Source organism: Sylvia atricapilla, chromosome 5 (genome assembly GCF_009819655.1).
Source record: "Sylvia atricapilla isolate bSylAtr1 chromosome 5, bSylAtr1.pri, whole genome shotgun sequence".
Lineage (NCBI taxonomy): Eukaryota > Metazoa > Chordata > Aves > Passeriformes > Sylviidae > Sylvia > Sylvia atricapilla.
In genome coordinates, this window is record NC_089144.1 from 61,913,179 (window position 1) to 61,985,267 (window position 72,089).

At 39.5% G+C, this 72,089-nt stretch overlaps 1 protein-coding gene across 1 annotated transcript; it reads left to right on the forward strand.

Moving 5' to 3' along the window:
• Positions 1-20,240: 20,240 nt before the first annotated feature.
• MTPN (myotrophin) lies at positions 20,241-50,989 on the forward strand. The gene is made up of 4 exons (XM_066319724.1): positions 20,241-20,440; positions 42,133-42,246; positions 43,338-43,421; positions 47,757-50,989. The coding sequence occupies exons 1-4, from the start codon at positions 20,369-20,371 to the stop codon at positions 47,841-47,843; spliced, it is 357 nt and encodes a 118-aa protein (XP_066175821.1). The 5' UTR covers positions 20,241-20,368; the 3' UTR covers positions 47,844-50,989.
• The last annotated feature ends 21,100 nt before the right edge of the window (positions 50,990-72,089 follow it).

A 72,089-nucleotide genomic window follows, 5' to 3' on the forward strand; every position in this document is an offset into this window, starting at 1 on the left:
GCTGTTGCATTTTAGGACACAGCAAAGATTTTCCCCATGATCACAGGCTTGCTTACCTCATCCCTTTTTCCCCATAAAGCAGGGCTGACTTAGGCTAACCATTGCAAAGCCATCTGTTAGGGTTAGCATGTTACATCCAAATGTGCTCTCTTTGCATCATCTCATGTGTTTTGCTAAAATCACATGACAGCATGATGAATTTCACCCACCTGTGGAAAGAACTGGAATATTTGTACTTGATGGAAGCTAAAATGGCAGCTGGGATCCTGTTCATCTCAACACTTACAAACCTGCCCTTTGCTTGCATTAAAAATTAAAACAGTTGTAAAAGTTGAAGTTTGATACATAGTAACATTGAAGGCAAAAATTAGGCTCCAGAGAATAATAGTACTGAGAGCAAAGTCTGGAACATGACTTTTAACTCAAAGGTGCTGTGCTTACTTTTCAGGATATAATATGTTAGACGAATTAGTGTGACATTACACAGACATGATCTAATTTTCTTTGGCTCCATGGAAAGAAGTGAGGATAAGTGCAGTTGCTTTTGTGCTGAATTTTCTAGCAGCTGTGTTAAGTCAAACTGCTGAGGCCAAGTGTTTCAAGCCCTGCACAAAAGCATGGTCCTGAAAAGGTATGGCAGGGGTGGCTTCCCATCTGGTCTTGCACTTCTTCAGCAGTAGAAAAAATGCAGGCTTTGTACACAACCTGGGGACACGAGTCTTTCTGGTGGAATGCTGTCTCCTGGTTTGAGAGATTTGCAAGTGATCAAATGGTCAACAGTGCAGAACTCAAACTTCATAAATTACAGTGACAGAAAAATGTTCTGTAGGAGTACAAGTATGTTTTGCTACAAATGCAAGGCAATGAATATAAGGAAAGAATAACCTGAACCATGGTCGCAGGATACCAAAAGCCAAACTGACGCATAGTTCACCGAAAAGATCCCAGAAAGAGCTGTCAGCAAATCAATAAAAAAATAAAGTTTGGCATCATTTGGAAAAGTACTGAGAACAAGACAAAGGACATTATTTTGTTACTGTTAGAACCTTTGTTTGCCCATATCTTGAGTCCTGTGATAGGTTCTGATCCCTGCAACTCAGGAAGGATGTAGTAGAGTTAGAGAAGGTATGAAGGAGGGTAGCTAAAATGGTCATAGTGATGGAGAAGCTGCTTTATGAGAAGATGCTGAAAAGCAGAGAAGTCTTCAACAGGATGATGGAACCTGACATAAAGATTTACAAAATAATTAAAGCAGTGGATAAAATGAATGAAGTGTTATTCACTGTACCACAATACAGGAACTAGAGGCTATGCATCAAAGCTATCTAGAAATCAATTTTAAAATATCTCCAAGTTTGGTGACTCAAAACACATCCCTGCACAGCCTTTTCCAGTGCTTGATAAGCTACAGTGAAGGAACTGTAAAGGACTCCTTATATGCAGTCATAGCAGGAGGATTGCAGATTACCATGGGAATATTGTCCACATGAGCTACTGTAGACTTAGAGTGAAGTATCACCATGCCTTATAGGAACTGACTGATTAAAAACTGATTCGGGGGGTTTGGGAATATAGGCAGAAAAGCTACACAACCTATCAAAAGGAGACAGGAGACACTCACTCCACCAAGAATGTGGCAGACAAGCTGTTACTTTCAAGCATCCCAGCTCCAGCAAATAGCAATCAGCTTCCTAACTAAATCAGCAGGCTGTAGATCAAAAGAACTGTAATGTGTTTTAAAGCACTTCAGAAGAAGGAATGGAAGGTCAATTACCAGAATTGATGCCAAGCTGACAGGCAGAGTCTGTGGAGGGAGCATAAGGATAATCAGCCTTCTCGGACCCAGGAAACATTAAGACTTGGGAAAAAGGGGCACACACATTTTGGGTTTACTGATTTTGTGATATACTTTTCTTGGAAACATTTTATTCTAAGAAAATATTAGATGGCTTTTAGAAGAGAGCTTGGTCACTGTATGAGTTACTGTTATTACCTCATGTGGACAATGAGTGGCAGGATCTTTCCTTGCTGAGAAACTCTAAGGATGTCCTGGAGAGTAAAGGATAGATCAGATTTGAGGGTAGGAGATGAATCAAGTCCCATGCAGGTGATGGTGAAAAGGCAAAAGCAGTAGAATGGGGAAGGCTGCACTCTCCCTGAAATGAAGGTGGCTAAGGGTGCTTTTCAGCTGGCACAGCTGACACCTAGGCTATGAAAATAAGGTATGTTGCTAATTAATTAACTTCACCCACAACTCTGACTTAAAATGATCAGTCTATGTTAGAAATAGTTCCTAGCCATGAGGACTGCAGAGAATGCAGGTATGGCAGCTGGTAAGAAAAAGGGATAGACACTTATCTTACACACGGAGAATGCAGACATGAGACGATAAAAAGACTTGTCTGAAATAGCAAAGGTGTCTCAGACATAACTAAAGATTGATCCCTAGATTTCTGAATCCTTATCTGAACCCTCAAGCTCAGGACCTCTTTCCCACTTGTAGTAATACTGTTATATTAGGCAGGCACATACCTATCTGGAAAAGTTAATACATTGCATTAGAATGACTCCATATAATCAATCAGCTGCAAGGGAGCATCTGGCAAAATAATGGTTTCTTGCTTTCCCTTCCTTCTGCTCCTCTTCTTGTTTCTCTAGCTGACAATTCCTTCCTTTGGATGGAATATCATTTTACAGAAGATGTTTTCAATAAGCTTCAGTATCTTTCCATGCGTCACCCAGCCATGACACACATGCAGCTTTTTTATATTACCACAAGAACTAAATAAAAGAGTGGAAGAAAAAATATCTACCAATATATACATGGAGGGGAGGGGGTGTGTACAGTGTGTGTGTGTGTTTGTATGTGTGAAAAGCAGAGGGGAAAGGGTGAGACTGACACACAGAAAAGATATCTTCAAAGCAGGAAAATCAAATATAACCTACTGGGTAGATGGATAGGGTACCCTGGTGGATAGGGTACAAATAATCAATCTTCTCTCAACAATTGTGCCAGTTATCTCTCTGGTAGACTTCCCACAATTTCCCTTCAGGTTTTATCATGTTTTCTTCATATGCATACAACAGTCACATTTAACATAAAAAGGCAGGTGATGGAGGAGAAATTTTGGAGCAAAATCATAAACTTCTAGGCCCACTGAGTGTCCCCATCACATTTAGAATGAGACAACGGAGACAAAAGAGCACCTTGAAGAGTCATAAAACATAAATTGCCAACTTGAAATGACCAATTACAACACAGTCTGTATTTAATGCACTTCTGTTAATCACAAGCTTGAAAGATAAAATCTAAAAAATGCACTTATCTAAAAATTAATACCAGGAAGCTACAATTTGCTCATAGATATTTCATGATCTAAGAAAAACACTGTAGATAAATTCTCTGCTGTGAATTATTCACTTGGGTCTCAAATTGCTACGTGTTCAAGCAAATACAATGAAAATCTATGACTCCTTGTCATTGGATTTGCTCTTTGGGAGCTGCATCAAACTCACTCTTCTTAGCAAAACAGGCTTTGTGTGACAGCAACACAACAGTACCAAAAGGATTTTCCTGCCTTTTCCTCCAGAATTTAAATTAGCTTCCAACACATTCATATTATTACTCTATCTTTCACATACAGACCCTGATCCAGAAGAAGATTTCAACTTCCTTGCGTGCAGTTTAGCAAGGCTGAAGGAAGATCTTAAAAACTAGGAGAAAGAATGTATGGTGAAGGGCACGCTTCTCTTCCCTGCTGAATTGGCACATTAACATGTTTTGTACCTGATCTGAACTTTACATTCCAAAGGCAAATATTTCTGTCAGCTAACCTAAGCGCAGCTGAGGTCTGACAAAGGCCGTGTTATTGCTGCCCTTTAAGCTGCAGCAGCTTAGGAGCCCACCAGAGTGCAGTCCTTCCTCCTCACAGAATAATCACTGGCCATTGCATAAAGAAATGGTTAAGCAAGGCGCTTTCAAAAAAAAGATGTTTTGCTTGCATCCCCATAGGCAAGCAAAACAAAAGACTATAGAAAATAACCTTGCTACTGCAAAGTAATTGCAGAGGATCAGTTACCAAAAAAAAAAAAAAAAAAAAAACCCAACAAAAAAAACCACCAACAGAACAAAACAAAAGAAAACAAACAAACAAAACCAACAAAAAGAGACTACTACAATACATTCACTAAAAAAAAAAAGTCTACAATTTGAATCTTCTTTACCACTTGAGCCATACCGAAAAAAATAGCTTACTGTTTTCAGTTTAAGATACCAGCCTCCTCTCCTGCCTGTTATATATGAATACAACTACACCAACCAGTATTTTTCCCCTCCCAGCTCTCTCTATTATGATCAATAATGAACTTATATTTCATTGCCATATCCTTGCCAATCTCCTTCAGCATTTTTGAAAAGGGATTATTTCAGTTGCAGAGTGCTTAGAATAGTACTTATATTTTTGTTTTGTCCTGCTTCAGTCAGTAGTCTTGAGATGGATGACTCAAACATAAAGTAGGTACCATAAAAGTACAGCTGATGCACTATAAATCCTCACACCTAACTGTGATTAATAGAGATGGGTGCTTTAGCCAGTGATCATACGAGGGATGTTGGTGAGGAGGAAGAAAAAGAGATCCAAGAAACCATAGTTAAAAATAAATTGTCCTGACAAAAGTGGCAATATATATATATATAAATGTTAACTATCTGCATAAGATAAATGGTGGGTCAACAGCAGAGAATGTAATTTGCCATCGTGAAAAACAATCTTTTCCTACCAGGGAGGAAGACAACAGTGTCTTTGGCTGAAACAAAAGTACAGAAAGTACCTGAAAGCATTACTTTTTTGGACTGTTTCCCCAGATAAGTAGCTTATTTGCTTTTCCCAACCCTCTACCCCCTGACAGGGAGGGTGATGGAATAACAGCATTTAGTGAGTGCTCTTTTCAACTGTCAGGTGCAAGTCTCTGGATGCATCATGAAGTATGAAAGGTCATAGCCTGCATATGGAATCTACTCAGGCTCTTTCATCCCAAGATGCAGGAAAGACTCCCATTGGCACACGAGCCTTTGGGTTGGGTCAAACAGACATTTTCAGAAGCCCTGAGGTATATCATATAATAAGCAAAGCAGCAAGCATGCAAGTTTATCTTCTGTTTGAGAAATTTGGCCCAAGATAAAACTAAATGTTGTGGATCACCTCAAGTTTAAGAAAAAGGTCACTTAGGATGGTTGCTAAAGGTCTGAAGAAGAGGTTTGAATGAATGACCTCCACATGCCAAAGAAAAAATGCTGGACTGTTTAAATTATTGTCTGCACAGAGGAAAGTGAAACAGTTCCTGCCTCCCACACGTTCTCTCATGTACATCCATACAATGGAAAAGAGAAAGATGTTACTACCCCAGTGCACGCAGATATCCCTTCAGAAAGTTGTCAAATAGCACTTCAGCAAAGCATGTAATGGTAACTTAGAGAAGCTACCATGAAACTAGATAACCTTTCAAATCCGTTTATCAAAGTGGTTACATTTCTCATTTCAAGGCAAGTGACATATAATAAATATAGATCAAAGGAAGCCTGTCAGTATATAAAAAGTTATATTAAATGAAAAATTGCTTCACAAAATAGCATTATATATTCTATAGCCTCTTCAAAGCTCCTATTTAAAAACTGAGCTTTATTTTCTACATTGAACTTTAACAGCTATCATATCACATAGATATAATGTTTGGGGAAAATATCTTCACAGATTAAAGATCTGTGATGGTTGCAACCACAGTCCAGAAGCGGTATATAAGTCCCTCAGATTCCAAGGACATTTAAAATGAGATTTCAGTTGGGAAACACAAACAAATGTTTTGGTTAAGAAAATTCATGCTTGTAACCAGACTCAATAAATGCCTTCAGCCATTCTGAAGCTCAGCACACACAGACATTTTAGATTTCCTTTTTCTGAGTTGCAGGAGAGTAATGCATCTTCTCATGAGATAAGAGGCGTTCCTGGCACTTCAGATCATGCAGCTGGGAAAAGCCACAGCCCTGGGCTTTGGATGCAGATTGTGCCATTTGGCAGGACAGTGTTTCACACCAGCTCTGACAGGTAACCAGCACCTTGGCAGCAACACAGTGTCCCTGTTTCTTCTCCATTTTATGATCTCAGCCCATGGCTCCACAGGTGGTCTCCTTCATAGCTGCCCTCGGTAGGTTTATCAGGGGAAAATGCCAGAGATAAGCCCTGTCAAAGAGAGACAAAAGCCCTTGTTGTGCGGAGGAGTGAAGAAGTCACATAAACGAAGTTCTTGCTGAGTGGCCAAGACTGGACAAATGTGTTGGTGCAGTCACCACTGCTGCTCTTGGGACAAAGTAAAGGGTGGCACTGATGACCTTCCCACACAGCCTGCCTGTCAGTCCTTTGAATCTGCTGCAAGTGACAGTGACAGCACACGGCATTATTTTCACCTCCCCCAGCTGGTTCTAGCCAACCTGCCTCCCTCGTGCACTCCAGTTTTCGTTTTGAACCTGACAGCAAATATGGATTTTCTAGAGAGCTGAAGTCTAAAATTTGCCATCATTGCAGATTTTATAATGTACTTTGTCATTTGTGGCTGTTTGATTCCTTCCATTCCTATAGTAAGAATTGAAATGTTACCTTGAAACTGCAGAAGTTGAAGGAGAGATGTCACATCCCCAAATATCTTAGGGATGTTCGACTGTAAAATTTGTACACAGTTTGTTTGAAAACTATCATTATTTTAATAGAAATTTTTAAATGGCAAGTGTCACTTTTTTTAATTTTTCAGAATAATTCACTCCTTGGAACTATTACAGGGAAAATTTTAAATGTTCCATCCATTCCAAAGAATATGCCTGAAGCTTTGTTAGAGTTTGCTTGCAATGTATGGGGTGAAAACCTAGCTTCTGGAACCTAGGTCTGGAAATAACAAATATTAAAACTCAATAGAAAACTGCATGAAAATTCTATAGCTTGTGCTACCTAAAGTGATTTATAGCAAAACATCATTTCTACAGATTCTCCTTCATCTGAAAGGCTTAGTCAGGAAAATATGTTTTAGACATAGAAAATACTGATAAAGCAAAGCCAGGAAACTGGAGAAAATGTGCATGTACAGGCAACAAAAAGCACAATTTACTTCCTGTAATGCCATGAGAAAAACAGGGAAAGAAATTACATTCCTTTAGGGTTAGTTACTGAGTCCCTATGCTGGAAAAACACAACATAAAGCAATGTTAATTTGTCTGTGGTCTCTGCTGAAGTTTGCAGGTTTGAAGAGAAGCTACAGCAATGAGAGTTTAAACACATTTTTCCTCTCTTCTAATATCTAACCTATACCTGCCCTCTTTCAGTTTAAAGCCAGGACATGCCCTTGTAAAAAGGGCTTCTCCAGCTCTCTCATAGGCTCCCTTTAGGTACTGGAAGGTGCACTAAGGTCTCCCTGAAGCCTTCTCTTCTCCAGGCTGAACAATCCCAGCTCTCTCAGTCTGTCTTCCAAGCAGGGGTGCTCCAGCCCTCTGACCATCTCCATGCCCTCCTTTCGTTGGAACCTGCAGGGAGATCCCACATGGTGTCAGCCCTGGTATCACCTGTCTTCCTTGCCTTGCCTTTAAAAGTGCAGCAAGTTCTCATGAGAGCATCCTGTAAGAACAGAGGGGTTTTTTTTTCTTGTAAGGAAATTACACACTAGCTTGAATGAACAAAAGGAGAGCTTCTGTCTCTCCTGTTCTGCCCTGTGCAGTGCTGTGGGAAAATCAGTCCAGGCTCCATCAGATGCTCCACGAACGTAGAGTGACAAGAATCTGAAGGGACATAAGATTTACTGGCCATCTATACTCATATAATTATTTTTTTCTTATTAAAGCAGTTCTCTTATGAAGACATCTGTTTTTCCTGTTGAGGTTCAGATAGGATCTTGCACCATCCATCTTTTCTCTCACCTCTCCACCCCCATGTAAAACAGCTTCCAGATGAACAGAGTCGGGTATCGTCTCATTTAAAAGGGCACAAAATCACTATGCCACTCCCCAAAAATATCTCCAAGCATTTCTCACAGTGATGACTCCCCAAAATTAACACTCTAACATTGCATTAAGGATGGGAGCTTGAGCTAAATGCCACCTCCATCCATTCTGACAGGAAGGCAATACAGAATCTGTCTTCTGAAGAAGGCACAGCTTACTGTTTACTGACAGGATAACAGAACAAAGCTTCCATCTGCATCCCATTACAGGTGCCATGCTGACATCTATAAATTAACTCTTTCTGCTTCCTTCAATTGGAATTACTCTTTTAAGGACAGAAGTAAAATATATACAACTCCTAAACAAAGGATATTGTATCATTTTACATAATGAACCATGGACAGGGAATACTATGTTTTATGAGATGTTCACTAGTAAAATAAGCAATCATTTCTAAACATCAGCAGGTTAAATTCCATTCTTAGCTTTTTAGAAAGTGAACCTCAGTACCACCAAACCCAACAGTTGGGATCACTGCTAGCTAGCACAGCTATAGCTGGGTTTACCCTTTTCCTGTACACAACTTTTTTTCTTAGAGCAGCTGTAATTTTAATTGAGGCTGACTGTTCATTGTCCCAATTCTTCTTAATTTTGCTAAATTTTAGGCACTGGTTAATAATTGTAAAGAAGACAGTAAGTCTGGTACACCCTAATTTAGAAGTGCTTGACCTTGCATTTTTAATCTACTCTCATTAATAATGATCTTGAGCTGGTAAAGCCAAATTATGACGGTCAAAACTTTGCACTTCAATTATACAACTGCCTGATTCAGAAGTCTTGACAAGATATGTTTAATATAACTAGCCAAAGGCTACAAAAGTAGCTAACATAAGAATTGCCAATAGATTACAGAAGTTTCATGCCTTCAGTGACATGATCAATCCACTATTTTTTTTTATTAAATAGAGTTTTGATTCAGATTCTAATCTTGTGATGCTGAAAAAACTCCCCTAACTGTAGATAAATGGAACAGTTACCCATTGATGGCAGTGTGGAATATTACAGAGAACATTCAGCTCAGCTCCAAACCTGCAGTTTACTAAGGTAATGCTTCAAATACCGTGGCTGGTTCATCAACCATGTGAGGTTCAATAACAGAAAATTAAATTTAAAATTTAATATATTAAAGAACTAGTTAGGTAGAACAGGGAGGCTCCAGAGAAAAGGAAAAAAAATCTGTTTACTGGTACTCAGAGTACATTCCCATATTTTCTCCTATTTTCTCTCCCTGCTTGCATAGGAAACAGTATTTCCCTCTCAGATGTTCAGACTATGATGCACTGGGATTTTACACCATTACACAATCTGGTGGATCTATCAACCAGAAACCTCTTCCAAATGCAGGCAGGCTTCCCCTACCAATTTTAGTATCTGCAATACAGACAGGAAAATTTAATACCAGGCTAAAAGACATAAGTAATGTCAACATTTCCAAGAAGAACTGTTTATGTTAAAATCATTACCAAAAGAAATTGGTGTAGGCACTGACATTAACCACTCTAAAGCCACATTCATTCTTATGGGAGAAAAACACATATGTAATGATCAATTTTTTAGAAGTAGGTACATACTGAAAAGCAAAACTGATTTTTTTATTAGGATGGCAAATGTAGCCAGCAAGATTCTAGATTGAAAAATGCAGCAGCATCTGGGAATTTGAAGAGCTGAGCTGCTGAGATACGAGTGACTGGAACAGTGAATACCTCCCCATTCCTTTCTCAGGTGACTTGGTTATGAACATGTCTATTCTGGTGAATATGAATTATTTATGCTTCATCCATAGTTTGTTATAGCAATTGTTAAGTAAGCAGACAGTTATGAAAGGTTTAAATTCACAGAAAAGGAACATGACTAATCCTCATAGGAAAACCAGGTTTGAGGACGTCACACTGATTGTGCACCCACTGAAATAGGATTAATCTGCATGCAGATTCAACTGCAGAAATACGTTCTAATATGTCTCTGCATAATCTACATGTACATGCATGCAAACAGACAGGCTTACCTGCAGAGATAAGGCCTATAATTACAATGATGGCTTCATCTGATTTTACAAGCAATAGAGATAACCTTTGAGCATCCAGGCACTGGTGTGTGATAAATATGGATGTAACACACTGAGAGTACACACACCCTTACATAGCTCCAGAAGGCCATTCCTGCTTTATGACATTCTATTTGATATCCAACCTCTTTATCTCTGTTAGATCAAGTCAACCTAAACCCACGAAAAACTTATCTATAGATCTTAAAGCACTTTATAAAGATGGATAAGTCTTATTTCAGCTCAACAGATGTGTAGAAGATAGGCCTAAACCAATGCAGGGGACTTCAAGTCTTTAATCACATGCAACTAACCATGCAACCCTTCGTGCAACAACCCTGACTGAGAATGAATCATAAAATCATTTTGGTTGGGAAACACCTCTATAATCATCTAGTCCGACCATTAACTTAATACTGCAAAATCTTACTACTTAACCATGTTCTCAAGTGCCACATTTACATGTCTTTTACATACCTCCAGTGATGGTGATTCCACCACTTCCCTGGACAGCCTGTTCCAATGCTTGTCAACCCTTTCAGCAGGGAAATTTTTCCTAATATCCAACCTCAGCGCTGCTGGCATAACTTGAGCCCATTTCCTCTTCTCCTAATGCTTGTTTCCTTGAGAGAAGAGACCAACCCCCACCTGGCCACAGCCTCCTTTCAGAGAGCTGTAAAGAGCAATAAGGTCTCCCCTGAACCACCTTTTCTCTCGTCTTAACACTCCCAGCTCCCTCAGCTGCTCCTCACAGGACTGGTGCTCCAGCCCTTCACCAGCTCCACTGCCCTTCTCTGGACACACTCCAGCATCTCCATGTACTTCTTGTAGTGGAGGGCCCAAAACTGGACACAGCACTCGAGGTGTGGCCTCATCAGTGCCCAGCACAGGGGGACAATCAGTTCCCTGGTCCTGCTGCCCACATCCCGGCTGATACATGCCAGGATGACATTGACATGCTCCTGAAATCCCGTTTAGCTTCTCTTCGTGCTGCACTCTCTGCACGCAGGAGATTCACTTCGGGAAGAAACCACTAGAGGTCAGGCGGGATATAATCATGACCACAATGAGAAGGGAGATTGTTCAGTGCCATTAGCGAGAGAAATGAGGGCCAGAGTGACAGTTTAAAAAAAAAAAAAAAAAAAAAAAAAAAAAAAAGCCGACTTTTCATGTCAGGAAGCAACACTGTGCTCTTGAAAACTGACATATTCAAGACATATCTCATGCACTGGTATGAAATTATCAGAGACGAAATACTTTTATTAGATAGAAAATAGGTAAATATGGGCATTCTACATAAACTGAAGTTGTTCACAGTAAACACGGTTGCTGAAGAAACACTCAGAAAGTGCTCGAATCTACCCAAAGTTTACTTGTTTACTGTATCTTCAGCTGCAACCTGAAACAGATTTTCCACATTGATTTCATTATACAAAGGTGTTTCTGGGCAGGACAATATGTAGAAAAACAATATAACGCTCTTTTTTTTCTCCTCTGAATGAGAAATGCAGTCCCAGTCCTAGCATACATGTAGAATATCATGCTGAAATGAGCACAATTGTTCAGCAGCTGCTTTGCTGAATCTCCCACTCATTTGCCACTGTTCTGGTGACCTCCTCAGGGACATCTATTCCTTCAGTGGAGATGGACGACTCAAGCTCATGGGCTCAGGGGTGTCCACTCCCTGTCACAAAACCAGTGGCACCACTCAGTAGGAGAGCTGATCTGCAGCTGCCACAGCCCCACAGGTTTTCCTGGCCACAGGAAAAGTGCTACATCTGATGAAAATACCCCTCCCCTCTGATACAGATACTCATATTCCCCCACCCTCTATAGGGCTGGAAGCTCAAAGGCTAGGTGGCATTTTGCACTTCAGAGCATGGTTCAGAGAATTTCCTCAAAAAATTCGTGTTTCTTTTTCCCCTGTGCCACTTCACTACCTGGTGCACTCATCATCCTGCCTGATTTCCAGCTGAATGCTCTAACAGTACTTCTACATTTCCTGGAAGCTTATTTCCCAGGAAGCACTTAAAATAATTTCACCAACACTGACAATAAGGTAGGCTGAGTCATCAAAAAGAAGGCTACAATAGTTTGGTTTGTTTACTCACTTGCAAATAGCCATATTTCTTTCATCAGCTACCATACCTTCAGTGAACAGAAGAAATGATTGAAAGCTCAGTAACATTTATTAAGCTTCATATCTAACTGTATCTCCTACATTCCTAATTCAGCATAGATCTGTAAATCTATATTTAGTGATACCTGTCTCTGATAGCTCTGACAAAAACAGCACATCCAGCAGAAATATTACTTAATACAAGTCAGCCAAAATCTGTATAGGTACTTGCCATCTCCTAGTCTGTGAGGTAGTGTATAAGTCCTTAATGGTATTAGACAAAAACAGAAACACAAAAAATTTACACCTACTTGTCACAACATGATGGGAAACAAAAAAGGGGAAAACATGCAAACATATGTTACTCATTAAAAGACAATCTGCTAATCTTTTAATACTTACTGATTTCCGACAGCTCATGTCATCTTTAACAGATATTAAAAAGTAAGTCCTACATCTTCTATTTAGATTCTTCAATGTCAGAACTGACATTTACACAAAGTAGGAAGAGCTGGGAACCCTTCTGTTCTAATTTATGTCTGAATAGACACACAAAAATTAGTGTCTAATTGCTGCCTGTAACAGTGTAAACTTGTTTTTGAAACTGTGGCTGGAACGACTTGATTATTTGCCTCTTACCACTATGAACAGGGTCTACAGAGGCAAACTGAAAAGTGCTACTGAAGTCTGCTCTGGTTCCTGTGTCCCCATATATTAATGTGACAGTGCTGTTTTAATACTTCTAAACCATATGCATAGCCAAAATCCATGTATACTTCAGTTTCCTTAGATTCAAATATAAAAACACCCCTCAAAAAACCAACCAACCAAACAAAAAAAACCCCAAAAACAAACAAAAAACCAAACCAAAACAAACCAAACCAAAACAAAAAAACCAAACCAACAAACAAAAAAATCCCCAAACAAACACAACAGAAGGCCAACTGTTCATCAGTTTCCATGGAGAAGAGGAACAAGGAAATACACAGACATAGGAAAGGTCATTGCTTTTTTCTTGTTTGTATTTTCCCTCTACTGCTATGTCCTAAATTTCACACTGCATAGCAGCTGGAAATTGGAGAGTAACACCTGGTGGATGGATAAAGAAAAGAATGTCACATCCCTGTGCATAGACTTTATTATTACCATGTACATAACATAATCTGATACTGCCTTTCAAACAGGAACTGTGAGAAAACACTCTAAATACTCAATCAAGTGCCATTACTGATAAGGCAGACAAGGAAGACCATGCCAGAAAGAGGGAACAGATATGGGATGAGGCACAACATTAACAAACTGTGTATTAACAAACTGCTCATTACTCCAACCCCTCTGGCAGAGACAGAGTAGGTACCTCCACAAGAACAGAACTCCTGAGCATATTGACTGGATGGAGCAAAGCATGGATAAAAAGTGGCTCTGCCAATTCATGGGGGATGAATTAAAAGCTCAAAGCTTTAAGATTATCCACAGCTGCAGAAATATTCTGGGCATAGGACTCTCCCTCTCCTTTTCCCTGTTGAGACCTTTTAACTTCATTAATCTACTAAGGAAATAAACAGAAGTATCTATTGGCTAGGTGAAAGTACAAACAAACAGTGAGAATCAGAAGGGGCTAGCACGGGAAGTCTTTTCCATTACTGAGGGTACTGCAGGCACTTTGGAAGGCATGAGATAGCACAGTGCAGAGGCACCTGAGCTGGCCCCACTGCTCCAGGCATCTCCTAGGATGAGATAGAGCAATGCAGATGTTTTTGTGCCAAGGGCACGTGGTGAAGGAGAGCTGCAGTCTATTAACAGTGGTGATGGCTCTACCCTCTCACTGTGCCCATGGCTGCAAACATCAGCAGCTGTGCTTCTGCAGTGTGACACACACACAACAGCAGCAATCCGACAGATCACACTGAGCGCGATGTAGCTGTTCTCTTGAGATGCTCCTGCAGTATTCCCACATACAGCACTGGAATAATGAATGTTAGAGCTTTGCTGGGGCCTTCAGTAACTGCACTGTTAAGGTGAAAGACAAAATTTCAAGCCATTTCAATTTAGGATGGCATTTAGTCCTTCCACTACCTGCTAGGACCATGGAAAATGCAGCAAAAACATTCCTTGGGAGGATAGAAGGGGCAGCATTGCGACACAACATTGCTCCAGACTGTACCGTACAGGAGATGCACTGCAAAATGAGAGGAAAATGTTTCATAATCCATAGAATCAATGTAGCAGGATGAAATATACACCCACTCAAGGAAGCTATTCCCTTCTGCAAAAGAAGGCACAAACTCTTACATAAATAGATTATGTTAAGAACGTTACCACAGTTCTGCCTCTGTTAATATAAAAAGACAGCCCATGTACTAAACAGGAAATGGACAAGAGAAAGAGAAAAATATGGAAAGAGAGAAAGAGAGGAAGAGCGGAAGAAAGAAAGAGAGGAAGAGAGAGAGAAAGAGAAAAAAAGAGAGAGAGAGAGAAAGAGAGAGAGAAAGGAAGGTGGGAAGGTGAAGGAAGGAAGGAAGGAAGGAAGGAAGGAAGGAAGGAAGGAAGGAAGGAAGGAAGGAAGGAAGGAAGGAAGGAAGGAAGGAAGGAAGGAAGGAAGGAAGGAAGGAAGGAAGGAAGGAAGGAAGGAAGGAAGGAAGGAAGGAAGGAAGGAAGGAAGGAAGGAAGGAAGGAAGGAAGGAAGGAAGGAAGGAAGGAAGGAAGGAAGGAGAAATCAGGAGTGAAAAAGGCAAAAGATTAAAAAAACCCAGCAGTTGCTTCAAAGAAAGGAGAAGGTGGCTGATTTAAAATGGACACTAAATCACTATGATTACCTGAAAAACACCAGAGAGTTCTCAAGCGCAATATTTTCAGTTTATATAACCTGATTTTTACAAGAAAAAACACAACTGGAGACACGACTGAAATATAAATGACGTAAGAAAATGGGTAGTTACTGTGAAATAAGAACATTTTCAGTAATGTAGAAAAGTAAACAGTGCTGTACCACAAAATAGAATTTGTAGTGTGGCTATGGTCTTTCTTGCATCTGTTTCCAAACATAATTATTTTTTGAAACAAAGAATCTCAAAAAACAGGATATGTTCCAATTGTGAAGAAATCTATTTGTCAACAAAGTATCCTAAGTATTTTTTAATTCTTTTCCCCCTGATCTACTCCAAATACAAGTAATAACAACCGTAATTGATTCCTTACACTTGTCTATTCTGCATCTCAGCATATGATTGTCAGGAAAAACCCCATCAATCTTTGCAATATTTTTAATTGATATAACATTCTTCATCCAAGACTCCCAAGGCTCTCCACAATTGTAGAAAAGTGTTGGATTATGGATGGGAAAATGAAGGCATAGGAAATGATGGCTGGGACAATGGAGTCTCCCTGTGGCACCGTGATTGTGACTGTTATTGCTTGTTGTTTGTTAAACACCACTAGTGAATAAGGCCAAGCCCAAGAAAGTAAGGCATTTACTGTCTTTGCCCTTATAGTTAGAAGGAGATACTTGGCTTATCAAACATTTTGATATACTTAAAATATTCCTCAAAGTATTAGGCTATATAAATTAGCACAAATATGCATAACCAAATGAGGAGGATTTTTGTGTTCTGGGAGATTTTTTTAATTGGTTGGTTGGTTGCTTGCTTGGGGGCTTTTCAGATTTTGGTTTGGTTTTTTATCTTCTGATACTTACAGGACAACCAGTATAGCTGTGACCACCCTACACAAAGCCAGGACCATACTGCTCTGAAAGTGTTCATCTCTGGGTGGAACCCTGAGTGGAACCTCAATGGTCCCCATTTGATTATGATACTGTGTGGACAATGAGCAGAAATCATTCATCACTGTTTTCAAATGCTCAAATATTAAATCCCCTGTGTATAATCTGTATGATTAATTTGGACATTCTAAACTTGAAAACTGTTGGTTTGATTAAGGCAGATTTGTACCATATCTTGTAATCAAAACCTGTGTGCTTTCTGGAACAATGACAGCTTACAGTACACATGCAGACTATAAACATTGTAGAGTTTCAGCCAGTGCTTAATACACTTAAAATATGAAACTCTTTCAAAAATAACAAGATTTGGAAGACAGCAGTCAATGTCTCTCCTGCTTGCAAAGTCTTGCCACCATGAAAAAAGGGTCTCAGGAAATTTCTATTAGGGATAAAGAAACCCTAATACATGATGAAGTAGGTAGTCCATGAGTGGAAAATTGCAGATCTTGCAAGCACGAGGTCCTGAGGCAGCTTCCCTGAAACTTTTAGACATTTTCTTGTTTGTTTGTCCAACTTCTGGTATTACCCAACCTCTCCAGTCCTTCTTTCACCCAACATATAAACTAGACATATTTATGCTCACTTTCCAAATGCAACTTTCACACAAACACCTTTTCTAAATTAGGCTAAAAATACATGTATAGGTGTAGGGTTTTTTTTCTTAATGGCCATCATTTCCACAAAAGGCAGATTTTTGCTATCTAATTCTTCCATAAAGACCCGGGAATTTTCAGTTTCCTAAGTGCTTGTAAAATTCAAGAGAGTCACTTACGGTAATACTCTGGGCAATAATAATAACAATTTATTTTCATTTAGCCTAAAATATCACACTGGTATCACTTTTAGTAGCCGGTTGTTTATTAACAATAAGCACTGTGAGGGAAATGATGTTGTTACATTTCCTCTTTGTTAGTATCAGCCCCTAATGCATCCAACTCTCATTTGCTTACTTGCAGAAGATTTCACCTTTGTCAGCACTGCAAAGCCCGAGCTGTTGTGGAAAAAACCCCAAACTGCAACCTATTCAGCCTCTGGCCCCATCAGCAAAGCTTTGGGCTAAGTTCTCCTGACTGTGATGCTCAGCTGTCCTGAACAGCCCCCTGCTTTGGAACAGGGATGTGTTGACACTCACTGCCAGCATGGCACAGTTAAATACCCTGATGCTTAGCCCTCCATTGCAGAGGTTTGCTTGAAGGCAATTCCAGCCTCCAAAGGAAAATCTGGGATTGACCCTTTTTCATCATCCCTTTGTGAGGCTGCAGATGAAGTACTGCTTCCAGGTTTGCCCTTCCCAGGCTAAAAAAGACAGGGACATTTGGATTGAGTCCATTAGAAAATGACCAAGATGATAAGCTGATTTAAACAATCGACATGTGACAAAAAGCTCAAAGGAATCGACTTGTTGAGCCCTGAGATGACAAGGTTAAGGTAGGGGGATCTTACTGTTATCTTCACCTATCTCATGAGAATACAGAGAGAAGACAGAGGCAAACATTCTTGAAGAGGTAGGTAAAGGATAAGAAGCAACAAATAAAAAGTTACAGCAGTGAAATTTTGATTAGAAATTCTGTTTGTTTTCTGAAAGCAAACATCAGAATAAACTGCCAGAAGAGGCTGTGATTTCATCACACTTCGAGATATTCAGAACTTGACTGGTTGTCCTGAGCAGCCTTATCTAGATCAGATATAACCTTCATAGGTTCCTTCCAATCTAAATTATTCTCTTTCTAGAATTTTATGACTTTGATTTAAAGAAATAACAGATATTATCACAAGATAATTCCTTGAACTTCCATTTTCTATGACCTGCTCCTGAAAAGAGATAAGGTCATAGAAATAAAATGTAACCTGTCTTTTATGAAGGCACAAAGATTTTAGTTTGCTTTAGCTATGGAGAATAGAATAATGTATCAGTATCTTAGATGCATGCTCTGGTAAATAAAAGAAGGTGCAGTACTTAGATGTGAAATAAACAATGAAAACAATAATTATGAAAGAAAGAAAACCTACAGCCAAAAGCAGATTTGTAGTCCGTGTTAATAAATAAGTCCAGCCTGGTTACATATTATGGGTCAAACTTCCAAACCTTCTGATTTGGCTGAGGGTATTTGTCAACACTGAATCATCGCTTGGTTCAGTTTTCAGAGCCAGCCCCTTGTTCAGCAATTGCTAATTGTGTTTACTACACAGTGTCCAAGGAAAAGGCATTTCGACTCCGTGGGAAGATGCATTTCCACAGAATTACACCCTTCCTCACCCCCAAAGGCTGGCCCCAAGTGACTTTCTGAGGTCCAGCCTCACTGGGATTCATGGACAAGCACCAAAGAACTGGTGGTGTCTGACTTTGATTCCCCTTCTGCTCCAAGTCTAACAAGGAATGCAGTCAGTGATTGTTGGCTTTCCCTGTCTGCAAGCCTTGCTTGACCTTGGGAAAGAAATAAATAACCCTTCTTTCCTTTTCCTTTCCACTCCCACTTCCTTCAGTATAAATAAAACAAATACACAGAAAGGAAACCAATTGTCCAATTTACACCTGTAACTCCCAGATCTCTTGTGTCAGTTCCATAATTTTATCTAGGCTGCTGTCACCTTTATTATTTTCTCCTCGATAGACTGAGTTTTTTATACAATGGAATTTTATATTACTGCTTGGCTGTTGTTGCTGAACTAACAGCTGCTGTGTATGAAATGTTCAGGATTACACAAAGGGAATATACCAAGTAGGAGATCAAACTCATGTTTTTAAATAAAATGTGCAATGGGACCAATATGTATTCAAGTCTCTTTCTTGGATTTTATGTTGTGTTTGCTCTTTGGGTTTTGTTGGTTTGGTTTGAGTTTTTATTTGGATAGCTAAATTAATTAGATTATCTTTTATTCTAGCCTGTGGACTGTATTTATGATTTATACAAGTGGATACATCATAGGATACCAACAGTGTATAACTGACTGCAACAATGAATTCCAATTTATTTACTAAAACAGACTGGGACACTTTAACAGTAAGGTAGGACTTCAAAACAGAGCTTAAGCAGTAAGCAGAAAGTTGCATTTTATCGCAAAGGTAGTAACTGGGCTAGAAAAGGCACACTTCATTGATCTAGCAGTCTTCCTACCCTTTAACTCATTATCATAGAATGATAGGTTTACAGATGCATAGAACGGTTTGGGTTGGAAGGACCTTAAAGATATATCTACCTCCAAGCCCTGTGCCACAAACAGGGACAGCTTACAACAGACCACATTGCTCCAAGCCCCATCCAGTTTGCACTTGACACTTCCAGGGATGGGGCATCTCTTCACTTCCTTGGGTAACCCGTTCCAGTGCCTCACAACCTCCACAGTAAGGAAGTTCTTCCTATTCTGTGCCTTTTCATACTGTCTCCAGTCACCTGGAAAAGGTGTTCAAGGAAAGACTGGATGTGGCACTCAGTGCCACCGGCTGGCAGATACGGTGGTGCTGGGTCACAGCTCAGACTGGATGATCTCAGAGGTCTTTTCCAAACAAATTATTCTGTGATTCAGACTGGCTACAGTCACTGCAGAGCGGCCCCAGCTCCAGGGGTGTTTGGGATGCTCTTTGTCAGCAGGGGATTAGAAAGAGCGGCTGCCTCTTGGCAGACAAGACTGAGTCACACAACAGGCTGCATGTTCCATATGCAAAACATGTGGCTTAGGAAGACAGATGCAACCGCTGCGCCCCAACATATTAATTAAGCACCACATCCTTCTTTTCATGTCTCCCCGCTGCTGCTTTGGAAGCATTATGATAATTATCCGCAGCTCAGAACCTCGGGGTTTGCAGAACAGCTATTCAGACACGTGGTTCCCTCAGCGGGAACAGACTGCAGCACTGCAGGATCCCGCGTCCCGGCCCCGTCCGCCTGAGCTGGGCACGCCTCGCTCGCGGCGGGCCCGCCATAGGCCGCGTCTCCATGGCAACGGCGGGGCCCGGGCGGGGCCGCGGGGCTCAGGGCGCATGCGCAGCCCTCCCCTCTTCCCCTCTGCTTTCTCCCCGCGGTATCTGCGGGAACGCGGGCGCGCTGGCGGCGCGCGCATGCGCCCTGCGCCCCGCGTGCCGCCGTCCCGAGTGGGCGTCGCGGCGGAGCGCGGGCCGGACACGGGAACCGGAAGCGGAAGCGCGGCCGCGCGCGAGCGAAGCCGCTCCTCGCCCCGGCGGGACCGCCCGCGCTGCCTCGTGCCCGGCCCGGCCCCGCCCCGCGCTGCCCGCGCGCCTTCCCGCGCTGCCCCGAGCCCGGCCCCGCCCCGCCCCGCCCGGCAGCCGGGGAGGGGCTCCCGCCGCCCGCGCCGCCGCCCGCGCTCCCGGCTGCTGCCGCCGGCCCCTCGCCGCCTCGCCCGCCCGCGTCCCCCCGCCCGGCGGCCGCGATGTCCGACAAGGAGTTCATGTGGGCCCTCAAAAACGGAGACTTGGATGAGGTGAAGGACTACGTGGCCAAGGTAGGAGGAGGCGGCGGCGCGGGGTGGGCGAGGCGGCGCCGCGGGCGGAGGAAGGAAGGAGGGAGGGATGTGCGCGCAGCCCCCGGGATGGGGCCGGGGCGGCGGGAGCCGCGGCCTGGGCGGGCACGGGCTGAGCTCCGCGGGCTCAGGGCCCCCTCCCCCTCCTCGGGGCCTCTCGGTTCCTCGGCTTCCTCCTTCTCTCCTGCCCCCGGCCGCCCCTCGCGCATGCCGATGGAGTTATTCCGTGTCAGTACTTGAAACTTGATGGATTGTCAGCCGAGATCCCGGTCCTGCCTCGCTGATCTGAGGTGGATTTGTGGCTTCGGTTTGGTTATCCTTCCACCCTGTGCCTCAGGGCTCATCCTTAACAGGGTGATGCTAAGCTACCGGCTGTGCTGAGGCTTAATTCATTAACCTTCTGGGAAGCGTGTTGATACCTAGTTAGTGCGAGCGCTGCAGGAACAGCAGACACCTGTGTGATGGCTGAGCAGTCCTCAGGTACATGGCAGTATTTGAAAGCTGCATTCTGTCCTCATTTGCCTTCTCTTGTCACTGAGGTTTGTAGGAAAAGTACATAAGGGCAACATTTCCACTTCAGTGATTCCTTACTCTTCAGGAACATTGTCTGGGAGCTGTTACATCAGAGCAGAGGTGTGCATCTAATTTACCTGTAATTACTTAGATCTCCGAACAAGTTAATGATTGTCTTTGGGAGCTTGACACACGCTGACACAACTTGCCGTGATGATTTAAGTTCTCTCTACTCCAGTTGTCAACTTTCAAACTTGTAGCGCTCCTGGCAAAAAGAAAAGTGTGCGAGTACTTCCAGCTGCTTTAGTACAAAGTCCAACAGCTTAGCCTGAATAGGCTTTTCTGACAATTCCAGCTAAGCTTCTGGACTTTGCATCAAAGTTGCTGTGCACTCACGTGCTCTGCCTATAAAGTTCAAGAGGAAGTATCTGGGAATAATGTAATTATCCCACTTCAGCTATTTGCCAAAGGTTGTGTACCTGTGTCTGTGTAATAAAGTCGGGTCATACATTGCAGCATATTTGGATTTTTCCTACAGCTTTTAAAGGATTTCCAAGTCTAGAAAATTCACTGCACACTAGTAAATATTGAATTCTTGTGTATCTTTTGCTGAGGCAAAAGCTTTGAAGCTTTGGCAGTAACTGTGTTGGTTCAGTTTTTATCTACAAGTTCACTGCAGTACTAATTAGAAAGCTTTTTTTGTATTCCCGCTCCTCCTGAGTGGCACTGCAACTCGTGTAGCAAATGGATTTATGTGATCACTCTTCATCTGCTTCGGTGTCGAGTCAAATACTTGGTTCCATCTGCTACTGAAAGAGGCTTGAGCCAGCCTGGATGCTGCTGTAGTAAAGAGGCTGAAGGCTATCATCTAACTGCACTAATGAGGCAGAAATCCTTAAAAGAGAGATACTCTAAGGGGTTAGATGATTAGTGTAAAAGGAGCCTGCAACCCTTGAGCACTTACTTGTAGAACTGCTTCTGATGCAGAGGTTAAATAAACTCTGGATGTTTTCTCTTGGTTTGTGATCTAATCTTATTCATACTTTTCTACCACTTGGAAGTATGTGTTGTGTCTTCAGTTGTTCAGCAACCTACAAGAAGTCAAATGTTCTCAGTCTTTTTGGTTTCTTTGACCGACTGTGAGCTAGTAAACTCTTAGGCTGGTTTCCTGTGGAAACAAAGCTTATATAAGCAAGTTTTGACTGATCCTCATCCTTCCTAGTAGTTTGTAAAATTTTTTGGTCTAATTTTTTGTAAGTTTTGCAGTGGTACAGGTAGGTGGGTTTTGGGAAGGTAAATGAAATCCAGAGGTGCCTTCAGGGAAGAAAAGAGTAAAAGAATGTTTGTTTTATTGTACAACAGGAAATGTATGTTGAGGAGGGGCAAGAGAACTCCATAAATCATCTGAATGTAGGAGAAGCCTCAGCTGGAACTTCACATTCTCAGTTCTGAGATTAATGAAATATGTGAAGGCAAATCTTGCTTTGGTCGTTAGAGTTCTCAGGAAAGTATCTGTTCTGTGCTGTATGTTCTTTCTGACTTTATTCCTTATCAGTTATATGGCTTCTGCTCCCTGCTGCTTTCCTGCTCTAAGTATGATTTAATGTTCAGGAATTTTACTTATATAAACTTTGCAGTGGGAGAAATTTCCTCTCCCTGTAATGGGGGAGGCAGTCCTATATCTTACAGTCTGCATCTTCATAAAATTCTTCCTTGTCTGTCTTCCTGAAACTTTTATTTCCCAACTTCTCGTTTGTTTTGTTTCTTGTTCTAGTCTTGTTTCCTCATTATTTGTTTGGAAACAATACAGCCTTTAACTGTGTTTGCCACCAATTACCACATGAAGGGTTTGACCTCTTATTTTGTTTCATGTCTGAACGGCAGTGCTTGAAATGCTAACTAGGTGACCCTGGGTGCTTTAAAAAATAATAATATAAATGGATGTTATCAATGGAACTGTAGGAGTTGAACTCTCTGTTAATCAGACTTTCCTTCACTTGTGTGTAATGAGCTGTGGAGGTTCTGTCTTTAGAGTCATGCTCTTTTTTTAATCTGAGGTTTGGCTAATAAGTACCAAGAAAAAATATGAGTGTTTCTGCCACTTCAGCAGTTCCTGGGCAAAGAAAGGATACATAAACAGAAGCAAGGATCTCTATTTGCATTACATGTTTTTCTGCATAGGGATCTTGCATTTTCTTGAAGGTACTTTCTTCAAGAAAAAAAGACTTTGCACAGAGGGAGTAGTTCTGAGGGGTGGCAATGAAACAGGCAGTGCCAAATGATAGTGCTTTGTTGCTTAGTAAAAGAGATCTCAGTGTTGCCAGTCTGCATTTGGAAGATGCTGGTGGCTTCTATTTGGTGAATATTTTCATAGTTTGAATAATCTTGTAAGACTTCTTTCTGTTCTTGTAAGAGACATTCTATTGGCATCTATATTTCTCAACTTGCAACACTGACAACTTTTTTTTATGGTAAATGTAAATTTCTCCTGAAATACCGACTGTATCTAGTGTGTTAGGCCAGCATTTAAGCACAGAGTCAGCTATTTTTATGATTACTAGATTAAAAAGTAGTTTTTACTGTTTGCTTTCTTTGTTTTCCATTTTAATGTAGCCAGCATATGTTGGCTTCAGAGATGCCTACAAGAATCTAGGGGATTGAAGGAATTCTGCACTCTTCCCACGTACATCCACTCAAATTTTTAAAATTCCTCAAGAAAGCAGAAACTTCCGTGGGAACAGCTGAATCAAATGTGCAGTTTAATGGGTGAGGAGGACCCACGCAGCTGAAAGAAATTTACCTCCCTCAAGGTAGGGAGTGGGTTAAAAAGTACTAGTTAGAAGATCAAGATATATCAATCCTACAGGATTTCTTAACATGAATGGTGTTTGCTCTTTTTCCTTTTCTTTAACCTTCTTCCCCAGTGCAATTAGATAAACCGTGCAGTTTCTTAGGAAGGGCTTCTATCAGCATGTGCACATTGCATTTCCAATCAGCAGTAGATTTCTGAGGCGGAGTACAATTCCTTTTATTCACTAGGCATAAAGTTTTTGGCAAGATGAACTTAGATTTGTAGGAGAGGCTTCAGTAAATGTTTGTTCTGAAGTAATTTCATCTCCCATAGCTTAACTGAGAACTCCCCACTTTCATGAGCTGCTTTAATCCCTTACATCGTTTCCTAAACCTACACTGCTTACAGTTAAGTTTGGTAAATCAACTAACCTAATACCATAAGAAGATAGGACAGGCCACCAGACTGGAAGCACCCGATTTTTACTGCTCCGAGGACTGGGGCATTGAAGTGGTGGTAGGCTGTGAAATGGGTGTTTGTAGAAAGTGGCCTAGTAGGCATTTCTGGTGTGGAGTCTTGTTTTTTTTAAATAACAAAACAAACAAAACCAAATTCCTGGAGGACCTCCAGTAACTCATCCAGACCACCTGTGTGTTCCTGACAAAACTGTGGTGCTGCAGGCTTGCAGTTCTTTGGGATATTGTGAAGTTTGACTTCACGTCTTGAGAAATGCATAAAAACTTGACAGAGGCTAAAATAAAAGAAAAATGGTTTAGAAGTATACCTTTTTGAAGTAGAAGCAGCAGTCAGGGGTGTAGTTAAGTGTTGTGAAAAGGAGAAGAGAAATGTATCTGCAAGAAGAAAGATTAATGTAAATAAATAGCTTTTAATTCTTGTGGGTAACCTCTGCTCTTTTCAGTGTCCATTCCAATAACTTCTACACCTTCAATTACAAACTAAATGAAAATGAGTGCTTATATGGTTGCTATATATGAATGGGTTACTTGATTTACAGGTAAATCCTACCATGGTTACGTTGCAATTCCCCTTGTCTCATCCTGCTGGATGCTGAAGTGCACACTATTTTATGGCTGCCTTGATATCTGAATTGCCTCTGGTCAGGTAACAGGTTTCCTGCTCTTGAGTGACAGCCTGGAAGCCTGTCTGGATTACAGTGCAGGGTAGCTATACCTCCCCAGTTTGTCTGGGAGCATATCAGAGCTAGCCCTGACCTGGGAGCTGTTGGACTGAGCTTATTCCCTGTGGGACCTCTTAGATACCTCTGTATTGGTGCTCCCCAGTGTTATGCCAGCGCTTTTACCATGTGGGTTTGTCATTATCTGCAGATCCTAGGAGTTCTGTTATTTTTCCACTTGATTACTGTTGAGTCTGCTGAAGTGTGATTGCTAAACATAATTTTATTTTACTGCGTAGTTCTAATTAAACTTGGTGTTCAATTTACATTTTGCAAATTTGAACGTGATGACCTAAATCTTTCTTTCATAGAACAAGAGAGTTGTTTGCTACTTTAACCTGCTGTTAGCAGGTTCCGTATTCATGGTGGAGTTACACTTTAACCAAAATCCCAGGAATGTAGTAGAAAAACTTCCAGAAGAACACAGCACAGCTGCCACTTCATAGTGTGTACAATAAAATGAATATGGTTGTTGAAAACCACCTCTACAGGATGGCTGATTAATTTCCCCAGTCTGATCCAACAGAGTCTGAGGACATGTGGCAAAGAATTATTCACAGATATTAATAGTTTGTGCATCAATTCTTAAGTAGTTTATAGGAGCAGCATGGAGTAACAAACTTGCCTGCAAAAACCTGGCATTGCAGTGGAATGTGTGACTCAGTGACTGAATAAACATCCCAAGATTCTCAAATATCTCTTTTTTTGTGTGTGTGTGTGTGAAGGTACAGGTAGAACTGATTCTTTAGCCATTTCAATTTGAAATGTAGATAGAGCTCATTCCAGCTGTAATCATTTGAATGATCATGAATCTGGAACTGCTAAATGCAATCTTTTCTTTTAGGTTTTGGTGTCAGGCTATGGTGATTTTGTTCACAGAGTTTGCTTCTGTGCTCTGAAAATCTTGGTGGCTTTAATATATTGCCTAGGTGACTCATAATTGACCTTTCTATGCTTAAAAAGCTCAAGTTAAGTACTTCCTTGCTTGATTCTGTCTGGGCTGTTCTTACCATGCTGACTTGTCCTGTGCCTAATGAGTGTTTGCTGTGAAAAGTAGAGTGATTAAGACCAGATTTTAATAAAACATTGAATTTATTTTTTTTTTTTTTTGCTGATGTGCTAATATATTCCATTCCCTAAATTGAAAGCAATTTTTTTCTCTGAAGTATATCCTGTTTTGTCCAAGTTTGTGGTATATGGCATATGCATTCCTAGCTATGATAGTCAAAGTTGGGAATAGATTATGAATAACAAGCAGAGAATTCAGTGATGTGAGGAAAATATTTACTTCTACTACTGCTCTTCTTTCTGCCCTTCATTATTCTTACCACAGTTTTCCCTTCTGTACCAGTTTTATCTTTAATAAACCCTTGTTTTTCAAGCCTAGCTCAGTTAATTTTGACTTCAACAAGAAGACTTACGGGAGATGAGCTAAGCTTTGTAAGACTCCAGGTGATCAGTTCTGCAGTGGTATGGATCTGTCTGTATCAATTTGGAATAATATTAGAAAAGTGTGTTAGATGTGAAGATTGTGCAGTGAATGTTGACTTGGGTACCATGGCATTGGTGACTCATGCAGGCCACGTAAGTAAAAAATACTGAATGAGTGGATCTTGCAGCAGTGTCCAAATGCATAAATAAGGATTCCTTTGGGTAGTTCTCAGTAGACCAAACAACTTCTGTGTGCTTTTTCTGAAGGACCATAGGCTTTGCTGGTAAGATATGAGGACTTGAAGGTCAAATATTCTAGTTAAGTTCAAGGAGAACATTGTGGACTCAGGGTTCTCATGTCCAAGAATTTTTAAGTCTGATGAAAGGTCAGAAGAGAAAATTTAGGAAAGATACAGAAAACCAGGGGATGTATATAATTGTATTGCTGAAGTCATGGATACAGTTTTATATGAAGTATCAGTTGAGTTTAGCATGTTTTTTATGGCCTTATGTTTCTGCTTGTTTGAACTTCTGAATGTGTCCACACAAAAGTGTGAGTCAAGTTACTTCTTTCTACCTAATATGGCCACTTCTGAAGTTGAAGGTTTGTGTTAAATTATTCCTAATTTTTAATCCCTTCAGTAGCAAAATGAATGTTGAATTTCCCAGTACAGTTCTGTGGAAAGAAGCAGTTGCCATTTCCATAGACAGATCTATTGCTAGGACAAAAGCATGAGTTGGAGCTAATAAGTGCCAATAACTGACCAGTTGGTTATACAACAGTTGTTTTTCATACAAGTTGCAGTTTCAGCAGTTTTGAACAATTAGATGTTTTTCTGCTTTAGCTCATTATGAGGAGTGGTAGGTACAAATCAGCACAGCTCATATTAAAGTGAGTTTAAAACCTTTATTGGATGCTGAGTATGAGATTAACTTCTTTTATATAGTATACTGGTGTTAAAGCCTATGTTGATTGTGACCAGTGATGGCAAATTCTATAATCACAGGCCACAGATGAAGGGAGGAAAACAATACTTTCATTTAAATAGTTAAGGAACTGGTATCTGTAGTGTTGCCATTTTGACTTGGAATGCAGTCAGTACTAATAAGTCCTACTGAACAAGCCACAGTTCTTGTCTTAATTCTCTGTTTGATTGGAATGTACTTGTGGGAGTTTTGTGGTTTTTTAATTTTTCTGAGTTTGTGGTTTTTTTTTTCTCTTTTTAATAAAGACTAGGGTAGCAAAAAATTTGTTTTCCCAAAAGCAACTGAAATCATGATGTGGGAGAGTAGGAAGGGAAAGAGAAATATGGTCTTGAAACTCATAATGCACATGAATATGGCTTTGAAATAGCTTGGGGGACTAAGGATTTTGGTGGTTTTAGCTCTTTGCCCATTTTTACAGTCTTTATTAGTATTTCTTATGCAGTGTGATTCTGTAGCTCAGTTCAGATACATTGTCTGCCAAGGACATTGCATTTCTTCAGAGAAAGAAAAATTCTTTCTTGCTGCACCAAGAATTGGATAGAATATGGTCTGCAGTTTTGTCTTTGCTTGCAGACATCGCTGCCTTCCTCAGTGGTGACAGGCCAGAAGGGAAATGGTGAAATCTTTTTACGCAGCCTTCAGGTAGGCTTTGGAAATCAAAGAGAGTAATTGCGTGCAGTGGATCAGCGGAGCAGACCAAAACATCACTAGATGGCTGTCCTGGAGACTGCCCTGTCACACTTTCTGCCAGACTTCAGAGAATGTTCTCAGTCAGTTTATACGACAAAACTGTGTGCTCAGAGTTCCTGATGAGCCAGGATCCAGTTGTGATAATTACTGTTGAATGACTGTTACTTTCATTGCCCAAACTCTGGTCATTTATGAACTTGCTTTTTAACACACTTGTGACCTATAAATTAGTGATTAACTCCAAGCAGGAAAGATGAGCTGTTAGGCCATTTGAGACTATAGAGAGCTGTCCATAGAGCAGTTACCATCAGCATCTCTCATTTAAACTGATTTGTTAATGACACTATGAAAGCAAATACCGTAGGCAATAAATGTTTAAAAAGTATTTTTCTGTGTGTTCAAAAACACTTCCAGTGCTTGATTCAGGTAAAGCAGTTGAAAGTAGAAGATTTCAAGGAGCTACAGGTCAGGAGAGTTCTTGTGAGGTGAGATCTGCATTTCTGTGTATGCCCTGTATTAAGAAAAAAAAACCAAACCCACAAAAACCCCCACAGAATCCTTTGTGCTCAAGTGAGGCATTTGTGAAAATCTTTATTTCTTGGATTGATTACTTCTCAGTAACTTGAGTAATGCTGTTAACTGTTTCTTGGCTAAAGTAATGGTTATTTAGCATGATTTAAAAAACTTGAATTTGGCTTGTGATAAAAACAGTAATTGTCTGTTACTGAAATTTATCTTGGGCATAATGACAGTACATATAATTACTTTACATATAATTACAGTACATATAAAAACAGGGTCCTCTAGGTAGAGTATAACATGAAATACAGTCTTTAGTTCCATTTCTGTGACAAGTTAGTAGACTGTATTTACTAAAGCATTTTCAACAGTAATTCCTGGAAATCTGGAGAAAACAGCTTAATTTTAGTAGGTGGATTATTTAAAATTTATTAGTGCAATACCAGTATTTATAAATTTTAATGAAAGTATTACACTGAAGCTGAATATTCCAGGTGTGTATAATTGGTTTAGGGAGACATTCTGTAGTTAATGCATATGTTTTTCAGTATATGCTGCTTAGAAAGTAGTGTTTATTTTATGGATGTAAAGATAGCTTTTCTGATGGAGATTTTGCTTCCATGTTTTGTTTCTGCTTGATTCCAATCACCAACTGCTTCATTGTCCACAAAACTCTGTGTTAAGGCACAAAACTCTAGAACTCATGAATGCTGCTTTTGACATTTCATATCTTTTTATGCATTGTTGAATGAAGAAAATGTAAATTCAATGTGCACATGAAAATAGCACCTGTTAATCTTATAGGAAAACCTATTTAGAAGCGAAGCTTCATTGTTTGGGTTTCATAGAACACTTTATTTAGCCTTGGATGTATCTTTTGTTCAGTTTCTGGAGAAGTATTTCTTGCTAATGGTGCTAAATCCCAATTAAAGAACTTAAATTCAGGGAAGTTTTAACCATAGCAATAATCTTTGGGAGATATGCTCATCTTCCTGTTTATTCTCTCATATCTTCCTGATACAGTACAACCTGAGCTTTGACAATTCACATTTATTATTGTTGGGGGTTTTTTTGATTATTGTGTCTTTAGATCATGCAGAGAATTCGAAATCTCAAGCTGGTATCTATTGAAACTGAAACCCAGTAGCTGACGCCACGTGTTTGCCTCAAAGGAAAACATCGACTTCCTGTTCATTCCTTGGACAAACATGGACTGAGGAGTTTAATGCAGAACTTGGTGTGGGCTTCTTCCAGAAACTGAAAGTGTTTTAATTGGGAGTTAACAGCTCAGTGCAGAATGCATGGTAATGGCCGGGATCCTTCAGCTGCTTAACTTTTGGTGCAATTTCTGACATGTTAAACTTGTGGAAAAAGAAATTTCATTTTTTTGCAGGAGCAGGTGTTGTTTTGTAGATTTTTTTTTGTTTCCGTCGTGTCGTCTGTTGTCAGTTTGCTGATGGTATAGTACTGAACTACTGAGACAGAATGATTGCTCTGATTCCTGGTTTATGTATGGTTAAAGGCTCCTGTTTAGCAATTAGCTGGCACCCATGTGAGCTGGAATATCTTCTGCTTAGTATACCCTTAGAGTAGGTATCATCCAAATCACATCATCCAAAATGCAGTGGGAAAACACAGAGTCTGGCCAATCACTTCAGGAATAAAAAATCCAACCCTTTCAGGCCAGCTCAGTGCTGCCTGTGAAAATGGACACTGTACTGTGTTCAAAAGATGCAGTTCTTAACACATCTCTTTAGAGTGAACATAGGTTTATGTCAGCTTAAGGTATAAAGTCGTTAGATTGATCTGCAGTTCTTTAGAATTACTGGTTAAAGGTTTTTAATGATGTTTGTGCCCCTCCTATCAGGGCTGACTGGTGAGTCCTGATGCTTTAACTAAAGCATTTTAACTTTAATTCCAAATTCTAACAATCTTTTTAAGCAGAGACAGTCTGATCATTGGCTGTTTCAGTTTGTGATCCAGAATATTTCATGCAGTATTATTCATCAGTTAAAGAGGTAATCTGAACAGAGAGTAGTGATACCTTTGTCTCTAACAGCTTATTCTGTCAAAAGTGGTTGCTGCCATTACTCTGAGCTGTTGCCTAACTAAGAAGCAAACTTATGGAAAATTTCCAAAATGGAAATTTTAGACCAAACTTATAAATGGAAATTCATAGGAGCTAAGAGAAGCTGCACAAGGGGGACCTTCATTCCTATTTCATCCCTTGGTGTTGTGCAGGTAGTGAGTGGGTTACATGATTTCTCACTCAAGACTTGTCCAGATCAATGATTCTGGGGCAGGGAGAACAACTGTTTTCAATAACACATGTGTTTGGCACATCATTGAAACTGGGATTGTAGCACCAGCTTCTAGAAGCTGCAGCTAGGAAACAGTTGGTTCATTACTGTTCTACAGAACAACTCCTGTATCAGGTTTGTTTGTCTCCCAAAATGCTGATACAACTGAAGCACAGATGGCTCAGTAGTTCAGTTTATTTAGCAGTTGTTTCTGGAATTGTATTCGTTTGACTGAGACAAAGGACTTCAGATTGCATTTGATTATGGTGGATAAGCTAGATACTTGTTTACCACCAACAAAACCTGAAGAGTATGCTTGTTAAGCACCTTTTTGTTGGCTTAAGCCAGAATAAGCGTAGCAGTGCTTTAAAAGCTTTTCAGAATACTTTAGATACCATATCAAGATAGGCAAAATTCATCATCAGGTTCATAATTAATTTTCTTAACTTTTATAGATCAAGTATTGGTGTTATTATTAACAATTAAGGCTTCTCCTGAGGTAGAGAATTGCAAAGTAGATATCCATTTTTTACATGGACACCTACACCTGTCTGCTCTGGTTGTAGAATTTGCTGCAAAATGCTACCTGGAGAAACACACACTGTCCTTGGAACAGAAACCCCTTTTTGATAAACTGATGAGGGTCTTTTAGGGGAAATGCTGTGCTGAAAATACTTGAGTAGCCTTCTTTTCATATTTTTAAGAACAGAAGCTCAGCTGGATATTACAGGCTAAACTAATAGCAAATACTACATGTGAACCCAGAAAAATATTGAAAATTTGATTCTCGTGTCAGCAGCCTCTTCCACAGGAGTTTAACTTTCTGTATTCAAGTTCCCTTTTCAACATCTGTTAACTTGGATTTGGTTTTTGATCACTATCTCTACAGGATTTCTTGTGGATGTTTTTGCTATTTCTGTTTGTTTCAGTAAGATGTGATAAGGGGGAGGTGTAAAATCAGCTTGTCCCATATATTTCCCAAAGCATACAGGGTAGAAAGAAGACATCTGGGAGAAAATTCCTTTTTGCTTCAAGTTACAAAATTTAAAGGACAAGGAATAAAACACCCAGAAGAGTTGAAAAGATGTTATTTAATATCTCTGAGAGTAAATACAGAAATAATCAGTGGGAAGGCTTAGCTAATGCAGTCACCCTTAGCTATTAAACAAAAACTAGCAAACTGCTAGGTTTTCTGAACTTGACCAAGTGGAAAGTGGTTATCCCACATGATAAATCTAGGTCATTTGCTTCAGTTCAGTCGTCTGCAGACAACTGTAGTCCACTCAGACTGCAGCTGGAAAACTCCTGGAATGATGGGAATATGCTGAACCACTGGGCAGTAACAGCAGTGGTCTCTGTGCAGGCTCAATGAGGCCAGGTTACACTGATTTCTTTGGGTGACTGAAAGTAAGTAATTTTTGAAAATATAGGGGATTCACGTAAAAAATTTTGATCTGGCCCAAAGTTTTTGCAGTTGCCACCGGAAACTGCCTACTTGGAGTTACAATGAGTTGATTTCCCCAGCTCTGGCAGGATCTTATTGCAAGTTTTTAACTGAAGAAATCAGCTTTGAAATCATAAACAATTCACAGCTTACATCATTAATCTTTTTACTTCCCTTTCTGCTCTTTGGGCTTGACGAAGACTTTGAGTTATTACTTATTTCACCAGGTTCCACTCTTGCTCTTGTTTTCAATATTAGTGATTATTAGTAAAACATTATTTTTCTTGTGAATTAGAAGATAGAAACAAGAAAACTTGAGACTCAATAGACTTGCTGAGCAGAAATTATAAAATACCATTGTTTCTTCTTAGGCCTCCTGCATTGCTGCAGTAGCTTTTTCAATAAAACAGGTTGAGTGGAAATGTGAAATTTATCTTTTCCATCTGCTCTGCCCAGTTTTTAGGCTGGCAATCCCTGAGACATCATATGTCCAGAGCTTTTTCCATTTATAGGAAAAAAAAGTGCAGAAATTTAAATGGTCTGTTGTTTTGAGCTGGTCATTTAAATTGTTCTTGCTCTTAGTTAAAACAGATGGGAATGTGAAAACAGCACATTAAAATAGTGTTATGATGAAATACACAAAAGCTTACATAAATTATTTCATTATCTAAAGTACTGGACTGGTAGTTCAGTTACCTTCAGATTTGTATTAAGGCAGATAATGTGAGGGTCTGTCTGCTGTATCAATGTAAAGCTGTGTCAGTTCCTGTCATAGGTCCAAATATTTAACCTCTTTACCCAGCAAAAACTGCTTCAGACTGGTGCACATTGCAGTTACCGTACCAAATTACTAAAAGGAAATTTTATAACCAGCTTGTAAAAATAATTCAGTTTATTTTCTCTCTTAGTCAAAGGTGTTTAGTATTAATTTTACACTTGTAAACAATAAATATTTTTTTTTTTTTAGAAACACCGTAAAATCAGTTTGGTAGTTCATACCTAATGTCTTTTCCTATTGGTAATCTCCAGGCACCTGTGAAAGTGCTGGCATGGATTTTGGTTGGCTAAATCAGTTTGTCCTGACAAGAATGAAAACTACTTCATCAAAGTCAATGTTGCTTTTTAGACTCTGAGACTGTTCTGTGGGGTGGGGGCAAAAGCTGAACTACAGCACTACTCAAACAACTGGATGGAATGTTGTGGCATCACTGAAGTGAAGACCTGAAGGGCAGACGAGGTGACTATCTTTGTGTAGCAAGCTGTGTTGTTAAGACCTGGTATTCTACAATGCTGTCAGATTTCTTCAACATATTTTATAAAAATGCATCTCTTGGGTTTGTAGGTGTCTTTCATTCCAGTTTGCAGTTTCGGTTGGCAGTGTGTGAATCAGTGAGAACAAGGTTTATGTAATGGGATCCATACAGAACCACTCCAGAGGCAGACTGGGGAGCAGGAAAGCACTCTTGTTCGGGTCATATGGGAAATCTAGTACTTCTGCACATAAACCCAAGGATTGTTTCAATAGTGATAAAATTCCAATAGTAAGAAAACTGAGGTAGTAGCAGTTGGGTTTTCATTGGTAAAACTCAGCCTACTGTGTTGGCTTTTTGTGTCCAAACTCAAAATATTCAATTTTATTTCTTCTCAAGTCTTCATGGTTAATTGAAAAACAGAGTGTTTGGGGTTCCAGTTGTGTGCTTAAACAACTGATTTGTGGAAGAATTCGGAGGAAGAAAATTCATGAAGTTCTGTTTCTATGATGAAAGATTAGATTGCCCTTTTTTGTGTTATTTCATAGAATCATAGAATGATTTGAGTTGGAAAGAACTTAAAACATCATCTAGCTCCAACCTCACTGCCATAGACACAGACACCTTCCACTAGACCAGGTTGCCCAGAGCTCCATCCATCCTCCCTGGCCCTGAAAACTTCCAGGGATGGGGCATCCACAGCCTTTCTGGGCAGTCTGTTCTGGTGTCTCACCACCCTCTCATGCACGTATCTTGTCTAAATGCTTCCCAGAGCTGAACACAGCACACCAGGTAAGTGAAGAGGGCTAGAATTGACCTGCTGGCCCCGTGGCTTTGGGTCCAGTCCATGGTACATTTGGCTCTCAGGGCTGCAAGCACCCTTGGCTGAGACATGTCAAAGCTTCTCATCCACCAGCACCCCCAAGTCCTTCTCCCCAGGGCAGCTCTCGAGCTGTTCTCTGCCCAGATTTTATCTGTGCTTGGCTGTTCTTGTGCTGTTCGAGTACAAGTAAGATGCTACTGCAGCCTTTCTAAAGTGAAGAAGCTCAAGATCCTTCAGGATCAGCCTTTCTTTAGAACTTAGAACTTTCTTACTTGAGAGCAGGAGAAAAGCTGAGTGTTTTTCAATGCTGCAGCTTGCATCCCAGGTCACGTATTTTGAGGAAACTAAAGCAAATACTCAGAGTTACTGAGAAGGGGAAAGTAAAATGATCCACTGGAAGGAATGTAGAAACATTGTACAAAAGTGCAGAGGTGGAGGATGTATGACAGCTGAGGTTCAGTTGACCTTAGTTAGGAATCTGGAAGGCATAGGAAGATCTGTACAAACTGCTTTATGGAGCAAAGGACTTATTGAAAAAATTATAAAGCTTTATTTCTTCTGTTTTATCAGTAGGTGAAGGATGTACAAGCTGTTAGAATTGTGGTAGCTTGTTTTTTGGGGTTTTGTTGTTAGTTTTTTGGGGGATTTCCTTTTAGAAAGATAAAGGGAAGATTTTATAATTATCTTTCTGTACAAAGGGCAGGATATAGAGAAGTTTGCTTACTTGTGCACAGTGAAAGTGTAGGAGAGAACAGTTCCAGTTGAAATGGAAGAAATTCTGATTAGGTATAGCGAAAAATACTTCCATCTGAGGATGATCAGGCCCTGGGAAGGCCTTATGCCTGGAGAGCTTTTGTAATCCTCAGTCCTTGGAGGTCTATGGGACACATCTGAGAAGTATGATCTGACTGGACCTACTTTGAGTAAATGTTAGACTGCATAACCTCCAGAGTTCCCTTTCAGCCTTAAATAGTCTATAATGGCATGAGTCACTAGACTGACAAGCTTGTAGAATTAAACTCTCCTTATATTTTTAGATTATTAGTCAGATTTCAGGAAGTGTGATGTTTGAGTTTTCCCTCATTACCACGAGTGTTTATGACCCATGGATTAGCTATATAAAAAACATTGTCTTGTTTGAGTAAGGACTGAAGTTTGTGCTTGGCTCACAGTATTTTTGAGCTCACAGTTATAAATTCTAGAATGATTGACCTTGTGTGTAGAAAATGGGTGGTGTTCTCAGTTGTTTCTGCTGCACTGCTTTTAGGGATTCTCAGTCAAGTTGTTTACATCTTCAGTGCTAGGGAGATAACTTGGTTAGATGAGCCCCAGAGCTGACATGTGGCAGCAGTAAACACTTGAAAACTCTATAACATACAACTGAAACAAACACAGGTTAAGCAGTAAAGTCCTTGGGCTTAAATACTTAAAATACAACCATTTTGAGAATTTAAGGAGAATGGCAAAAATAACTTAATGTATTTTCGTCCTCAGAGTACCTACCTGGTGTTTGTGGATTTTTGAGAGGTGGGGGAGTGGGGGTTGTGGCTTTTTTAAAGTCGTTCTGGTGATGAATGAATCCAGGGAAAGTTATAGTGGAGAATGATTGAAGGGGTGTGAGTGGACTCAAACTGAGAAAATGAAATAGAGTGTTTGGGGAAGATTAAGACATAATCAGTTCGTCCATGCCCTCCCCATACCCACTGTGGAAGTGCAAGATTGTTTTCTAAAGCGTTTGAGTATATGGCTAATAATTTTTTCTGCAGGTGTGATTTATCCAAGCTTGCTTTTCCTTCAGAAATCTAAAAAATATATTATTCTTTGATTTCAAAGCTCAGTTAATATATGTTCCGCTTCAAAACATAGAACTTAACATTTCAGGCTCTTAATTTTAGTTTTTAAGTGAAACTTAGTTACATTGGAGGGAAAGTGGATACCAGTATAATTTCTGTTATAGTAAAACATGTCTTGAGATTGTATCCAACATCATAAATTACAGTTTACTTCTGCCATCTCACTTAATCTCTCTGAATCTTAAAAAATAAGTAATGCAACCAGCATAAATAAAGCTTGTGGGGAAAAGAGTAAATATGACGTTTTTAGAAGTAGTATTTTCAATATGCATCAAAATAGTCAAAATATCTCATCCATAGAACTTAAACTTTTCTTTATAGAAAGAGGATTTTCTTACTTTTCCTCTTTTCCACTGAGACAGCAGTGATTAAGTTTTTGCTGTATTTACAGTGTCAAAGTTACCTAATACACTGTAAGGGTGGCCGTCCCTTGTATGTAAAGAGATGGAAGTAGTGCAACAGACTGTACAGTGAATTATTTTTTTTCCTAAAATAATGAAGACAGTAGCTCCTGCAAGATGCTTCCCTCACTCCAAGGGCGTCTGACTGTGTGGAATCTGATTTCCTTCATTAAAACTGAAACGAAAGGAATGCATGAAAAGGGGAGTTGCAGTTATTTTTGCATGACAGGGTAAGTACAGATGGGTATATGGAGTTGTTTCTAAATCTGAAAGAGCATTTTAATGCCACAAGTATTACAGGCACTGCTCTACTAATACAGTTAACCTATGCAATAGGATTTAATGAGGCCACAGTTCTATTCCTGTGGTAGAACTGCAGTGTAAATCCCAGCTACTAATTGCTGGTGTGTTCAGGTGCCAAGTCAGAGAAGAGATGAAGGGAATGATCAAATAAATTCTCACACTGATTGGTTGCCTCATTGAATCCATCATTCAGCCACTAATTCTGGTGTGGGGGTGGGAAGAATCAAACTTGGGCTGGAAGTAGCAAAGCTATTGTTGCCACAGAGGAGAAGAGTTGGTGCAAAAGTGAAGGGTGAGCTGTGACATCTGTAGCCTGGCAGTAATATTCTAGAGCAAACACTTCTGACAAACCACAGTGAGCTCAGGTTTGGTTTTAGTTCCTGTGCCACTGCGAAATAAGCCTGTGCTTGAAGCACCTGGAGTGTGCTGTAGGGATGCTAGAATGCCACTAGATGAGGTTAAACTTGAGTTCAGCGCATTTGGCTGAAAGTGTTGATGCTTCTGAAACTGGCAGGAGCTGGGAAAAGAGGGAGTTGGCACACAAAGGGAGACCAAGGCAGACTTGTGTAATAAACTCTGAAAGGCAGGGACTGTTAAAGAATGGAGTCAGCTTGGTGTGGTTAAATAATCTCCATGGAAAATAATGAGCTTTAGAACTTGTACTTTATGACTAAACATGTTCATCCAGCATTTTCAGCTCCACATGGAGCTGATGTCATAATGTGCATTAGGGACAAAGTAAGCAAACTTTGGTTCATTCTTTTAACAAGGGCTGCAACAGAAAAAAGGAATTAAATTTGGCACAACTTATTCAGGGCAGCTGTTAAGGTGCACATCCTTCCAGATTACTCTGGAGTATCCATCAGGTGTGCAAGAGGGCAGCTTGGCTGTTAGGATCTCCTCTCTAAGCTCAGGAAGAAAGGGGGAGAGCATAAAAATTGAAATTGGGGATGAATACCCAAGAAGAACATAGGCGCTTTCCCAGGATGTGCAGGGATGGAACTAAAAAAGCCAAAGCCTTGACTAGAGCTAAACTGGTAAAGGACATGAGATATAATGAGGGATTTTGTGTATGTATATACATGTGTAAGAGAAGGTAAAGCAAAGAAAATGTGTGAGAGAGAGGGTAATGAGTGAATTAAGTTCAAGAGTAACTACTTTTGACAGTATTCACTTAAGAAATTGGTTAGAACAAATCTTTTTATGGATTAAATTGTTCCATTACACAAAGTGGGTGATAGTTGCATTCATAGGATGCTATGATGAATCCTACTCATAGCTACTTAAAAGGCAAAGTTCTTAAAAGTATTTGGAAGTGAGTTTCCAGTTTTTCTTTTCCTGTCCTTCAGCAAAAAGTTGATAGCCACGTTTCAACACTGATACCTAAAGTCCTTCTAATCAAATGTTCTTCTGTTAGCCATTTTATGTCACTTTTTGAAATAGGGTCTAAAAGTCTTCTTTTATGTCATCTTGTTTAGTAATTGGAGATTCACAGAGGCTTTTCTTTACCCATAATCAGATTTTAATAGAGAGGATTAAAGCAGATACCTGGGAGCTGCTGTTTCTGATGTTTTATGGGTTGAACGAGTTTTTGATATTATTGCATAGCTGGTGTCCTGGGTCTTTGATCTGAAATGAAAAATGTTACTCATGTGGTTTATGCCAGACTTAGCCTTAAATGGCTGCTGAGTAAACTCAGTGTATTCTGGAGGATCATTAAAGAGGTGATCGTGCCTTTTCTTTTGCATGGGCAAATTACTTTCTGAAGCTGTGCACAAATATGTGAGCCACTGTTAGTGAATTTGTGGGTCTACTCTAGAAAGTGAAAATAAATAATGTTTCAGGAGAAAGTGACCTTTGACTGAAACTACATTTTATTTTGAGAGTGGTACAATTCCTTGATCCTGGTTTAATTGTATCTCCTCCAAATACACGGATTAACCTCCTTGCTGCTCTGTTAGACTCTGGAAGATGGCAGAAGTCCCATAAAACTTCCTTGAAGAATTGTTCTGTCACTTTTGGTCTAGTGCACAGAAGTTTTTGCTCTTGTGATTGTAAAGGAAAAATTATTCTCATTTTTTTCAATTTATGTGGATTCTGACCATGTGCCTCTGCAGGGGATGGTGATTTTTAGTGCAAACCTTCAGCAGCTTAGTTTCAGCCCACCAATATATTGGTTACTTTGCTGTCTCAGAGTTCTGTGTTGAGAATCGGCACCTCGTAAGATTGCTGATACCCAAGTTCATAATATGGCACGTTCAGCCAGTGTTATTCAAAACCACAATAAATTTGGAAAACTTTATGCAGAGATAATGCTTTTCTTTCACTATTTACTTGTGTGTTGTTTCCTGCACCAACCTGTGACAGGGCTTGAGACACCACTTTATCTCACTGTGTTGGCATAATTAGCCACACCTTCACCAGAGCTGTCCTGTTTATGAGGCAGGGGCTCAAGTCTTTATCTTATGTGTAAAGATTTAGTTCCAACCCCCCTGCATGGGCAGGGGTGCCTTCCACTAGACCAGGCTGCTCAAAGCCTTATCCAGCCTGGCCCTGAGCAGGGGTACTGGGGCTTGATATTTAAGGCAACTTCAGTACGTACTCCTGTACTGTGTAACATGCACATTATGAAATACACCCCAAAAATGGAAATCAAAGCTGAATTAAAGATGAAATAAGCGCTATTTTTGTATCTTATTAGTAGTGCAGTATATATTTTTTTTGTTTTCACACTCTGGTGGATTGTCTTGCACACCTCTCTCTGGGTTTTCACACCTCACTTTGGAAACCACTGCTTGTCCTATGGAGAGATGCCCCGGGCAATATAAATAGGAGATCTAAAGCCCAGAGAGAAATTATCTGTGAAGAGTCCTGCAAGTTTAATGTATATGTGTTAGTGACTGCATTTCAAACAAGTGATTTTGCCAGAGTTTGATCCCTGTATATTAAATACATGGGTTTGTCTTTTCTTCTTATTTCTATATTTCTTGGACTGGCAATAGGAAAGGCCAGGTAAAGCTTTTTAAAATTCAGTGGTCTGTTTTACAGTTACTTTTCACATATATGAAACAACTGGATGTTTGACTTGGTTTATTGCAGAATATAGGAGTACTTAGGAGGGGGGGTTTGTTTTGTTTTTTTTTTTTCTTTTAGTTTTTGTAACTTACATGGTGCCTTTGTTCTTTTAATTCAGACTAAAATGTTCTGATGTTTACCTTTGAATGTTAATGTTATATCTTCTCAGTTCTCAGTATTCAATACCATGTAATGTGTGTTTTGGATGTCTTCATTTCCATACCTTTTGCTAGGTCTTCCCCTCTAAATAAGTTTTCATCATCTTTACAGGGATCTTGAAAAAACCAAGAGTTTGTGTGGGATTTTTTTCCCTCTGAAAGGTCCAGCAGGAATTTATTCCACAGCCAGCTTAGGAGAGAACAGAAAACCTTTGTTTCATTCTTTAAAAACAAAGGAAAATTACTATAGTACAAGCCAGTGAGCCAAATAATATTTATAAGCTTAAGGAAGTGAGAGCTTTGCTGGACTGTCCTAATCTCGAGAAGTGATGACTCTTAACTTTCCTTTGGACTGTGGACTTCATGGCTTGACTGTGCTGTCCCAGGACTTAGCTTGCCTGCTCTTCTGTCATGCTCCTTTACTTACCACATCTTGGCATGTGTCAGACTTCACAAGGGTTGTTGGAGACTGTTCTGAGTTGGTTATTATGTGGCTTTCATGTGGTTGACTTCTCAGACTTATTCATTCAATCCCTAATGTATCAGCAAACATGATGTGTTATGTAAATGCCAGTAGTTTTAAAATTGCTGGGAAGAACTCCATGTGCAAATAAAAGTATGGGTATAGTTTAATGTTCAACATAAGTATATGCTGCTTCTTTATATGCTTTCCCAGACTATTTATGTACTATTAGCATACTTTGATCTAAGTGATTTTTTTTAAATTGGAACTTAATTGTCAATGAAATTCGGCCGATGAGAAGCTACATCACAATACTATCTGCTACAAGGGTATGTGATGAATAATTGAATATCCTATTGAGGAGAGTAATGAGGTCATCTTGTTATTTGACTAGTAGTGTAAAACTCTGTATAGAACATCAAAAGCAGACTAAGATTTCCTTCTGGCAATCTTCTCTTCCTTAGGAGGGAGGTAATGTCTGGAAGATGTATGTCAATCCTACTATTCTGTGCACTTTCTGGAAATTTGGGACAGGAGTGAGGGAAATGCAGGGGCTCTTTAGAAAAGTGTGCATTGGTGCTGCAGCTAATATTCTTCTGTTTCTTTTTCTGTGGAAATTCAGGGCTTGGGGTATGATGCTAAAATTAGCCACTTCCTGTAATACTACGATTCCTTGCGCACAAGAACAAGAAGCCACTTACCACAGAGCTTGTCTCTAGTTGGTTTCCAGTAACTTCTTGTCACTAATGAAGGGCAGTAAATCAGTTTATCCTTAGTTGCACAACCCAAGGTGAGGAAACAAAGCTGATTAGGTACTCAGTAAATTAAATTTTGTTTACGCCTTAAGGGAGGTCTCAATCCACTCGTACTAGAGGCATTAGAGTACAACTTCCTGTGGCCTGATTTGGCTGACTCTTCAGACTTGTTTATATCATGTAGAATTGGCAGGTGCTATTTAGAAAACAGGGTGGACAGTTTCATAATTGGGTTGTAAATTATGGATGGCCTGGACTTACTGCTGGTAGTTATGATGCTGACTTACTTCTATGTAGCTGGTTTGTCATTATGCAAAACTTCAGCATTCAGAGAAGCAGATAAAGGAGCTTAGCTAGGTAATTATGATCCTAGCTGTGGGGCAAGAGAAGCAAAATGAGCCAAGGGGGGCATTTTGTACCAGCTCTAATGATTATTTTTATTGGTTTGGCTTTTTTTTAAATTCTGAGTTACCTTTTGCACTTGGTACTGGTTACACCTGAGACACAGCACAGTGCAAGGGATCGAGGTTGTCTTAAAGTCATAAAATGCAAATGTGAGGGAATAGAAATTGAACGACTTAATTTTCTTTTCTTTCTTGGGCAGTGACTGAAATATTTGGGTGGAACATTCTTCAGAATGTTTGAAAATGTTGGATTTCTTTCAGGCTCTTCCTCATGTGTTAGCTCTTAAATTTTGCTGATTAGGTTATGTTTGTATTGAAGGGTGAAGATGTCAACCGGACACTTGAAGGTGGGAGGAAGCCTCTTCACTATGCAGCAGACTGTGGACAGCTCGAGATTCTGGAATTTCTGCTCTTGAAAGGAGCTGACATTAATGTATGTATTTGCAAACAGGTCTTCAAGTCTTCCCACAGACAGTGGAGGGATTGGTGTAAGTGCCTAAATGGTAGCTGAAAGATAGAAATCAAACCAATTTGATACATTTAAAAATATTTGAGAGGTGAGACTCTAGAGCTTAGAAGCTTACAGTTATGTTTATTAAATGTTTTAATTCTCTTTGGACACACTAGACAATTTATAGCTATAAAAAGTTAAAATTTATTTGACCCCAATTAGAAAAATTATTCCAACAATCATATCAGAAAAAGGCTTGCAATGCATATTTGCATTTGTTGGAAGGGGTTTCAGAAGGCATCCTGAGCTGGGGCAGGATCAGCTGTTTAAATTAGTGTGCTTTTTTTCTTCTTTGGAAACGTTCTTTTTTTTGTTTAAGTCGTTTTGCTGTTGCTTGACATGCATGGCTTCTTGTTTTGAGAAGACTTGACTAAGCTATATCAGCTGTCTGGAAGTTAAGTTCCTAAATACTTTAACCATACACCCCAAATGTTATGCCTTAGAATGCTTGACCAAAAGTTAACATGTAAGACGTCTTAGCTTTACTTCATAACAAATATGCCTGGCTTTTTCTCCTGGGTGTCTGGAAAAATTATCTCTTCCTTGGGAGTATTCCTAGCTGAGGAAGAGTTAAAAATAGCATTTCAGTTGCTCCATTTCTTATTCTTTCCAGGACTGTGGTTTAGAGAGAAGGCAGCCAAAGCAGTGTTTCAGACAGAATTGTTTTCTGAAGTGATGCTGGCTGTGAAATGGCAGAATTAGGAGTAGTGTTTTTAAATTGGGCAAAATTTGTCAGCTGAAACGGCACGATTTTCATCATTGACCTAAAATTATGGACAAGCTTTGGGATACCCAGAGGTCTTGTGGAAAAATTATCTTGCTATTATGTCTCTTTTAAATTATAAGTTTTCTTTTTAAAAAAGAAATAGAGAAAAAAATCCAGTGGAATGCATTTCTGGCTACTATTCTTAAATTTTTTGCTTCCTCTATCATTGATTAAAATTAAGAAGTTCTGTGAAACCTTATAATGCCGTGTGAAATTGTCCTTGAAGTAATTATATCTCAATTTACAGGCTCCAGACAAACACAATATCACACCACTGCTATCAGCAGTCTATGAGGGCCACGTTTCCTGTGTGAAATTGCTTCTGTCAAAGGTGAGATACAAATGTTTTGAACAAGTTATCCATTAGCAAAGCATATTACTGTGGTTTTTCTTTTCAATAAGATTATGATGGTCCAGATGATATGCTCAGAACATCAAACAAATGCCATTTGTGTTGCTGAAACAGAGAGGGTACTCTGATCATGGTGAGAGATAGCTGAAGGACAAAGGTGCAGGACTTCTGTGGTGTAGCAGAAGTAACAGTGACCATAAGAGTATTGTGGGCTCCAGCTAGAGAGCAGAAATAAAAATAAATAAAAGTAGGAAGCCAAGCTTTCTCTGTCCTACAGCTTGTAAATTTTGTCCTGGAGGAGAATAAGCTTAATCTGTCTCTGTACTTTGATTTATATTACAAAGGTGATCAATTTTCCAAACTCAGTAGTTAATTCAAGCAATCTTTTATCTCCATTCATATGTGCTCCTTCTTGATTACACTTACGTCATTTGGCCAAAAGATTTCTTGCCATGTATTACTTTCATATGCCACTTCCAGGGTAAAGTTTTCCTTAACTACCTTAATGCTGCTTGAATTTCACTTAAGATCACTTCTTTGATCTTACTTATTACTGATATTACTTATGCTTTTTTGTAAACAAATGCAGTGACTGTTGATTTAGGATTCAAATGGTGGATCCAACTTGCTTAAATTTATTCTGAGGATTGATCATTCATTTAGGATCATCAAAGAAATGAAGTATCCTTTATCCCATGTTGATTTATTTCTGTTTTGGGGGGGGCTTCCATCCTAGATAAGTTGCTCAAATAATAAATTACTTTCAGATTTCTTCATGCAGAGTTAAATGTTGATTGCTTCTATTTACATAGGCTAGCTGATGAAATATTTATGAACTGGAAGTTGATTTTATCAGCTCTGTCTGTTTGAGGCAAGGCTTTTATGTAGAGGTTGTTCTGTCTCTTAACACAGTTATTCTGTGACCCTTGTTTTTTGTACCATAGTCATATGATCTTCAGTAGCAGATACCTGGAAATCAACCCTTACTGAAAAATCTAAAAATTCCTGATTGTTTAATGTTCTTCCCAGTTACTAAGCCAACATTTTCCATTGCTTTCTATGGTGGATGGACTGTGGGGATGTTTGTAAACCTCGTATGTGAGACTCTCAAGCTGTTGAGAGGGAGGAGGATTTCAATAAATATTTCAAACATTGATCCATGTTTTTCTTTAATAATCTGATGTTTGATTTGTAATGTAAAAATCATGGGTTTTTAAGTGTCAGAGAGACCAATATGTTAAAATGGACAATTAACAGTTTGGAAGCTTCAAATGGAGGATGAGTTGTTGCATAGGATGCAACAAACTTCATCCATTTGTTCAACTTCCAAAATAGTTGTGCTTTTGTGTTAAATGAAATGCCCTGTTAAGTTGGGTAGTTTAGCACCTTTTTTCTTCTCTGGCAGTGGCAAAAGGGAGAGCTGTGAGTATGACCATGTCTGCTCACTCCTCATCCGTGGCTGCTGTACTGGGGATTTCAGAGGTGCACTCATCTGGCCCCTGTTCAGAAGTGTTGGCAGATCTGTTGTCCATGAATTCATCCATGTACTTTTTGAACAAGAAGACATCTGCCTCTGTCGTGTCATCTAGCAACCCTTTCTAGCAGTTTGCTGCTTGCTGTGTAAACCAATCTTCTCCCAGCTTCGTTAAGTGCCCCCAGTTCTGGTTTCAGTGTTTGGTGGGAGCTCAGTTCCCATCATGGGTTCTGTGTTTGTTGCTTTGGGTTTTTTCCAGAACTTCAGCTGGAGCCAAGTAGCTCTTGTGTGTCTCTCAGAGCTTGTTTAACATTTGTGCTTTGCCTGGTGGCTTAAGTGGGCAAACATTGTTTGTGATTACTCTGCCAAGGAGAGAGGGTTTATATTTATTTGTGTATGTGTATTTTCAGAGTAGAACATAACACAAATATTAGTAACTTTTTACTTTGGGGAAGTAGAGAATACAATGGAATCATTGTACTTTTATGAGTTTTTTTTATTAAAGTTGCTTCCAGGCAGTTTTGTACTTCTGCAAATTAAAGTCCTCTTGACCTGACCTTTATTGTTTCCTTCTCTTTTTATTGAATGTTGGCAGGAATTTTTCTGTCTAGCTAATGGACCATTTTCTAAATTTATTAGTACTGAGTTTAATAAATGGTGTCCTCCTTAGTTAGTTGTGACCCTGTTATCCTACGTTCAATAAAGCTGCTCCAGAAACTCAGGTCTTGCATGTCAATAACTTTTCTGAAGTATTTTTCTGAGCGGGGAGAGCAGTCCTATGTTAAAATTAAAACCTCTCTTTATACTGCAGAGTTACTTCAGTTGGCTGCTACCTTGGGTACCCTAAATGCTGGTATATTGGTGGAGAATTTTATTAATTAAAGTTCTTTAAATTCTGTCAGGTCAGTTACTGCGTAGTTCCATTTTTCTTCAAGATTTTCTGAGCTTAACATCAAGGAACAGCTTTGAAGCCTTCTTGATTTCCACACAGATTCTAATCTGAGTGCTCTCTTAAGCAGTAGAAATAATCAACACCAGCAAAAGAAGATATTTGTACTCTTAGTTGCCTTTCTTTTCCCTGGACAACTAAGATTATAAGTGTTGAATACCTGCTAAATCTCTCTGGGGTTTTTTTTTAGGAGAAAAATAATTGTTTTACACGCAGTGTTCCCATGGTTTCAGCCCAAGTGTGCGTTTGCAGTAACCAAATTGTCACTTGTTGGGAACAGGCTAATTCAGCTCATGTTCATATCCCAAAGAACTGCAGCATCCTCGTACTGTTTAGGTACGCAGTGGTTGGAAATACTGCAATTGCTCCTGTCGCCGGAGTCAGCTCAATGCATCTCTTGCACTGAGAGCCTCTAGGGGCTACAAGGAAGATGAACAGCTCCAAGAGGATCAGTTTGGCCAGTGGACCACAAGACTGGCAGTGCTGCCTTAAAAACCACTGCAGAACCATATTTTTCAGATGACAGGTTGAGTACGTGCCGGTAAAGAGTGTACAAGTTTCAGACAGGGAAATATCCTACACTGTGAAAAGTAGTATTGGTAGCACAACACAGTGGTATCAGATCCAGTTTATTAGACTGTTAAAAAAGTTGAGGGAAGAGAGAGCTGCCACAGGAGCAGGCATGGTATTATGTATGGAAGTTCAGTGAGGCTTTGTGTGTTTAATCAGTAAAGATGTGCTATGGAAATTCTAGGTCCATTATGTTCTTAAACTATTCAGTGTCCTTAATAGTAGCTAACAATCTTCCTTGTAATTGAGAAGGGATTTGTACCTACTCTGTGGAGAGCTTATGCATAAACTGAAGACAGCCCTCTGCTGTACACGCTTTTGACAAAATGTGTTTGTACCCTAAGTGTTTTTTCCTGTCATTTGATAGAGCAAACACGTATTTTCAAGCGAGATTTGCATATCGTCTTGCAGAGTTGTTCTGAAATCAGTCCTGTGATCTCTAATGACTTTTGTCCCCTTATTTAGCTACCCCATTTACAGTGTAGTCTTGTTTTCTCTTTCATGAATATGATTACACAGTTCTCAAAGCAAACATGACTAGTTAATCACTCTGTTTCCCTTCTTTTGTTCTCCTCCCATAAATCTGGCACCATGCTTGTGCTTACTTGCAGCAGTTTATTCTAATTCTTTGATTTATCCAGTTGGCGCAGTGCATTATCCTCCAATTTATCCAGTTGGCGCATTGTCCTTCATCTTCCTGTTGCCTCCCTGTTATGTTTTGTTGCCTTTTAGGTGTACACGTAACTCTTTCAAAACAAACCTGAGCAGTTTTGGACTAGAAATGATTTTGTGGTCGTGTTTTTCTGCTGTATCAATAGGAACTTTTTTTTCCAGAATGGCAGAGAAGTACAATCCTTGATGAGTGTGGCCATTTTATGATACAGAAGGAATATATTATGATTTGTTAGTAAATCGGCTCTTCCAGGTATTACCTGTCTAATTTAGTGAGAGCTTCTTGCACCACACATTTTGTAGAAGTGTTTAACACTGAATTTTTGCTTTTGTAAGTGTAGTAGTTGCTAGAAACAAAAAATTCATCTGTTCCTAAGATTAACTGAGAACTTGTTGGACTTGCAAGTTGCTGTGTAACAAAAATTATGCGGCTTCTTTGCTTATTTCTAAATGACCAAGTTGGAAACTCAGATCAGCTGCATGCGGAAAAGTTCTGTACATAAATCTTGGTTTCTGAATGAAAACAAGGCACTGCAATAAAAAGCTGTACATAATCAGTATAATTATGCAAGGTATGTAACTTTTGACATACTTTGTACTGATGAAGCCTGGCTTTATGAATTGACAGTCCTTCTCATTGTCTTTCCAGGGTGCTGATAAGACTGTGAAAGGCCCAGATGGACTAACTGCCTTTGAAGCCACTGACAACCAGGCAATCAAGACTCTTCTTCAGTGACGGATGGACTGATATCTTAAATGTCTCTCCTGTGGCCTCACACTGCTGCCTGTCTGTCACTCTTTGCATCTTCCAGCTTCTTCAGCTAAATACTTTGGGGGGAGGGAAATTCTTTATGAGTCAGACTAGTTAGGGGCTTGTATTGAAGATAATCTGGTTAGAGAGGGTTGAAAACTACTATGAACAGTGTCCCGTAGGATTGATTTCTTTCCAGTGCACAATCTCTTCCCATTTCTAGTGAAAATAGAAGAAGGAAGACAGACCATGCTAAATTTTTGGCTTGTAAGCCTCCTAGATTAGTTCTAAGATTTTTTAGATAGATGGAAGTACTAAGTACTGTGTACCTGGAACTAATTGTGAAGGAGACAATAGTCCCAAGCTCTTATAGTGTCTGCCATAATCTGAAGTGTAGTAATGTAGAGGGCTGGGTTGCTCTTCTCTCTTCTCTCTCAGTGGGTAGCTTTATTCTTCTTCTGCCTAAAGCTTCTGTTGCAGTTTTGAGGACTTTTGATACTAGTTATTGGAGCTGTTCTTTATATTGACTAATTGGATGTCACACTAATGTTTTCTGACTCTTGAGCAAACGAAGAAAGACCAGTTGAGGCATGGTGGTGTTACACTCCATAATATCTGCCAAGGTACTTTTGGATGCTTGAATTTAAAGTCTTTGTATCCCATATTTGTTCTAGTCCAGGACAGACACTTCAAATAACTGCTTTTGAGAGAGGTCAGAATTTCACTGTAGTTTTTTTTTTCCAAAAGGAATGTAAGATGAAATTTCTTTACTCACCACATCAGCATAAAATTCCCAGATACATGTGGAAGCTCCAGGCTGTTTGGTACACAAGGATAATCAAGGCAAATGTGGCAAAAGAACAGTAGTTATTCAGACATTCATATCAGGTGAATATTGTTGCTAAATTTTTCTGGTAAACATGGAACCTTTCTAAGTTCAGATGTAGAAGCAGGAAGATGTACAAGCAGAAGTCTTAACTTGCTCTAACTACTACAGAATTTTTTTATTGTGTGTATCTTCAAATCAGTGTTTCTTTGACGAATGGATGAACTTCTTAAATTCCATTAAGGCATGAGGCTTGTTCTGGAAGTTCCCAGTGTGACCATACCCCATTAACCATTGACTTTTAGATAAGATTTACTATACCAGTAAGTGTGACAGTCTTGATTGTTCATGAGAAGATATTTAATGATGTTACAAGCACTCCCATCACATCCTGTGGTCCTCAGGAATGTCTGAGCTTCTGGCTTTCATCCTGAAAATTTTCATTAGACTCCTGGTTCATCTAAAACTGAGTGACAGGTTCTCTACCACAAACTGTACATCTTCCTCTCTTTTGGAATACAGATTTCAAACTTCTTGATCACAGAGTACAGGAAAACCAGATGTATATAACTTCTCTTGCTGAATTCTTAAACAAAAGTAGCTGATATTATTTTGATATCACTGTTGAAATTGAGAGGATATATAGAAGTAGACTGGTGACTACCACTTGTATTTAATGGAGACTTAGTTTTACTTGAAGAATGTTGCATATTAGGATTGAATGTCTTGGCTATGAAAAGCATTGCATTTAGACTGTAAAATGAGAGCAGGAAACTGATTTGCATCTACTGATACCATAAGAAAAGCAATGGAGAAAACAATCAACTCTGGCTATAAAATGTACAGTGCAATTATTCTATTTCTTAGAGATGGATGGCAAGGAAAAACAGAAGGGTTGGAAATCAGTGATAACTCACTTGGTAAACTGCTTATAAAAGAACAAGATTATTTGGTGAACAGTGCTTTTAGTAACTATTTATAAGAGGACTCTTTAATCTTATCTCTGATCAGTGCTGGATTGTCATGTCATTGTAATAGTGTGAACACAGACTATAGGTTTAACTCTTTATTCAGCTATGAAAGTAACAATCTTTGGCATCAAATTGCCTCCATATTATGCTATTAAATACTTAGCTGTTCAAATACTAGTCTAGAAAACTGCAATCTGTTTTCATGTTGAGAACTTGATTATTCAAGTTTTTTCTGTTGATTACTGTCAAGTTGTCTGGCCATAGTGGTTTTGTATTTTTGTTGGGTTTTTTTTTTTCTTCTGTATTCTTTCCTGCCCTTCCCTTTAACTCTCATTTAAGTGAGCAAAGAAACATCATCTTTGTACTAATTCTTCTGGAGATTCACTGAGGCAATTTTGCCTCCCTTTTTCTACAATTATGGGGACACCTTATTTTTTCTTACTTCACCCTGGGGGGAAAAAGAAGCAAACAAACTTCAGTGAGTCAAGTGTTAATTTGGCTGTAATATATACCCAAGCTGCCTTTTGAGATAGTTAAAAAGATGGCATTTAATGTTTGGCTTATAAAGAAGAAATACTTTTCTGCTTTTTGCACTACATAACAGGTGTTTAATCATTTTGCCCAGGTTTTAAAAGAAAAAAAAAGAGTAAAAATAAAAGCTTATGCATTTGTAATTGTCTAGAGACTGGGCTTTTTCATTTGTTTCTTTCTTGTTAGCTATTTTGTGGAAAAAATGATGAGTGGCTTCCTCTATCTTTGAGTAGGTCCTAACTAGATAAAAATACCAAACTGTAAATTATTTTTCATTCTATAAACAGAATTTAAATACTTTGTCAGACTGGAATTGCATATACTTGGAAATCCACTCTCTTCTTAAACCTTTTCCTTTGAAATTTGTGCTGAATAAGTTATAAACTTAAGTATATTTTGGATTTTGTACCCTCTGCTCCCTTTTTCTTACAGGGAGCAAATGAGGAGTACAATAGTCAAATGGAACTGAAGATAACATTGATTATTTGTAGAAGAGGCTGGTAAGAATAGAGTGTTCTAGGTCAAGCAATTGCAGTGTTGCATGCAAAATTTCAAAATGAACTTGTCTTAATTATATTTTGTAAATGGATAAACAATCATCTTTCTACGCAGTGACAGGAGAAAAACTAGTGCTCTGTGCATTTTGATATTTGACTTTCTCTTTTCACCATTGTTAACTGTTTTGACACAGTTGGGTTCATCATTATCTTGGTTCATAGACATCAGAATGCTAAATGATACTGTATTTTTAAGTTTGTGTTGCAAGAATGAATGGAATAAACTTGAATTGTGCGATATGAGAATTTGGAGTTTCATTTCCCTTTCTGCTCCTGTGTTTTATTAACCTTGGGCTACAGCTTTTTATTTGCCTGGAAGGCATCTAATCTAAGTTCCAGCTCACATGTACAGTGATTAAACTGTTTAGCTGCTTATAAGACTGAAATGGGGAATGGAAGCTGCTTTGAAAACTGAATATATAATGTTCTTTGTGGTTGTTCTGGGGGGTTTTAAATTACGTCCATTTAAAAGGTGTTTTGGTTATTTTTGTGGTCTTGTAGTCTGCTCTTCCTGCTTGAATGGTAACGCATAATGTTGAAGATCCTTCTATTCATGTTAAATTCTAAGAAACAATCTATAGAGAGAGGTGTGCTTCTCCTATTACCTCTGAAGACTGAAGCAATTTGCTTTCTCCTTCATCAAAGAAACTGAAAACAGTTAACAGAAATCGCAGCTGAAGTATAAATAAAATTGTATAGAAATGCTTATTCATTATTCTTGCGGCATCTTTACAGTGACTTTGTCAGAACTTCCTTTTATAACTTTGCTTGTCAGTAGAGATTTGAATCTAATTGCCTGAAGTGTTATGATTTATTTTAAAATAGACATTTAAAGAGAAAAGTGCAGGAAGATGTGTCAAAGTAGAAGAACTATAAATATCAAAAAAACCCCATTTCAAAATAAATTGAATTTTCTGGGTTTTCTCTGCTAAACTTTGAGAAGTTTACAGAACTTTGACTGCAAGGTTGTGCATACAGCAAAAAAATATTGGAGAGAACAAGTGTGTGTTCACTGTAAATGCTAAAGCAGTTCTAATGGTGTAATGGTCAGTGACAACTGATGTGGGTGGGCTTCAGTTCTTGTGTTCATATTACTGAATCTTTGTTTTGTGAATGTGTTTGGTGGGACACACGAGGTTTTTTTTTAATGGGCAGTTTTTCTGCAGGAGGAAATACCCTCAGTTCAAAATGCAGATTTCCTTCATTTACATTCCTCAGTGACTGGCAAACCAAATCCATCTGTGCAGGTAAAGAGTCTCTAATGTATCTATCTCTATGTATCTATGGCTGATCTTTCAAAAGAGAATGGTTTCCCAGCCCCTTCCAAAGGGATGTTGACCCAAGAAAAGAATTTTTTCAATTGCACCACTTGATTGTTTCACTCAGTTTGGAGAAAACTGTACTCTCAGAGCTCTCCTCAAAACACTTTTGTTTTACTCATCATCTCACATCTGGGAACAGCTTTCAGCTCTAAGCTATGCCATAAACTTCCTAGATGAGTGTTTGAAAAGCACTTGGTTTCATGCAGTGCCTTCAGAGTCTTCAAACCCATGCAATTTTTGCCTGCTTGGGAAGTGAATGAACATTTTTTTCCTAGGATCAGGGCTCCTCTCTCCCCACTTTAGCAGTCAAAACAGGGTTTTCTTATTTTAAACTCTTGAGTGTTGCATTTAAATACCATTGCTTGCTATTGTGATCTAATGCTGTTTTGGAGAGCCTTCTTTCAAGAAATCCTGGAGTCCCTGAGTCTTCACTCTTCAAGTGGTTGTTTGCAGAGCACCTGAGTGCATCTGAATTCTTCCATGCCTTAAGTCTCTGTGTTGGGTGCACTGCAGGCGGCCACAGAGCACAGGATCCTTTTGTGCTTTTTGTTCAGTTCTTGTTTACAACATCATTTTGCAATATTTCAAAGTCAGGAATAGAGGCTTTCATGCACTGAGGTTCATCTCGTTGCCGTTCAAGTCAGGAGGCAGGACAGTGTGCCAAAACCACACAGACTGCATGTCTCAATCTATTTATCAAAATTCATTAAAGGAAAATTTATTTCAGTTGTGTCAAGCTGAACATAAATTTGAAGGATCCAAATTTCAGTCTCAAAAATAGTTTCTTGGCCAGTGAGCTCAGTTTTGGTTCATGTATTAAATAATTCACCTCTGAAACATTTCTTTTTATGTGTTTCTTACTATTTTTCCTCTAAATGAAAGTAATTCCTCACTTCATTTGGAAGAACATTCAGTTTGTTTAACTAAAGCTTTTGTCTTAGAGTAAAATAAACAAGTTATAGTTTGGATTAATGTTTTAACTCTTGTCTGAAAAGTATTTGGAGATGGGAAGTCTTGAAAAGTATGTAACTCTTCATGGAAGGTAAATTATGCTCCCTCTTTCCTTTTGAAATACACTTTTAATTAAGATTTGTAGCCTTTTGAGTAGCAGCATCTTGTGACTGTGTCCAAGATGGTCACCTTTTCTTTTTTCTTTTATTGTTCTTTTTTATTTTTTCTTGTATTACTTTAAGTGGAAGACCAACAGATCTGTTTGACTGACACTAAATATCTTGTTGGTTGGTTATTGCCAGCTTCTCAGTGCAGCCACCAAACCAGATCTATGGCAAATAAATTCTGATTTTACATTCCAGAAGTCATTCCCAAAGTTTATTCTTGTTACTTATAAATATTTTGGTGGGCTTTGTTTTGCAGCACTACTTTTGTAGGGTTTTTTTTGGTCGTTCTTTTGCATAAAGCAATAGTTTTACCGTTTACAACAGAAATTTATCTTCTACAATATTTTGGAAAAAAAATTAGCGTGTATTTGTGTGCTATGTTATATAAGAACATTTGTGCTGAAGGATTCCTTTGCATCTCTACTTTAGACAAATTACTACGGAAAGCAAGTGTAGCACCTCATGCCAGTATCTGGGTGTAGATAAGTGGAACGACTTTTGAGATATTGGTGAGATGCCACTCACCAATACAGCAGCAGCAGATTTTTTTTTTTTTTTTTTTTGTGACTATGCACAAACTTTTCTGTGTTTCACTTATTAACTTCTTTCCTTCCCTTTTGTTCACTGAAGATGTAATCTGATGGGAGGATTATCTCTCAGGTCTTGATACACCTTATGGGATTTTGTAGTGCAATTTGCAGTCACTGTCATTAATGTTCTCAGAAGCACAGAAGGGCACTTCTAGAGAGCCATGAGACGGAGGAATCACACACAAATTTCTAGTGTCAGAGGCTTTATGCATAAGAACAAGACCTAAAATTTTAAATGAATGAAATTGCTGATGATAGTTAAACATTCAAATATTTATAAAGCCATATTGAACAGTAACTTGAAAGAAAACGGATCCAGCCTACAAGCAACGAGGGTGCATAGCCTGCAGACTTAATAACATGGTGCTTCTGAGGCTGCATTCTCACTATAAAAAGCTGAATATATATTGGCCATTCTTTCTTTCAGCTTAAAAAAAAGGTAACTAGCAGTTACTTAACAGGTGGTTGCTTTGGGGATAAAAAAGAATTCCCTTGTTCCCAATTTACAAAGCTCAGAGGTTGAGATTGAAATTGTTTTTATTGGTAGAGGTGAGGTTGAGAGAGATGTACAGAGAATGAACTGTGCTATAAATTACTTCCCAAACCTCCCTGAGTGGTTTTGAAAGATCACATTCTGTCAAAAGCATTTGTTCTCCCTGTGCCAGAGCTGGCCTGTGACACCTGTTCCTATTCTCTCATCACTGCCTGCTCCTCCTGCATGCAGTTTCCAAAAGCACCAGTTTCCCCTTTTTAATGGGTGCCTTGAAAGTAGGCAGAGAATTTTAAGTAAATGTTATTAGAGAAAACTCCATCTAAGGCTGTCCTCTGTAACAGGAAAGGAAGAATTAAAGTCATAAGAGGAGGGACTGAGGAGTAATTAAGTAAATGAAAGGTTTTCTCCATCTTACCTCCCTTCTACTACAGGGATATTCTTTACACCTTATAGTAGGTGGTATCTCTTTTTAAAAGATCAGATGTGTTATCTCCTTGCTTTTTTTATATCATGAGTGATCAGAGTAGTTGCAGATTTGGAATACGGTGATTTACTTTCTCCTTGTTTGTTTCTTGGGGGCGGCAGTGGCGGGGGGGATGTTTTTGTTTTGTGGTGGGTTTTTTGTTTTGTTTTGTTGGGGTTTTTTTTCCCTGAAAGCCACTATGAGACAAAGTGGTTGCAAAATACAGTAATGTCAGTGATGCCACAGACATCCTTGTTGCTACCCTGAAGTAATGTAGATGTGGCAGAAGTGCTTTAACTTGCCTGTTGGTTGAGTTCTTCAGGCACTTTTGACTGCCTCACTCCTAATTTTCTAGTGAAAGGTGTCCCTGCCCTTGGCAGGGGGTTGGGACTGGAAGATCTTTAAGGTCCCTGCCAATCCAAGTTGTTCTATGGTGCTGTGACAGGTTGACAGGAGTAATGTATATGACTATTTTGCTTCAGCCTTTGCAGCAAGAGAGTTTTCTGGAACCTGCGAGGTACTGAATTTATTCTACTGAACTGCTGATGGTTAATACATCATACTGCTGGCAGAAAAAGAAGACATCACATGTTACTAGCCTACAGCTCTTTATTCTGTAGTTGACCTTATGATTCCTGATGTTCATTTAGTTGTGATACAGCATAATTCAGAATATACCTGGGCAAGCACACACCTCAAAGATGAGGCATTTTTGATAGAAGGATGACTCATAAACAGATGTTTTTGATAAAGATCAGGATTTAACAGACTATCTACAGTGTAGAAGAGTAAAAAGACACATAGGAGCACAAGAGGAGCTTGAGTTGGGCTTTGCAGGATTTTAAAATACTGCACCAATGAACAAGGCAGGCAAGTGAACAGTAAAAAATAGGATCCCATAGCGACTGAGTAGTTTTTCATAGACCAGTTTCTTTTTCAGACTGATTTCTTCACAGTTTCTATTGGAGACTAAATTCTTTTCAGTAACAATTAAAAGCCAAGTGTACAAAAGTGTTGAGCTGCAGACTAGGGGCTTGGAGGGCAGTACATGTTGAGGTAAGGCAAAGAAAGGTGTATTGCATTCAGATGTTGTGTTCAACAAATCAGCCTGTTTCCCTGAGCACTTGGTAATTTATGAATAAGGGGTTTTTGGGCATCTGTGAGATAGTCTAATTAAAGATGTTGGGTTTTGTTAGAAGTATTTTAAGTGTTTAGTAATACTTGTGTGTGTTCAGTTCATGCTGAACATGTTTTTTATTGCTTTCCTGCTTCAAAATGATAGATGAAACACATTCTCTGTGAATTGGGTTTTATTACTTTTTAGGGGGGTTTTTTGTTTTGTTTTTGTTTTTTTTTAAGAACATGTTAGGTTTCCCTTGCTCCTCAGCCATTTGGACTGGAAAGTGCTGTTTTTATTGCACTGGAGTTTTGCTGTGAAGCAGAGACCCATGTCAGTGCAGAGCTGCCTTTTCACTCTGGAGAGCTGCTGCGACACATCGTGGACCTCCAAATGCACTGGTGACTGGGAAAACCCATCGATAATCTCATGTCCGTCTAGGCAGAAAGCTGTTACCTTTAAAAAAAAAAAGTTTCAGCCAAGTAAGTTGTTGATCTTTTTATCTAGTGACAACCTACCAAAGTGAGGAAACGCTGATTTGAAAGAGCTTGTGTGAGTTTGACCTGTCTGGTGAAAACTTCCTGCAGATAAAAAAGCACATCTTACTGGAATCACTCCCAAGGAAATGTTCAAACCTTGGCCAGGTGGTAGGTACATGTGCTAGGATGCACCTATGGACGGGTCACACCTCAGTGATGTTCTGAAGATTTGGAATGTTTGTTTAAAGGTCCTGTGTCCCACTGTTAAAAAGCCTATGGCCAAAACCCCCAGGGTAAAGCTTTGTCACTTTTGCCAGCAGTCCCATTAAGAAATCACTGTGGATGCAGGCTGAGAGGGCAGCAAGTTTTCATATTAGGTTTTATTTAGTGCAAGTGCAACAGTGATAAAGGCAAATATCTAGTCAGGGATTCAACTTTGTAAAGTATTTGACTTAGAGGAAATACAAAGCTTGTCTTGCAGAGGCTTTGAAATTATACTATATTTTTTGACAGGTTAATAGTATGAAATGTTACTTTTTCATACATTATCTCAACAGCTGTTGAGATTATTTTTCAGGGTTTCTTTCATCATAATGAGGAATTCAGTCAGGTTTTCTCCTCGTATTCAAAAATTCATCTACCTATAATGGTAGATGAATTCATTATTCTGTGTCTATTGGCTCTTTTAAAGCTGGAAGTTATGTTGTATATGTTCTTTGATTAAAATAGAATAATCCCTTGTTGCCTGAGGGAAACTTCTGTATGTGTAAACAGGCAGAGTAACATCTAGCAGAGAAGTAGGGGTTTTTTTCTTTGATTACTGTTCTTTCATTTTAGGAAGAGAGAGGGTAATTCATTTTATTCCTGGACCTTTGATCACCAGGTAATAAAAGGCAGGAATTTCCTGGATTCCTGGACTTTGATAAAATTTTGTGGTTAAAAATTGATACGTTTGGCAGGGTTAGTATAAGAATAAGAACTGATTAAGTTTTTGTAACAGCTGAATGCTACATAAATGGATCGCATCAGACATCATTGTTATCACAATTGGTACCTAACATATAAGAATTTCCTCTTGAGAAATGAAGAATTTAGGGCTATTTAATCCAAATGCTTACTTTGTAATGGGGAATTAAATGGTTGTACTTGGGTTTGAGAGGCAGCTGGTAAGAAATATGGAAAGCTGGTATGAAAATAACCTTGGTATTCTGCCACTTCCTTCCCAAATGTAAAACAAATAGCCTCCTACCCTTCCCTCTCAAAAAAAAAAAAAAAAAAAAAAAAAAAAAAAAAAAAAAAAAAAAAAAAAAAAACTATTAAAAAAGAGAGGGGAAAAGAAAAACAACCAATCAAGGAAAAAAACAAGAGAAAAAATGACATTGTGTTTCTGCCTAAGAAATTGCCAATTTTCCACCATGTCAGGAGGCAAATGTTTCTGTGTGGTGTTGTTTTCATTGATAACCAGGCAAGGTGCCTACAGGAGGCCAGCTCTTCTCAAAAACTTTGATCTTTTCTATTCTGTGAGATGTAGTTCTTCCTTCACTTTTGAAATACTAGGGGGAAATGTTAGGAAGGCTTCTAAATAGTTTCACTGTTTTAATCTGCAGTGTTCAGCTCTTGCAAAGATAAAATTGAACTTTGAGTGTTGTTCCTGCCACAAGTTATTTTTGCAGCAAAGGAATTCAGACTCATACAAGAAGTATGTAGAGAGAGGAAAAAAGAGAATTTTGTTGATTTCTGGTTCTCCAACATATAAATAAACTCAGGCCCCAGAAAATCTGTGCCTCCCTCATTTTCACAGTTACATAGCAAGTCCCTCCTTCAAAAGATTTGGTTTGACCTTGCCAGTTATGATTTCCTTCTGGAAAGATATGATCAAAAGGAGGAAATGCTCATGAGTTTAAGCACTGTTAATCTGTGCAGTGTAGTTGCCCAGGATATTACTGCCAAGTTGAAGAACTCTGAATTTGCGCTGCTTGCATGTCAAGAAATAATACTTGGCTGGAAAATGAAATGTGGTGGGGAGCACTTTTTAATAAAGACAAAGCAAGAAGCTGAAGTGTGCAGAGTCATGTGCTATTCATGTGGCTTTGCTGTCAAAGCAGCTGGGTCCAAGTCATTGCTCCTTTTGATTATGGATTGATGAATTTTGGAGGAAATAGCATTGGAAGGTGATACTACAGAAAACATCTCTAGAGGTAATACATAACAGGAGCAAAGCAGAATATTTTTGGTGTTGTTAGGGAAACCAGAAAATTATCAGATAACATAATAAAGAGGAATAGAAGGCAGAATGTGCATGGCAGAAATTTGGTAAAAGAAAAAAAAAAGGAAAATGATTCTTGCACCAAAGGTGTCTTTGTGGCTGGGACAAGAGAAAGAGTTTTAACCCTACAGGAAAGGAAAGCCGTGAGTGCCTCTTGCAATGCATTCACTAATAAATTTCAGGTTTGTACAGTCCAATAGTTTCTGCTGCAGAGGGATTTGACTCAGTATAGTAAGACAAAAGTTGATAAAGTTCAGGTGACTTTTTGTGCTGCAATTTAGGAGAGAGCAAAAGAAATAAGTACAAACTTGAGATGTTAATTATAATTTATTTTCAAATTAAGTAATTTTGCCTTTACATTTAGCCTTTTTTTATTATAGTTACAGTTTTAAATGTATGTAAACTGAGTTAATGTTGCAGCTTTGAAGTTTTTTGGCTCAATATTTGCTTTCTAAATGGTGCTATTATTTAATCTTGAACTGTAAAACCGCTATATTCTGCTGAGTTGAAAGGGCATTGTGAAATATAGCATTGCAAAATGCACAGGAAGGCAGTTGTAATGTTTCTTCCTGAAACAGGCAAGCACAGCAGCCCCTCTAAAATGCAAAAGCTTATTTAAAATTGGCAGTATACAAGGGAACAATAATTACCAGGCTTTCTACACTTTCAGACTGTCTTCTTTTTGAGAATGACCACATTCTATTAATTTATATACAGCTGGCTTGAGGTTGTGAAGCTTCCTTCCGGTTTGGTTATACAGAAAAGTTTGAGAGCCACTCACCCAAGCCAGTAATCCTTAATACAGAAATAACAAAGATAAATGCGTATTTCAGCGAAATGAACAGGCACTAGACTCTTTCCATTCTGTAATAAGCAATTCTAGTGGAGGTTGGGAAGTACAAATCTGTGTGGCTGAAGGTGAGCTAATCCACTGTGACAAAGCTGTGGGTCCTCCTGTCCTTGAGGCAGCTCCCTGCCTCCTACCTCGCAGTGCCTGTGTAGGGTGGCTGCAAATGACTTCATTTCTCACGCTGTCACCTCTAGGATGGCTTGAAGCTCTGCTAAACATCTTTTTTAGTCTGTGGTCTTGCGGGCCTTGGTTGATGAGCTTCTACAAGCCACGCTGGAGGGAGAGGAAAATCTATTTAAAGGGTAACATACTGGGGGGGTCTGGTGTGAGGTGCAATGACATGAGCTGTCCTGGCTTCTACAAATGTGTTGCTGTCATTGCAGCAGTGGTGGGAGAATTACAGATACCCACAGCAAGACACAGTGGACAGCCAGGAGAGTATTGCTGTTCAGTGCTTTCCCTTGCTGAAAAGAATGATGTTCCAAATGATTAAGTGGCCATCTCTGGATTCAGGAGAGCTGATTTCCTTGTTATTTTCGTTGCTCTTCAGACAAATCATTTGGGCTGCAGTTTGATGAAACAGTTAAAATAAGAAATCCTGCTGAAGAAGCAGAATTCTCCCCCTCCTCATTGTGGTTTGAGCCACACGCAACCTCTTTCCATGCGTTAGCACTACGTCTCACCTGGTCCTAAAGACAGCTGAAATAGCAGAAAATGCAGCCTAACAGCAACAGCAGAACTGTGATAACCCTGAGACAATATTTTAACTGCTGTTAAGGAGAAGAAACAAATTTTTCTTTCTTGATTTACAGTACTGACAAAAATTGTAGCTGTCTGTGGATTCATCGCTTCTGACGCATTCCTCAGGTCTTTGCTAGGTCTTTCCAAAGTTTCTTGTAGTCCTTAGTGGCCACAAGAATCTAGAATGATCGAGGGACATAGTCACCTTGCTGTTCACCTTCCCTTTCAGTTCATTAATTCGTGTGCTGAACGTCCTCAGTCCAGTCCTGAGGCTGGTCCCAAGGTCACTCCAGTATTAACCTCTGTCAACAGTGAGAAATGGCTACTGATGTCTAATTCTTTCTGTCTCCAGTTTTAAACTCTGCCATGACTTTTATCCGTGCTGATTTCCAGATTTCTTCAATAGCTTCTTGTGAAGGGAGATTGTTTTTTGTCAAAAGTCTTTGGAAAGCTTTAACATTTTCTGTCTTGAAGTTTCTTTATTTAAAATCAATTGGCTAACAGGGGTGAGGGCAATAGAGTAGAAACAATATGGACAATTATTTTACAAAGCATTTTTCCTTAACAATCAGTAATTATCCTGTAACTTTACAGTCCTCGGGGACTCTGCCCTCTGACTTCAAAGGAAGCAAGAGAATGGGAGCATCCCAAACATGTAAATGGTCAGGCAATTAAAAGTTCTCCTTTTCCCCAAAGTCCTTGTGAAGCATCCTACTCTATAAACTGCTCTTTACAAGGGTAAACATCTGCTTAGGGGAGCAATCGATTCCTTTCCTGAATGAATTAATTGATTCCCTGCCCCTGCCTCGTGTTGTGAACAACAAATTACCAGTGGCTGTTCAGGCAACTTCAATGCACGACTTCATCTCCCTCTGAACTAAGTTTGGACAGATCATTAATTTTGCAGGCCCTGGAATGGAGTGAACTTGTATCTCTGCAATGTGTTCCAGAAATGCATTGCAACTGAAAATCCAAGGTTTCCAGCAGGCTGACACTTCAAACAGCCTGTGACAAATCTTGTGTTTCAGTTACTTATCATCACTCCGTGAACACAGTAGATAGTCCTTTGGAATTTGAAGAAATACTTTGAACAGAAATGTATAAACTTTGCTCCCCATTACAATGATAGCATGGGCAAACAGCTGAAAAATAAAATTAGCAATGCCTGGTTCTTACACACCATTTGCACGTGGGAGGTTTGACAGAGGAAGCAGATACTTGGAGATAAAAGCACCATGGTCAAGGACAGAAATAGAAGGAAAATTCACAGTCTCCAAATTCTTACAAGTTCCTCTGGGGCTTGCTGCTACTAAGTCTCTTTAGGGCCTTATAGTGGTGTCCAGAAGTCCTGGCCAAATAGTGGTGTCTGTTGTGTGATGCAATGCACACAGGTAAACAGCTTATAGTAAGCTAATGTTTGACATCAGCTGCCACTTCAAATAGTTCTGAGAGATCAAAAGTCCTCAGTTTCAGGAGGATAAACTCTGAATGCTCTTCAGTGGAAAGCAGCAAGAATGATCAAAGGTCCTGAAAACATGCAATAACAGACCTTCTGATATGTAAAACACCCTTGCAAAGAGGAAGGGAAGCTGTCTTCTTCCATGAATGTGGCAGATGAGAAAAATGGATATAAACTACAAGGAGCAAACTGGCTTCAAGAAATAGTGAATTTCTGAAGCCTATGGAGTCTCCATCACTGAATGCTTTTAAAAAAAGATATAAGGGTTGGGGTTTGTTGGGGTTTTTTTGTGTTTGTTTTTTTGTTGTTTTTTTTTTTTTTAAGGAGTACATGTAAACCTTTCAGCAATGTGCATTTTCCAAACACGTTCTAGGCCAGCAATTTTGTGAAGTTTCATCTTTTTGAGGGATATACATATATTTCATGCAGCTAAATATACCTTTTAAAAAGCAGTAAAATATATGCCTGACAAAAAAATGCATACAAGGGATGCATATTTATACAATTTATATGGATTATCATATTTTAAACTCTTATTGAGAATAAGTTCAGCTGCCTTTCTGGGCTTTTTAAAGGTCGACTTGGGATTTGGTATCCTCTGAAATGGAGTAATTCAGTGTACTTTATGGGTACTTTCAGATGTTTTCGGATATTGTGCTTGTTGAAGACAACTTCTGTGTAAGCCTTATGGTAAAAGAAAAGTGACAAAGGCTTGGAATTTTAAAAAGCAAATTATAAATCTTGAAGATGAGGTTGGTTTTTTTCTTCTTTCTTCCAAGGGTACATCCCCTGCAGCTGTTTGTATTGATTCTAACACTGACTACTCTGCAGAATCCTACTGAGTCACTGTGACAGCCGAGTCGGTGAAAAACAGATTGCAAACCACCTGAAAAATATTTCAGAAATGGCTCTGAGAGCCATGTTGGATGTTGAACAGTGTTAAAAACACAAAGCTGTTCAATTGATCAAAGTTCAGTTCTGATGCCTTACATAGGCACAGGCTATATGCTGGTGTGATTAATTTCAAACTGTAATGCTTTATTTGTGTGTGTGTGCGTTCACACTGGCTGTATTAGTACTCTAGTGTGGAGACAGCTTTTAGCAGTAAAGTTTATTTCCATTCTCACTCTGATATTATATCAGCCATCGCTGGCCTCTCTTCACTCATGCCTTACTTAGCTGCATCCATAGTGCTAAAAGTTGTGCTTCTCTACTTGTACAGGTCTACAAGTCTAGACAGGATTTTTTTTGTTTTTTAGTAGGTTTTAGTTTCCTTCATGGTTTATCTTTCCAAATTAATGGATCTTTATTTCCTGAAAAATGGGATTTATAAAAAAACCAAACCATTTGCCAACTAGCTTTGGAGATTTCCCCCATTTGTTTTTGTTAATTGAAATTATGAAAATTCTGTAGCTTCTTCTGCAGAGTACCACTTCTGGCCATGCTTCACAGCTCTATATTTCTTCAGCAGATACAAATAAGGTATATCAAGAAATGTGTGTTAAAAGGCTCCATTAATTTGAAATAACATGGCCTGGAGTATTGTTTACCCATTTATCAGCACATTAGGGGTTGTAAAAGCCTTTTTCTTTTTTGCTATGAGGCTACTATTCCCTGAGTTTTTCAAAATATTTCAGGAAAATTTATCTTCTATTATTCATTTGTGCTTAAGTTTCAAATCTGATGATATTATTGTCTTTTTAGTAGTAGTAAATGATGTGCAAATGAAAGGAAAGCATCATGGTCTATGTGCAAACTTTGAGCTTTTCAAGTGTGTGATCAGATGATAACTTTAGCTGCAGGCCATGTCTGCATTACCAGGACCACAAGTGTGCTATGCTAGAAAATCCTTCAGGAGTGAACACAGCTGCAGCAGGAAAACTATGCTTTCCATCAGTCCAGACATCACCCTGAGCAAAAAAAAAAAAAAACCCGCAGGAGAACAGCAAAAGGTCTGGTATGGCAAGATCTGCTTCATCAACTTCAGTGGCCAAATGTCTCCACTGATACCGCATCCCTCCTGGTTCCAAACTGCATCTGCATGGGCTGTAGTTTAAACTTAATAGTTTAACTGGACTAGATCTCCTGAGGTTCCTTAGAACCATGCCACAATTCACATTATGTGTTGCATTTCCCATGAGTGTTTTAATATTTCATTCAGTTATAGTTCGAATTCATACACACGGAACAGAAGCATTTCCTAAGATTCTTCCTCATTATCCTTGCTTTCCCTCTGAAACTGCAGGATGGTGTACTTTCAGGTTATCAAGTCAAGTGCAGGCTAAAATCACATATTTAAAGAACAATCTCGCTAGAGCTGACAAGCAATCCTTTGTAAATGGGCTGGCATGTGCAAGTCTCGGTGAGTCAGACATATGCTCCCAGTTTTGCTCTAGGTTGTCCATTTTCCCGGTGAAACAACCCTAACAATGACTTCCAGTAGCACTTTGCAGCTGCACGTGGGCAGTTTTTAGAACATGTAGGCTGTTTTTATAGCTCAGCCATTGAATGGGGCTTTGGCAAACCACAGGGCCTTGACTGGCATCCTGCAGTGACCAGAGATTTGTCTGAGGGGTTGTACCATTTATTCCCAAAGGTCCTGTTCCAGCTCAGCACTGGGGAGCAGCATGGGCAGTGCTGTGGTGGGCTCTGGGCAGCCTCTCTGACCAGGCAGAGGTGAGGGAGGCCTCCTTCAAGTCATGGGGAGAAACCTTGTGATTTGGAAATCCTGGTCCTCACTGCAGACGTCAACAACCCCAGGGTCTACAGGAAACACGCCTGAGGCAATATAAAACCCTGTGTCTTTGAAAAGTGCTTTGTTCACCTGAAACCTCCTCTAGGGGAATAAATGGTGCTGCTCAAAAGTGCTGCCCAAGGGAAGGCATTTCCTCACACAAGGCCTTTCTTCTTTGCAAATAACAGTTTGCTGGAAAAAAAACCCAGCCCTGAACTAGATCATGTGTCTGTGGTTGTATGACCTAATATAGGATTTTGTGTTAGGGAGATGTTAGCTCTTCCAGTGCTCCAGACAAAGAATTTTAGGCAACACTTCAGATTATTTGGAATAGGAAGATTAATCCAAGTTGCTTACAAATAAATATCATAACCCTGCTTATAAATAGATATCATAACCCCAAAGACACAAAAGCATACCAACCTTAAAAGTGGCTTCCTTAAGCCAGTCCTACATTATTAGGGAGAAAACGATGAGCTGTAAATAATCAGAAAGCTGATTTCAACTGTACTTGCAAGGAAATATCAGTGGATTCTAAATTTTATGTTGCTGCTAACAAATCAGTGCTTTTTCTTCTCTACTTACTAGGTTTTTATTAAGTTACAAGAGATAAATACAAATAATTACATCTCTAAAAATGTCTGGAAGTGGGATAAAGCTTTGACTCTGCTAACCTTTTAACTGTACCTAATTTTAAGGATCTTCTCACCTTACTTGTCAGCTGATAACACATAAAACACTTGTTTCAACACCTAACAGCATCACTGCTATAACATATTCCTTCCCAGGAAAATGATCTGCTGTGCTGTGCTCACCTGTGAAAACTGTAATCTCTTGATGTGATAAAATGCAGGTTTTTCGTGTACATGTTCCATGCCACACATGGTTTGATCTGAATCGTCAGTGAACAATCTCAATCATCTAGCTCTCAGTGTCATTTTTAGTACAGATTTTGTCATTCTGAGGCTGACAAAGGAGATAAGGATCAATCACCGGAGAAAGGGCCAAAAATAGGAATGAAAAAGAAAATTGGGAAAGCCATTTCCCACAACCTGGGACGAATAGTTGTGAGACTCTAGATATACACACAGAGCCTTCAGTGAGCTGAGAGCATTTTAGTCTTCAGCAACACATGTGTAAGTCTGGGGTTGATCTGGGTAAGAGAATGTTTCTTTCCAGTATTCTTGGTTTGGCTTCTCAATAACTTATTTCATCATTTATTGAACTGATCCATATGGCCTCATAATGAATAGTTAATGATGAGATATTAAATGTCTTCAGGCTCTGAAGCTCTGTTTCAGCTATTATGAGATTTGCCCTTTTCATTTTTTAGAGAGCTCTCTTAAAAATACACAGAGAAAAGTTCAAAGGTACTGCAGGCCCCTTTTTTATCCCAGGTTTTTTTTTTTGCTTCCTGTTGACTTGGACACTTTTAGTTTGCTTTTGCAGAAGGCCTTTGTGGGGACATTGGAAGACATCATATACACTGAAACTGAAGAAGGGACCTCCTATACCTCAAGGACAAAAAAGTTCACTTGGTTAATAAGCTTTAGAGAAAGGTAAACTTTCCTGCTTCCTAAAATGGACAGTTTTTATATAACTAAGATAAAAAGAAACAAGTAGGGAGGAGAAGACTAGAGGAAACCTTAAAAAACCTCACAGCTTTAGCATTTCTTGCTTTTAGAAAGGTGCAACATTGAAAAAAAAAAGGAGGTTTTTTCTTTATTTCCCCATTAGTGAATAAATTATTAATATATTTTTTTTTAATTTTCTGTAGATGAAAAAATTCTTGGTTACTTCCCAAAAGGTCTGAGTGTCCTCATACCCAACATTGGCAAAATAAGGAAAACAAAAGCTAGCTTCAAGATCTTGCTTTTATTTCTACAAGTCTGTTACATAACAACTTGTGAAGAAAACATGTGGGCTCTGTTAATAACTTCCAGAATCACAGAATTACAGAATACTCTGAGTTGGAAGGGACACACAAGGATCATCAAAGTCCAGCTCTGGCCCTGCATAGGACAGCCACAAGAATCACACCATGTGCTGTCACATTTAAAGCAACTCATGTTTTGATCTGGAGAGGATTTTGTATTATTTGCAGTGCCATGTGTTCCATGCAAGGTGAATCCCGGGTTATCTTTTCATGAAGTTTCACCACTTCTGTGGTTGGTGTAGAATATCTGACAATGAGCAAGCCTTATAAAGTTTAGAAATTTCATTTGGAAACCAGTAAGAGTTCCCAAAAGTTGAATCTAACCTTTATCTTCATCTGAATTTAGTGAGAATAAGTGTTGCATGGTAAAAGTTGGTTTCCAAGTATTTTTGGTGTGGCTAAAAATAGTGTATCTTATTTTGTATATGTTTCAGCACTCCTTATTTCAGCCAATTTTAGCAATAAGCATCAGTGGAGCAAACAGCTATGGCAAATAAAACCCTAAAAAGTTTCATTTTGCTGTCTCTTTGCTGTGCATTTTGGATTAGTGAATCAAATTCCCTTGGAGGGCAGCCATTGTCATCAGCTGCAATATTAAATATTTGAGAGTGACTTAAAAGCCTGTTTCAAACCATTCTGGGTAACGTGGCTGTCCTTATCTGTGAGTCACACCTAGGAGCTTTGGGATACCTTGCCAAAGACTGAAATGGAAAGACAGAGATTTGGATGATGAAACCTCAAAATAGTCTTCTTCAGGGCTCCAATAATTCTGCTGCTTCTCCTGCCCCAGGCTGTCTGGTCCTCCTCCCCTCGTTGGTGCTCGTATGACAGATAGAGGAGAAGACTTGTAAAGCTGCTGAGCGTCTGAGCCTGGGAAAATTTCTGACTTTTTGAGGATGATGCCAGGAAACTGTGCTGGCTCCTGATGGCCAGGGCTGCTGCAAAGGAGTGGGTCGTGCTGTGTGACTCTGCTGGCACCTCCAAAGCAGATCATGTGGAGCCTCTGTGCAGGTGCACAATGAATTATTCAAGTGCTGTTATTAAAGTGGTGGCAAGTTAAGCATGGGTTAGAAACAGTACTTGGACTCATCAAACAGGCATCACATTTAGAGACTCGATCAGGGGCCCTAAACAGAGTGTTAAGGAGCATCGAGCAGATCGCTCAAAAATTAGGAAAGAGAAAGTGCAACTTGGATTAAGCTTCCTATTGCATTAATTTGAAGTGTTGCTTAAAATTCTTTGTCTGGAGCACTAGAAGAGCTGACATCTCTCTAACACAAAGCCCTGTATTAGGTCATACAACCACAAACACATGATCTAATTCAGGCTTGGGGTTTTTGCCCCATTTTTTTAAAACCGCTTTTATTTTGCAACAAACTGTTATTTGCAGAAAAGAAAGGCCTCGTGTTAGGAAAGGGCTTCTCTTCGGCAGCACTTTTGAGCAGCACCATTTATTTCCCTAGGGGAGGTTTTTGAAACACTTTTCAAAGACACAGACCCTCAGGCAGCAGCTCCTTTTGGTCATGCTTTGGTGTCACACTTTCCTTGGCTCTGTGGGTGACAGGAGGTGCAATACCCCAGGTGGATAGGTGACAGTAAGGGACAGCACGAGGGTGCTGTGCTGTGCTGTGCATTTTGTACCTGATGTTTGGGAGGTCCCTGGCTGGGGCTAATACACTGCCTGCTGGAGAGCTCCAGTCACTTCACTGTGACTCTGAGGCCAGGGAAGTGAATCTCATTACAGACCTAACCTGCAGATGAATACCAACCTTATCTTTCATTATAAATGACATCTGTGAAATGCAGCTTGACTTCTTAAGAGAAGGAACACTCCAGCTCAATACTAATTCAGCAGCTCCATCCTGTCCTGTGACAGAGTGATCAATTGCTTGTTCTTCTTCTCCTGTGGATGTTGCACGTCTTCCTCCAGCAGGGAAGCACTTTAGTCTAATGTGTGGATTTAATTTTCCCATCATTCTTCCTGCTCTGTAGAATATACGTCTGAGCTATGGGAATGAAATGTAAATTTTTCCAGGAGGCTGTGGCTGGGAGGAGTGATTGAGAAGTAGAGAGCTGTAAAGAGCTCATAGCTGTAATTGCTTCATGTCCTGTTCAAGCTTTCTTTATTCTTTATAATCTCCTGTGACGTGTAAGAATTATTTCCATGCTATGGAGTCAGGGGCTGCATGAAACATGTAAACCCTTCTTTCTCCTGATTCAGAATCTACCTCTGGTGGTGCTGGAAGATTTTATGCACTTAGTGGGGATTAGATCAACCTATGGCTACCCCTTTTCCTGCAGGATAGATGGTTTCTCCCTAATATAGATTTGGAAGATTATGAGCCACATTCGCTTGTTACTTTTTCTCCAGGAATTATTATTTTTGTTTTTAGAGAATGCCAAGCAAGAATTTCTTTTCCATGTAAATCAAAAAAGCACCCAAACATGATCTTACTAGATATGACCGTTTATAGGAAAGAGGAAAAATACAGTTCAGTTAAAAAGCATAGAAAAAACACCGTTCTATAGGTTCTTTTATAAAGGCCAGGGAGAGCTGCTTCTAAACTTGTTTCAGTATTACTCACAAGAGTTTGCAGAGGCTTGCAGAGGGCAGCTTGACTTTCTGAAAGCCTGTCAAAATTGCCTTACACAAGGGAGTGGTGCCCTTTAAGAGGAAAAAAAAAGTGTCCTCAGCCTTAGACTCAAAGCATGCAGGTGGGGTTTCCTTTGTGGCACATCTCTCCTTTTCTTGATCTAAAAATAACAAGTGACAGCAGATTTTGTTGTAGTTGCCAGCTTATTCTCAAGTTCAGGTAATTTGCCTCTGCTTCAGAAGTGATGGGGACACCTTGAACTGGATCACCTGGCATCTGTCTTGCAAACACATTCTCCCTCAGGGCTGGAAAGCTAGACAGAAACCGAAAACAAGGGTTAATTAGGAAAGAAAGGATAATATCTGGTTTTCCTTTTTTTTTTTTTACTACATGTTGCAACCTTCACTGACCTATAGCTAGTGTTAGTTCATTTTCCATTCTGCGCTGGTACCTCTGTGCATTTAAAATAGCTTTGACCACTGCTACTCTGCTTAAATAAAACCCTAGGGATTCTTCAGCCTTTAATGAAAAATACAAAAGCCTTTGCATATTGTGCAATTACCTTTGTTTTCCTACAAAATGGATTCTGCAGCTCCCCGGTGGGACACCAGAATTAGCATGTCAAGATCACAACATCTCCCTGCGGAGTCGTGTTGGGTTTGTAGCATTCTGATTCGAGGTTATGTGATTTTAGGTGCAAACCACTTCGAAATGAGCTGTTTGCACCGGCACCTTCAGGGCATGTGAACAGTGAGTTGTTCATTCCTGCCCTGGCTGCAGGCTCTGTCCCAGGCATTAAAACAATGGCACTTTAGGGGGAGAGGTTTTAGAGAAGTTTGTCTTTCCAACACCCTGCCCACTGCTGCTGCTTCCAGGAGTCCTTTCACATAAGACTCTCTCTATTGCTCCAGTAGCAATACATGGAAACAAATTTTATTTCTCTTCCAGCTCAGCTTTAAGCATCGGAGCCCTGGCAGTGACATCCTTATTTTCAACACAGTTCAGCATATGCATCTTCATTATGCTTTTCCTGACTTACACACAATGTGTAGATAGTGAACGTCTTCTAAGGAAAAGAGAAAGTACATATGTACTTATAGCTTCGAAAACACCGTCCGTTCTGAAAAATGTCCAAAGTCAACAACATGGCATTGATATAATGGTGTTTCAAAGGTTTAATGTTCCAATTAAAATCTGTCTCCAGCTCTGAATCATCTGACTTGCACTAAAAGTCAGAAATGTGTCTGTATTTTTCGGCTTGCACACCAGAAAATAAATATCAAAAATACTATTTTTGAAGGCTCTGATCCTGTTTATGCAATCTGCCAGAGCAGATTGTGGTCTTCTGATACGAGACAAGTGAAACCAAACAACCAGTACAACAGAGAACAGCAACACCCAGAATCTGGTGAAAGAACAGTTTGCACAAAGCTGTGCTTCACCCCTCAGATCTCCATCACTAAGCCACAACTCTGCAGGGAGATCAGAACAATCTTGGGAATTGCCACATCCATAGAATTACTTCAGAATAAAACCACAGACTGAGTGAAAACACCTCACCTCTCATTCCTCTTTGAAATAGTTAAACTAAATATTATAATAAGACTTTCTCTCAGCAGGCTTGTACTCCACCCTCTTCTTAGCAGGATTGTGCTCCACCCCATCTCAGCTCATATGAAAACATTAGCTTTGTCCTTGATGTGAAATTTGTATGTAGCAGATCTTATTTTCTTTTTTCCTTTCTTAATGAACTCTGTTGATTTTGGAAAACATTTTACCCATCCCTTCAAACCACAACTTTCAGAAAAGATTAGCAGTAATTGATGACATTGCAACATTTGTTGCTGAGGAACCAAGCAAATAAGTTTGGGTTGTGTGTGGTCCTGGATGGCATGATGCTCTCTTTTCTTTGCAAGAGATAATAAAAGGAGTTTGAGCAAGCTGGATCAAGCTGCATATTTGGCTCATTCACCTCTCCTCCTTCTGCCTCAGTTTCCTTATCTGTAAAATGAGAGTAATGATGCTGATTTTATTACAGTGCCCTAAAGAAAAGAATTACAGAGACATATTGAGCTCACCAAAGCCTGAGCAAGAAGTGTGGGTACCTACTTCAGGGGTCTGCTCTGGGAGCATTAAAAAGTTGGTTTTTTTACTCCAGTTTTCTGGGCCTAGATCTGCATGTCCTCAGTAGGTCATAGTATCTTGTTCCCTTCAGTTGCTGTTTGTCTGTCCATTCTTCTTCTTCCCTTCCCTGCTAAGAACTCATGAAGATGAAACTTCACTTATTCCTAAACATGTTTTCTCCTCTGCTTTGGTATTAACAGCTTCAGAGGATCCTCAGCCTCAGCAACATCCCACTGGATGCTGCTGGACTGCACTGGCTGCTGCAGCTCAAGAGCACCAGAGCACTCAATGCAGCAGCACATGCACTGATGTGTTACTGCAGCTCCTGGGGCTCTTCTGGGGGTGGAGAGACCATGACTGGTGCCAGATATGAGCACCTCAAAGTTTACAGCCTAATTAAAGTTAGCCTAATCAGGCAAACAAGTCCCATCAGAAGAGAACAGCCAGCAGACATCTCCTGCTAGCAGATGACACACAGCAAAATAAAGTGATTTTGGACAGGATGGGCCTTATCTTGCTGTACCTCTGGCGAGAGCTGGGTATGTACAGACAGAAGACAATGTATCCTTGTTCTGGATGAACAGACACTTTGGATTTTAAAGTGGTTTTACTCCTTCTCCCACCCCTCTCTTTTAATATCTTTGCCTCCTTCATTTTTTTCTTTTTTTTTTTTTTTTTTCTTTTTTTCTGGCATTCTGTGTCCCTCTCTCCAGCCAGGTGACCAAGCGAAGTCTGTCATCAGCCAGCCCTTGGTTTCCTCACAGAAGTGCTTGCAGGCAGCTGGTGCCAATTCCTCTTTTCTCCAGTAATAATGGATTCCCTGGGACACACTCTGCCTTAGCTGTAATTTTGGCCTTGAACAAAATAATTTGACCATGCTAGTAGCTGGCAACCACAGCCACTTGCCCAGGTCTCTCTGCCTCCTCCCTGTGCTAGTTTACAATTCCACCTGCTCTCCCCTGCCTTGCCTGGCTGTAATCTGATCGTTCCCTCAGCTTCCCAGCCCTGGGTCCCAGGGGCTGCACAGTTATGGAAAGAGAAACAGCCCTAGACTAGGGAG

Coding starts and splice junctions, on each gene's coding strand:
- MTPN (XM_066319724.1), top strand. CDS start 20,369: ATGTCCGACAAGGAGTTCATGTGGGCCCTCAAAAACGGAGACTTGGAT. Junction 20,441..42,132: donor TGAAGGACTACGTGGCCAAG/GTAGGAGGAGGC, acceptor TTTGTATTGAAG/GGTGAAGATGTCAACCGGAC. Junction 42,247..43,337: donor TGAAAGGAGCTGACATTAAT/GTATGTATTTGC, acceptor CTCAATTTACAG/GCTCCAGACAAACACAATAT.